The sequence below is a fragment of the Eumetopias jubatus genome, unplaced genomic scaffold (assembly GCF_037043125.1).
Source record: "Eumetopias jubatus isolate StellerSeaLion01/CBP00866 unplaced genomic scaffold, mEumJub1_p1.0 scaffold_7, whole genome shotgun sequence".
Taxonomy (NCBI): domain Eukaryota; kingdom Metazoa; phylum Chordata; class Mammalia; order Carnivora; family Otariidae; genus Eumetopias; species Eumetopias jubatus.
Genome location: NW_028274813.1, coordinates 88,602,748 through 88,674,836, shown reverse-complemented (window position 1 = coordinate 88,674,836; position 72,089 = coordinate 88,602,748). Strand labels below are relative to the sequence as shown.

The 72,089-nt window shown below is 37.7% G+C and overlaps 1 pseudogene; it reads right to left on the bottom strand.

The window, feature by feature from the left end:
- Positions 1-50,631: 50,631 nt before the first annotated feature.
- LOC114204187 (jupiter microtubule associated homolog 2 pseudogene) lies at positions 50,632-51,516 on the bottom strand (annotated as a pseudogene).
- Positions 51,517-72,089: the final 20,573 nt, after the last annotated feature.

Below are 72,089 nucleotides of genomic sequence, written 5' to 3'. Positions count from 1 at the left end.
AGGAAACAGCTACAGACCTGGGTCCAGTACAGAAGGAGTGAGGTAACCACAGCCCATAAAGGAAAAAGAGCAATAAAAAACACATTCTTAAGGATCCTATATCATGTTTTCTAAAACCTTGAATTTCTCCATGTGAGAGCAACAGTGCTTATGACCTGGCAGCCTCCAACCTCCTTGTGGAATCTTAGTGGATATGTTTTGTGTATGGGCAAGAGTTTCAGGGTCACAGTCCACCTCTGGCAACTGAGTGGTGAGCATCCTGACACGATATACTTATAGAAAACCCACTCCAAGTGCTTTTAGCAAGTACATGGGCAACCATAAAAACAATAAGGACTTCTGCCAACAAAAAAGTATTCTACTATAAGATAGTCACTGAGAAATTGCTCTACCAAGGTCAGAAAAGCTTTCTTTAAACAGCAAGTTTAAAGCTGTACAGGAGGACTGTGAATGGATTAAATGTTGTAGTGTCAATGCTGACAGGAAAAAAAAATAATAAAGAACAGCTAGGGAAGTAAGAAGTATGAAGCTTTGGAGTGCACACTTTAATCAGTTAGCAATACTAGTAAAAAGCAGTCTTTGGCACCAGATCGACCTGGCTTTAGACTTCAGTTTGGCCTCTTACAACCTACACGGCCTTGTCCATGCTTACCTCTCTGAGTCTATTTCATGTTTTACAAGAGGCTAGGTGCAACGTTTGCCTCCGAGGGTTACTCTGAAGATTAAATGAGATAGTACATATCAAATAATTGACACAGCGTCTGGCATATAGCAAGTGCTCAATAAATTTACATTGTCGGTTCCCTATGTTGAAGGCAAAGCATAATCTCCATGAATATTTTGCTTTGGCTATCATAGTGTTTAAATTGAAAGAGTTCTTATTAAGAGCTCAATCACACGCTTTGGAGGCAATGAAAAGCATAACTAAGTTGTAGATAATAAGCAAAATGGAGAGAAAATGCATCTTTGTGTGATGTTGTTAGACACAGTCCAGACACCCTCCAATTTTCAAAGAACTGCATTCCAAAACTAAATTTGTGAGTCATTTTCCGGCAACATTTTATAGATGGTGGTTAGTTTCTCAAGCCACCTCAGAAGAATATACTTGACCCATAATATGGATGACTAAAGTACTTTAACTCTGAGTCCCAGGAGCAGAGCCTCATGTGGTAGAATAGAAAGTTGTCATGAAGAAGAGAAGGGAAATGTGGAGGAAAAAACCCCAAAGCATTGGATTAAAAAAAAAAAAGAAACTAACATTTATGGTGCATCCTTTAGGTTCCAGGCATTGGGCTATGTGCATAGCAGTTTTATTATTTAATCCTTATAGCATCTCCTTGACATAGGTATTTCCCCAATAAACATAAATAAACAGCAATAAAAACAACTTAGAAGCTCAGAAAGATTAATCAATTTATCCGAAGTCACATAATAAGCAACTAATGAAAGAAGAGCATTTTGAATGTGGTAAAGTCAGTGACGAATCAAGAAGTGATCAGAAAACAGAACTTTAGGGGCACCTGGGTGGCTCAGTCAGTAAAGCATCCGCCTTCGGCTCAAGTCATGATCCCAGGCTCCCGGGATCAAGCCCCGCATTGGGCTCCCTGCTACTCCCTCTCCCTCTGTTGCTCCGCCTGCTTGTGCTCTCTCCCTCTCTCTTTCTCTCAAATAAATAAATAAAATCTTAAAAAACCCACAAAACTTCAGCTAATAGATTCAGGTGGTGTTGTCTTCATATATGGAATATCCTTTCCAGTTATCAGCTAAAGAATACTTCACAGAAGTGTGTGCCTATACATATGCACACGTATATACACAAACAATGTGTCTATTTAAATATATGTAATTAAGTGAAATCTAGACAAATGATATAAAATTTTTCAAATAGTACAGGAAGGTATAAAATGAAAGTTAAATATCTCCCACCACCTAAAGTTTTATCTGTACTCTTCCAGTAAAGCATATGACTATTGCACATACACAAAGGAGAATTTATACTGCATGCTGCGTATATTACTTAATTATACAACTTAAAGTTCTCTCTACATCAATAGATGGAACTCATTCTTTTCACAGATGCAGAATATTCTGTGCAAAACGTTAATTTATTGGCAGTTGCCATTGCTGGAGAATTTTGTGTTTTCCACTTGTTTGCTATTGCAAGGTACATCCCATTCAGATATTCTAGCATACTTGTGCAAGCATATTATTAGGGTAACTCCAGAACTGTGAAGATACTGGGTCAAAGGTCTTACGAATTAAAATTTTCAATTAACAAGGCCAAATTTCCTTTCAAAAATGTTGCACCAGTTTCTAGTTCCACTTATCTTATCTCAAATAGCTTCTTTCTTCACATCCTCACCAGTGCTAAATATTACTGGATTACCTTTTTGCCAAACTCAATATAAAAATTGTATCTTATTTTGACTTTCATTTAATTATGTGTGATATTCATCATTTTTATATGTTTACTGGTGAGCTGTACTTACTTTTCTGTGAATTGTTTTTACCTCTTAGTCATATGTCTTTTTGCCCATTTTTTAAATTGACGTTTGTTTTTTTCTTATTGATTCGTACAAGCTCTTTGTAAATTAACAAACTGGCTCTTTGTTTTTCATGCCTCTTGCATACTTTTTTTCCTTTGTTATCAGCCACCTCTTTGACTTCAATTTCACCTTCTTAACCAAATTTCTGATTATGATGTGACTTTCTCTCAAATTGTCTTGCAAGAGAATATGTTCTGGTTTTGCTATTAGGAATATTCTGGCATATGTAAGAGTTCTATTTCCTCTAATGAAGTAAGTAATACATTGGCAATCTAGTTTTAAATATACTGCTCAGAATTATGTAGGTTTGTGTGTATAAGCTTGTTTTGAATCTTTGTTATTTTGAGTTCTTTTTTAGAGATAGATCCAATTTTGGTGAGCAAAGAAATCACTTTCTTTCTTTTTTATTTTTTAGTAATTCCAGTATAGTTAACATACAGTATTATATCAGTTTCAGGTTAGAAATCACTTTCTGATCCTACAAGACAGAGCAGTACGTGGGGTCATGGTTACGGCCACATGCACGCTAACTCTGCAAGGTGGCTCAGCATGTCCCATACACCAGCCAGTCAGTTTCTCCCAGCAATTCCCCAACCTTGCCCTCAGCTCTTCGTTCCAACTTTTACAGAGCATTCTGGGCATCAATAGAAGAAAAATGTAAAGGTAGGGCGTGGGTCATTGTTGATCTTTGTTAACCAGGAAGAATTCTGGGAGATGGATTGTTCCAGAGCACGAGGCAGTTTTTAACATTTAAAGAGAAGATGAGATGCTGCACTGGGAGGATTCAAGGGATTTGGAACACTGACCCTCTGAACTCTGTGCGCCTCCTGAGAGCCTTGTAAAGGTTTACATTTACTCAGCTCAGCTCAAGATTATTAATTATTAACACTGATGACATATTTTACTGCTTCAAAACCATAGTCTGTCAAACCAATAATTAGTAAATACATAATTTGAAATTTTGAAGTCTTATTCAAGCTCAGGCAAAATCTGTTGTATTTTTTAATAATTTTATTCTAAGTTCACTTTAAAATCTTTTCAAATAATAAGGTAAATCACCCTAGCACTACTTCTAAAAGATAAAAAATGACCATTCAACGGTATCAGTTACTTCTGCAGGGTTGTAAATTAGATATCAGGACTAATTTTAGTCCTGAGCGTCATGACAGAAGAACTTCCTGTCATTTCACAAATTATCTAATTAAGTTTGGGGGAGATGCCAATTCTATGACTCCATAATTTTAAAAATAACTTATAAGTGGATTATATAGGTCTTTGCCCACAACTCTATAGGAGCATTGATTCTCTACCCCTCTGTCATGTGCTTTCTGTGCTTCTTAGGTGAAAAGCACATTCTTCAAGCATTTGGCAACACGTGAATACTCTGTTCCTATGTGATCTATAATATTATCATGTGGTATGTAAGGAATGATAGTTGTTGAAAGAAAAGCAAAATACCCTAAACTCAGCTACAGCTAATTATTTCCAGTTTTTAAATTTTGAGATACTGATTTACTATGTACATACATGCATATCTATCTATATTCATCTACCTATTGACAAGTATTACCATTTATGAGTACATGATTCATATATAAAAAGCTATAAATGAATTAATGTATGAATAGAGTTATATCTATGAATTGAAATGCACTTATGAATGTACATGAACTAAATTATTAAATAAGACAATATCTGAACAAAAAATATATAAATAGCATAATGTATGGCATTATTCATTCAATAATAATGAATTATTATTCGTACACATATTATTTGAGAAGTGCCAAACATTTTTAACAGTCCCCCTTGTAGCAAAATGTGTTTGTGCTTATTTGCACAACCGCCTTTAATACATCTGCGGACAAAGGAAAGCATCCTTGATTTTCAAGGGCAACTACAATCTGGTTCCAACAACTAGGGTTTAGAAAATGCTCATTTTTCCTTTAAACTCCTCAGAGAACAAAGATTCTCTAGCCACAGATCTTTAATAGCTTCTGTCTAGATTCAGGTAGATTACACAATATAAAGTATAAACAGCAGATGTTAATTTGAATTTAAATGCAATTGAATTGTCCATCAAAAGGAACATCGCTCCAATTTATAATTAGCCTCCAAATAAATGAAAACCTATTCCTGTCTAAAATGAAGCTTAGGACTGTTTATAGAACAGTCATCAGATCATGTGTTTCCACTGCTTACAGACAGAACACACTCTTCCCTTATGGATTTTTAAATCCATGTAACTGTCAGCAAAGAAAGAAAAACTAAGTGGGCATGTGATACTACATTAGCCAAACTTCCCTCTTCCTCCAGCAATCAGTGGGTCTGATATGGTCTTTGTGCCCATCTGCATTTTCTAGAATGAACTCAGACTCTATCCTGAGAAAACTGGGAAATATAAATCTTCTGATGCAGTTTACCTTAATAACAAAATGAATTAGAAGTGATCAGTTTTCCTCAGGATGAAACTTCACTATAGATGGTCATTTATTTGTATCTGGGATGGAAGATCATAGAGTCCAATGAGAATTTCTAACATGTCATCTTTTCTATAACAATTTTGTTCTGCCCATAAGTAAAATAAAGGAACCAAACAAGAACAGATGCCAAATTCCCTCATTTATGTATATTCTAAACACAAGTGTCTTCAGAATGTACAAACAAAACCTGAACACATTCAAGAACTCAGTTAAATAATCATTCTGCATGCTGCTAGCAATATTATATTACTTCCTGACCTTCAGACATGTCTTCGTGTGACCTTTTCCTCCTTTTCCATTAAATGTTTAAACCTCTCTGCTTGTGAAGCCTTCCAGACTCTGCTTTTCAACTTTGTCCTAATCCCCCTAATACCTCTTCCAGTGCATCACCTTTCCCTTCTCTCTGTCAACAAGATGAATCCTTGGCCCCTTTTCACCTTAAAAACACATTCAGTTAAGCCAGACTTTTTTTTACATTTAAAATAGTTTAATTACTAAATGACTGCCATCTTTTTTTTTTTTTTTTACAACAAGATTCAGGCAGTGAGAGAGAAAGGATTAGTCCCCATAACCAGGCATCAGTATAGTGTATTGTTGGACATCATATTGCTTATGGTGCTTTTAACAGTTTTCTCCATGGTGACACACATGGATGACATTCTGATCAATGATCCAATCTCATAAGTGAACCCAGGTATGGGACCAACCACCAGTGTGCCAGACGCAACTCTACACCACCTTTCTTTCCCACTTGAGAGAGCACAATTGAATGTAAATGAATAGGACCAACATCCTTATACCAGTAATCAGGACTATTTTAATTTCTTTAAACAAAAAGGGGAATAATTTGCAAATGCTGACACTTCATTAATAGCAACAAATTACTAACCACATACCACAGAAATGATCACAGCTTATCAGCATGTTGTGTCTCTGTGGTTAAGACGTCTTGCTACAGACTGTCATTTTCTCACATACTTTCTCTAAACCTTGTAATTCACCAAACAATGTTAGGCATACCACAAGAAGCCCTTTATTGATTTTGTAGCTGGGTTTAAAATTGAGTTCAGTAAAATCCGATCAGATATATAAGAGTTTCTGAATTAAAAAATTAGGAACAGATAAACATGGAAGAATATCAGATGTGGGCAGAGTTAAGCCTAGTCATAGTAGAAAAAGAGAACCAAAAACACAACTCTTGGAGTTAATAGATTAATCTACCCACTCCTCAAAACAACTGGCATCAGAAAAAATCTCAAAATGCCAATCTGCCAAGCTGTTGACTAGGGCTTGTGATACTCTAAAACTATGCTGTTCAATAAGGTAACCAGTAGTCAGCTGTGACTATTTAAATATAAATGAAAATAAATTAAAATATACCAAAAATAAAAATTCAGTTCTGCGGTCACATTAGTCCTATTCATAGCCTATAGTTTGAGATGCTGTCCAATTGAAATTTAAGAAAAGAAAAATGTTCTGTATTCATGCTGTCCAATATGTATAGTCACTAGTAGTGGCTATTGAGCATTTGAAATGTGATTAGTGCAAATGAGGAACTGAAATTTTAATATAATTTTAATTAAGTTAAATTTAAATGTAAATAGTTATATGTGACTAGTGGCTACCACACATATGGAATATTTCCATCACTGCAGAAAGTTGTATTGTCAGTGCTGCTCTGGAACCATAGGATCCCTTACACTGGGATGCCAAAAAGAGGGAAGGGGAAAATAAAAAAAAAAAAATAGGAGTGATGCTAGAGCAAAAAAATAATATTTTTTCACTACCTACTATCTGCCAAGCACTTTATGTGCTTTCCATATGTCACTTCATTTAATACTCACAGCCCCAAAATTGCTATTGACCTAACAGCAGAAGCTTGGAAAACATTTGAATCCACATCTACGTGACATCTCATGCCATACCCTTTCCACTACTTCTTGACACAATATAGTCATGGCTGGTATTCACATGGTCAATATAAAGGAGATTAAAGAATGAGGTCTCATGTCATTAAGGCATGTAAAAAGAGAGGAAACTACCTTATGTATCCAGCAGCAAACATGCAAAATGTGTTATTCTGAAAGATGGTATAGACTTAAAAGGAAACAGAATTACAGAAAATGAATGATTGATAGTTTCATTATTAAGGGAAACTAGAAATGAGTGAATTGCCAAAACTAAAATTGTAGTAACAGTGATCATCATAACAATAGCTATCATTTATTGAATGCTTACTCTGCTCAATACGTCATGCTTATAATCAGCCACCCTCTGAAGTGCAGGTGAGGATGTCACTGTCAGAGATAAAATAGCAGTCTGGAAAGCAGAAAGGTCTGACTGATTAACCTCTTTCTTATCGTCTTAAGTGAAATTTCCCAAAGCCTTCTCCCAGGTACACACAACAAAGTGATGAAAGAAAAGATAATGTCCAATATCAGTCAGTGAAGAAATGCATTGCCGTTGTTAAAAGTCCTCATTTAAATTTTAATTTGCTTGTTTCTTAATTATCCTTGCATATGTCCTATTTTTTTTCTCTAAGTTTGTATGTGGTTGTTCATAATCATTTTCAAGGCTGACATTAAAATTTGCTAGGTTGGGGTGGATGGCTTAATTTTTATGCATCTTTTATAGCCCTGTCAGGTTACTGTTGATATTAGAAAGGATCTCAGTCCCTCTTGGCCTTCTTAGTATTATCTCCTTTCTAGCTGTTTTTATCAGCAGTCACAGGGGCAGAACAGTTATGGATGAAAGTACATTTAAGGAAATAATAAAGACTCTTGACTGTCTGCAATACCCATCTCATAGTGGCTGGAAATAACTTCAGGAAAGCTAATTATTAAATAATCAATAACAATAGTCTCTTATTTAAAGATAATGTATGTGTTAACACTGAACCCAATCCTTGGCACATAAACTCACTCAATAATTATTTCCTTTTCTCCCTTTCCTAATCTCATCTCCTTGACTAGGTCAGATTATAATATAAATTGTGATTATAAGTAAATATGGCTGAATGTTTTCCTCTTTGGTTCAAGGTCACCACAGAAAAACAAAATTTCTATTCCAAATTTTCTATAACTATGGTATAAGGAGAATACCAATTCTGACTTTCAAATTTCCTATAATTACTATTAATACTAAAGGATACTTAGGCTATATATATTTCTAAAAATGGTCAAATTAGGATCACACATCTAAAAAATGTATATGTATCTTAATAAGAAAATGTATTCTTGGAAATATACTACTTTGTCTAATCAATGGGCTAAACAGAGTGAGGAAAATATACTTTTATTTTGTGTATAAAATAACTTTAAAAATTGTCCCCATTGATTAATGAATTTGTCAAAGATTTTGTGGCAGAATATTGTATTGCTATTAAAGAGAATGAAGAAAGTCTATGATTATTAGAATGAAAAAAAATCCAAGATATATAGTTATGTAAAAACAGTCAGGTGTACCAGTGTAAGCACGCTATGATTTTTTTTTAAGCAACCAGAAAATTTGAATGATTGTCAAATTGAGAGACAAGAAATAGAGAGAGTGATGGATGAATGCTGGTAGATTATTATTATTATCATTATCATTAGGCATCACACACAAAAATCTCTTAATCGCAGTTACCTCTAAGAAGTTACCTCTATGGAGGGCGGGGTGGCATTTGTATTTTATTTTGTACTTAAGTAGAATTTAAATTCTCTAATCATGTGCATGTATTACTTTTGAAAACTACCACCAGGAGTTATAGGGGCACTGACATTATAATCCTCTTGCTTTCCTACTTCTATTAAAAAAAAAACACACAAACACACAGTATATATTATTTTATAAATGACCTTTCATATTATTGATGAAAGTTCAACTGGTCTATCACTTTCTCTGCAAAATTCACATTGCCAAATGGTTGGATTTTTAAGAGCTCTAAAATAATGGAGCAATATTGATTTGGGTACATGACAATGTGGCCAAAGAAACGCCAATTATTCATGAGTGCCCATATTTAAAAAAAAAAAATCACAGCTTATATCTTCAAAAAAAAAGATCACATAATATCCTCCATTTATTTTTGATGACTTTCCAAAACTCAACCTCCTTTTGTGTGTTCCCCTGGCTGCACACTGAAGTGGAATATGCAGAAAGAAGAAATTCTGGCTTGGAAGAATTATTATTTTGAACCTATTCAAGGTTCCACTAAAGTCTGGACATAGTAAAAGCTATCAATATCTCCCTTCATTTTAAGAAAATGTTATAGAATTTAATAAGCTAACTATATTCAAAAAATTATAAAGTTTGAAACATACAGGGTAGGACATGAGGGAAAAGATCTAGCACCTTTTCAGAAACAGGACATTTATCACAAGCAGACCTGTTATCTCATCTTCCTTACATTACTTTCTCTCTCGCTTACTCGCTGTCTCTCAAATAAATAAATAAAATCTTAAAAAAGAAAAGTTAAGCCCTTGTTTGTTTGGCATATGAACATTGGTGGGACCAGCAAAACAGACCTGGATAGCCAATTGGAACCAAGAAATAATTTGGGCTTAAGATTTCTTCCTCACATTCAACATTTGTATACATTCTTAAATGAAATATTCAGAAAATGTATACTGTATTCCTAAAATATTTGAACTGAAAGAATAGAATGTGTTATAGTGTGTGTGTGGGGGTAAATATAAAAATTTCAAATTTGCCATTTTCCATGAATGTGTCTTCAGGTAAGTTACTTTTCCTCACAGAACCTTAGAAAACTAACTTATTATACAGTTAACACTTTAGAAACCAAAACAGGTAAATACTCTTCTTGCATTTGCAAAAGTACAATTGACCTTTGAAAAAGATAGGTAGGTCTATGGCCCAATCAGCATCCTCAAATTGGGCCAATTAGACTGCATATTAGTGGATATTCTTGCCTTATTTGGACTCAAATTTGGACAAGGAGACAGAGTGAGACAAACCACTTGGGGAAAGAGGGATGCTCTTTAGTCATCCCCAGAAATCAACCCAATCTCATTTGCAAATGAAAATAATAAGCCCAGAAATACTACACAATATACCCAAGACCACTCTGGTGGTCAGGAGCAGCCCTGGAATGAGAACCCATTTTGAATCTGATGCCTGAGTACTTCCAACAGCCCACATCAACTTCTGCCCAGTGATGAGGAGAAAGATGATTAACTGGCTTAAATATAATTGAACATTAATATTATTTGGGGACACACATAAGGCTATGATGAGAAATAAACCACTGAAAACACTTAAATATTTTTCAATGTTTCTTCTATGCTGTATAATTTCTATGGATCCTAAGATCTTTGAACTGAAGAAACAGAAAGCAATAGAATGTATAGCAGTATAGTGTAGTGGCTAGATATCACCCATCTACTGAGCACAGGAAACACAAAACAACCTACAAACCTCTGTAGAACCACAAGTTAAAATCACCTAGTCTACTATATAATGGGATTAAGAGGGTCTCATGTACCAGCAGTTCTTTGTTTTATTGACTCTGGGGGGTTAAATAGAGGCCAACTCCTACCCCTCATTTGTATTTTTCTAAGACTCTAAGCATAAAGTTCCTTATGATAATGATAATAATGATGAGAAGGAGGACTAGTAATTGTAGTAACACTTACTGGATGTTTTCTATATCTCCAGTACTATTCTAAGGGCTTTAAATATGTTTACCCATTTAATCCCTACAATAATGCCCTATGGTGGGTAAAAATTATTTTTTCATTTTTTAAAATGTGGAAACTAAAGACCAGCTAGAATTTTAAACTCACCCAAAACCTCACAGCTCTACGTAGCAGAGATGGGATTTAAACCCAGGTAACCTGGTTCCACTAGGGATAGTCTGTAACCATTATGCACATTGCTCATATATGTCTGCTGGTGATTCTTTATTTCATCCATTTCCACAATCACTCCCTCTTGTCCATTATTGATTCCTCCATCATTGATTTCTAAACCTGATGGAGTAAGGGCGCCTGGGTGGCTCAGTTGGTTAAGCGACTGCCTTCGGCTCAGGTCATGATCCTGGAGTCCTGGGATCGAGTCCCACGTCGGGCTCCCTGCTCAGCAGGGAGTCTGCTTCGCCCTCTGACCCTCTTCCCTCTCGAGCTCTCTATCTCTCATTCTCTCTCTAATAAATAAATAAAATCTTTTAAAAAAATAAATAAATAAACCTGATGGAGTAGATGGAAGTATCAGAATCACCTAGAGACATCATAGTTCTCTCTTCAAGGTACCCTGATCCATACTAGACGGATAATTTCAAAAAGCACAACAGGTTTGGGTGCCTGGGTGGCTCAGTTGGTTGGGCAACTGCCTTCGGCTCAGGTCATGATCCTGGAGTCCCGGGATCGGGTCCCACATCGGGCTCCCTGCTGCTCGGCGGGGGGGTCTGCTTCTCCCTCTGACCCTCCCCCCTCTCATGTACTCTCTCTCTCTCTCTCTCATTCTCGCTCTCTCAAATAAATAAAATCTTAAAAAAAAAGAAAAAGCACAACAGGTTCATCTGGAGGCAAAAGTCCAAGGACCCATGTTCGGGAGCCACTGATTTAGAGCTCTTCTCTCTTGGCCTTATATATCAAAGACACTGTCTGGGTTCACAGAAGCCAATAGAGAAGGAAGGACACAAAGCATAGCCAGATATATTGGCAAAATCAGCATGTTACCCTAGAATTCTTCATATCTTCTTCTCACACTATGAAATCCTTGAGTACAAGAACATAGCATTACTCAGATTTGGAACTTCCATGAGTGAGACTAGCACTTGATTCATAATAGATGCTCAGTTAATATTTAGGTTTCTGCTACAGTCTTATTGTAGCAGAAAGAATAAATTTTCCCACACCATTGTAAACAGGAGATAGTAAGAGGGCTTATTCACTATATTGACACAAAAGAAGGAATAAGAAGGGCAAGAAAAAATGGGAGCAAAGGAGAAAACCGTGTTTAAATCATGCCTGGTTAGACAAACTACACATCAATGTAGAGATCTATATTCATTTCACCATATTCATTAAATCAAGTAAGTGTAGCTTTTTAAAAATTCTTTCATGGCTGGCTTCATAGGACCCTCAAATGAATTTACCCACTCATCTCCCCTCCCACTCCTGCCTAATTGGCCCACCACAGGCTAACGGGCAAACAATCTTCAGCAACTATGTGTCTTTTTTGAAGTCTTCTCCTAGAGCCCTCTTTAAGAATAGCAGTAGGTTTTCCCTTGAAGCTATTTTTTTCTCTCTTTTTTTTTTTTTCAAGCATTTTGGAGAGGCTTCTTTGCTGTTTGTTTCTGAAGCAAATCAGGAACACTACTTTGTTCTTTGTGGATTTTTGGAAGCTACCCCAGTGGGAGCAGCTTGCTGTGACCAGGATTTCTGCCTGCGAATGGAGGGGAGGAGGGCCACAGCAAGGCTTCTGAGACAGAACAGAATGCTATAGCTAGGTGAACCCATTAATACTATAGAACTGAGAAATGCTCCTCTAACTTCGATTTCAAGAAGTTGCAACCAATGAGCACATGCAGAGAAGACTACCTGAGAGTCATGCTCTTACCTCTGTACAACTGTACACAAAGTAGCAATTACTGGCTGAGGTGGAAACACCTGTTTTCCTTAGACATGGGAATTTCATAAAGATGTGATGCTGCAGGTAGAGAAAAGTCTTCATGGGTTCTGAAGCTGGAAGGAAGCTGATAGCTCATCTTAGGGTGACAGGGAAAGCATTCTGGATGGGGGTGGCTGGAAAATTCTCAGCTCACTCAGAACACATACATTTTGATCCTAGCTCTGCCATTAGCTGGCACTGTAGCCCTGTAAATCAAATCATTTCATCTACCTGCCAGAGTTCCCCCACCTGTAAAATCCACAGATCCAACAGTTGGCCAACAGTTCCTTTATAGTATTACGTGCTGCTTCCAGATTAACAAAGATACATGCACATTTTTATCTTTTGACTTTTTACCTCAAGATAAACAGCTTTTGACTTTTTACCTTAAATTGACTTTCAGGGAAAATACATTAGATAGAAAATTAATGTATTTTAGGGATTTATGTTTTAAGACAACTTTCAAAATATATAGCCAGAGATCAGTATTACACACATGTAACCCAGTCATCTATTCCAAAATTTCAGTAGAGTGATGCTGAAAACAACTGATGATGAATCTCAAGCCCTAAAAAGACACTGAATTATCAGATAAAAAGGCAACACAGATCTATTTATAACAAAAGAAAATGGGATAATTTTTAGAAGTGCATTGAAAGGTAACATAAATAAATGTTTTTAAGATGAAAAATCACTTATCTTATTATTCTGACACAACTTTTATTGATGCATATTATCTATATATACATACTATATTTATATTACGACAATACACATAGTATTTTATATTTCACTATTTTCACAAAATTGTCTCATAAACATAACTTGATGTTTCTACATAATTATCATTTGAATGGCTTCATAATATTAAACTGTGTTGATGTACCATAATCTAGTAAATCATTATTTTACCAGACTTTTATTTTGTCCCTAACTTTTTGCTACTAATATTGATTTGCTACTAATATTTTTTTATGTCTAGCATGTTTTATTTCTGTTCAAATGTTTCCATAAAAGAAGAATTTCTCAGGCAATGGATATGAATATATTTGTAGCTTTTGCTAAAAATGGTCATGTTACTAAAGTGATTATCAACTGGTAACACCACCAGCAAGGAATGCACACATCATATTTACCAAAACTTCACCATCTTTGATGGTGATCTTTTTTATAATGTAATACTTTATGCATTTCAAAACTGTCAGAGTGACAATGATGTGTATGACAGAGGGTCCTCAATAAATGTTTTGATCCCTCTCATAAAAACTCTGGACTTAAATTGGAGATTCATGTATTCATTCACTCATCTTAACTGATTCATTCACTCTTTCATTCATTCAAAAAACTTTCACTGGGCACAACTACGTAATGATAATATACTAGACACTGGCTATCTAAAGTAAGTGCTTAATAAATTGTGATTTTATGACTCTTTCGCGTTCAACCCCAAAGCTGTATATATATATATATTTTTTGACTAAAATTCTTTCACCTGAAAAATTCCATGTAGGCCCATATTCCACCAAATTTAACTATTCTTCAACATTAATCCTCCCTCCAAACAACAGGCATCATTAACTGAGTGCTTAAAATATGTCATGCACTATAGTAAATGATACACATATTATTTTAATTTTTACAGAATCCACTTTATATCCCCATTCATTCAAGAAATTATGTAATTCGACCAAGTTCTTCCATCCTCCAAACCAGCTACTCCAGTTGCCAAACTTCTGGTGAGCCTAAATAATTTCTCTATTATTAAACCAACCCTTCTGATGTGACTCTTGATGGATAATCCCCCCAAAAAAGACCAAAATCAGGGACACAGGAAAATGATTAATGTGTCTTTTCTATTTACTCCATTTCCCCCTTTGGCTTGAAAGCATTATTACTCTTTCTTAGATAACTTAGTGCCTATGAATTTCATAAATAAGCTTGTATAGCAGACCTGTTCAGACATATGGTAGAGATTTCTGTAATACATGCCATTCATCCTTAATGGTTTTTATTTTGAAATTCTCTTTGTAGAGTGCAGTGTTAGTTCATTTTACTTCATGAAACACTTGTGTAAGTATTGTTCTCCACAAACAAAGCAGCATAATGTAGAAACAAATTATTTAGAAGTAAATTAAAAGGATTGCACATTCTAAAATGCAAATCACACAAGCTTTCTACTAAACAGATAAGACAAGGCAAAAGATGATTTCTCTTGTTTCTACAGAGACTACCTTGCGTACAGCTCCTGTACTCCCCCCTCATAGCCTCCTTCCCTTCAACCTCTCCCTTTAAGCAAGCTCAGAGAGACTGTGTAGAGCTCTGGTAAAAGAAGAAACCATGGAGTCATCATCTTGTTCTGGCAATTTTTTTCAAAACAATCAAGAATTATTTTGTTGAGCATAGGAACGAGGAAACTTTGGGGCAGCATTCTATCTTAACTTTAGGAAAGATCTTTTTATACGTAAAATGTGTAAGATGTATTCTCATGACGTTTATAGGGCAGTTAAAAAAAAAAAAAAAGCTGCCATGCTTTTTAAATTCAGCCTGAAAATGTCAGCACAAGTAAAATGGCAAAATACCTGCAATTTTATTCTAATACCAGGTTAAAACTTTTGATGACTCAACTCTAGAAATTTTGAGCTGGTGGCAACAGCATTTAATTAAATTTTCTTTATTTTAACCACTCACTAGAATATAATAGTTAAAAATAGTTAACACTGGGCGCCTGGGTGGCTCAGTTGGTTGAGCGACTGCCTTCGGCTCAGGTCATGATACTGGAGTCCCGGGATCGAGTCCCACATTGGGCTCCCTGCTCAGCGGGGAGTCTGCTTCTCCCTCTGACCCTCTTCCCTCTCGAGCTCTCTATCTCTCATTCTCTCTCTCTCAAATAAATAAATAATCTTAAAAACAAAGATAAAAAAATAGTTAACACTAACGGAGATGCTAAGAACTTTAAGTTAAAAGTAGTACTTTGAGTTTGCTCCAGGCATGTTTTATGCTTTTTAGTAAACATTTTATTTCTAACAGACACCTGAATTTTATAAAATATAATATCCCAACCAGAGAAGGATTATCAATTCTCCCACAAACAAGTATCACTTAAATTTGGTTGGTTGGTTTTTTGTTTCCCAGCCATTCTTTAGTCTGAAGACACCTTTCAGAGATGCAGGCAGTCTTCCCAACAAACCAATACAGTAAGTACATCAGATTTTCACACAATGAGGAAACAGAGGAGCTGGATTAAAACTTGGGTCCTCTGAGGGTGCCTGGGTGGTGCAGTTGGTTGAGGGTCCTGAGATTAAGCCCCGCGTGGAGCCCCGTGCTCAGTGTGGAGTCTGCTGGAGTTTCTCTCTCCCTCTCCCTCTGCCCCTTCTGCTCATGCACTAGTTCTCTCTCTCTCTCTCAAATAAATAAGTAAATCTTAAAAAAAAAACAAAAACCCAACTTGGGTCCTCTGATTCATTCCACCAGTCTTTTCCTTATGCTATGGCAACTTAAGTACATAGATAATCTTCTGCATGCTCCTTCCTTGAGGAATCTTGCTTTCAAGTTTAATGAACACTTTGCTCTGCTTCAGAAGGCAGTAAACCATGGTGATAGAGTGTGGTATCTGAGGTTGGCCTCGGTTCCACCCCCAACCAGCTGAAGGTTGAGCACACTATTTGAAACTCTCAATGACTCAGTTTTCTCATCTGTTAAATAGTATTAACGATATGAACTTTCATAATGAGCACAAAATGAGGTTAATATATGGAACGACCTAACCTACCAGAGTGCAAGGCATACAGCATTAATTTAATAAATGTCAACTACTTTTATTAGATATCTCAGCTTACACATACAAGAAAATACTCTAGAATAAACCTACACTTTCCTTCTGTGAAGGCATGAGAGAAGAGAGCTACTTTAGTTTAAAAAGTTTTTATGGAAAAGAAGTATTTAAGTAGTGTTTTACCAGGGTAGAGTTCAGTGTGGATCAGTTTGGGGAAAATACATCTTTAACTCTTTTGCAATTAGGTTTTCACATTGAAACGACATCATTTCCTTGAAGGAATTGCTAAAATGTCTCACACACATACACACACACACACTTAGATATTTACATGTTCGTTCAAAAACATTCTGCAAGGAACACAGGAATGCTGGAATTATCTGTCATTTTGCGTGAGGCACATACACATGCACTCTTCCTTAGGTAAAGAGTTGTCAGTGGCTTAAGCTTTGCCCTGTTTATCTTAAAACCTAATCTGCTACCCCTGAAACAAATAATGCATTATATGTTAATAAAAAATAAAAAACCCTAATCTGCCCATCAAGACTGTCCAGCAAACACCTTGCCAGAGGGTACTTTTAATTCAAAGGAATACCGAAGTTCTTCAGCTGCTGTGATTCATGGTTGGTAATGGGAGCAGCTGAAACAATCTGTTTTCATAGATTTCTTCCCCACCTTAATATAAACCTCTTCATTAGTCAATAGGCCCACTGAACTATCCTAACACCTTTAGTACCTCAAATATTTTTGTGGAAAGATTAGAAATAAAGAGAGAGAAACAAATAAACAACTGGACTTGCAGATGGAAACTTCCAATGATCTTAAAGGCCAATTACCTACTGCAGATGCTTAGGTACACAGGCAAAACCAATAAGGGGAAAATGTATAAGAGGTTAGAGTTCTTCTCTTCCACCTCTCTCTTTTACCTGTTTAAAGTCTTTAGAGTGATGCTTTTAGAGGAAGTTCCTTCCCAGGAAGGGACTTTACACTATACCCAGGAAAATCTCGTCACTTAGAGATTTCAGAGAGGCACAAAACATATCGACATATATAGCTGCCCTCTCTCCTATCACCATATATTTGTATTATCATTTGCTACCAAAATTTTATAAAAATATCAGTGCCAAGAAGAATAAAATCTGGGCTCTAGACTTAGAGAAAAAAATTTGAATATTGGCTCTCTTGCTTATTAATTTATTAACTCTTTTCACCTTCCCCCAAATGAAAGGAAAAAATGATCTCACCAAACTGTGAGAATCCAGGTCCCCACTTTGTAAACCTACAGTGTTAAAGGTTCACCTTGGAATTATGCAACACGGGAGCCCTTCAAAGTAGGAGTTTCAGAGATGAAAAAGATGGGATCTAAGGTACTGTTGTTCCCACTTATCTCCCTGTCTTAAATCACTAACTACAGGGAACAACATGACCTTCGCCACAATGAGATCCACATTTTTAAAACAGGAGAAGAATATCATAGAGGTTAAGAGACAAATCAAAAGAAATGGGTTTGTTACTAGCTTTGAAAATAGATCCACTCAGATTTATGCAGTTGGAGGAAGGAAGCATAGAACAGGAAAGGGGCTGAAAGCACCACCTCTGAATTAAACTTGGAAAAGTCTGGTGTAAGCGAGACACTTAAAGAAGGAGGCTATCCAAAGCAATGTGTGACTCCCTATACATTTCTATACACATATGAGAAGCAAGGGAAACAAACCAAAGAAATCAGAAGTCAGCCTGGGCCATATTTCCAAAGTTATTGCTGCTGTAGAGGACTCGGCAGGAGTATGTAGGAGGTAGGAGGAGATTTACTCATCCTATTCTGAGATGTGAAAAGAACATATAGTTTCTTTATTTTTCTCATATGATTCTTCTTTAAATTGCCCACTTGGACTTACTAATTCACAATATTTTAATTTTGGTCTAGCTTGAGCAGTCACCTTAAAGTATTGGGTCTATTCAAAGTTAACTCACTCTTAGGGTTATTTATATAGTCATTTTCTGGAGGATATAGTCTTTTTTATCATACATGTTCTGTCTTTCATATTTCTTTCTCTTCTCCCTTTCTTCTCTGAGATAATTTGTAGATTGACCATGGGTTTATGACACTGAATAGAAGGAGCTTCAATCCATGCCAGTTAACATCAGATGCTCTCAGGTCCCAGAAATAGAGAGGGAGGACCAGTCTGCTCCCTGTGTGGGTAAGTAAATTCAAAATATTTAACAATGAGTATGTCATAGCATGAACCAATCAAAATAGATGCCCGTCTGATAAAAATATCAGAAGAGACACTGACTATAAACAAATGATGTAAGCATGCCATTGCAGACCTGCTAAATATAAGCCTTGTGGGTGACTACTGAAATTTGAACGTCCCACCTAGTCTTTTGGAAGAACCTGCAGGTGCCCTTCATTGGTGTCCATAGGCACAACCATTTCTCCTAGTCAAGGGTCAGGATCTTAAAAACCCACCACCTCATTCCCTAATTCCATAACTGTTTTTCCTACCATAATTCCTTAGGGCCAAAGGAGCCGGTTTTCCATTTTCTCTGTCTCATCTTGAGTTTGCTCTACCCCACTGAATGCACTAAAACTCCCTGACCTATTCTACTATTCTTGTTTCTTGATCTGTTGGGAGTTAATGGGTTTGATTTACTAAGAGCTAATGGATTTAGAAAATCCTTTTTCCTCAACAATACCTGATTTTTGAGAACATTATTGTGCTAAAGCAAAGAAGTCAAGAAGTTAAGCTTTGAAATGCAAAGTTGATCAGTGAGCCCTCTGTTTAATGTAGCACCACATCTGTTCTTTTGCAGGGCAATGGACTCTTGACTCAGCAAAGCAAAGATTTAAATATATCCAAAAATTGTTCCTCTGCAAGTATGAATTAAATATTGATAGTAAAAATTATAATCTAACTTAAAAAATATAGGAAATATAAATAATAATACCTAGAACACAATAATTTATATATTAAGCAGTATATAAATTAATGGCAGCATGGAAATTCAGATCTTTATATCAAGAGATCAAATCAAGACACTTTTGATAAGCTGCCCAAAGCAGCCAAAGAAATAGAAACTGGTAGTCTGGGAAAAGCCCCTCAGTGCGTCATGGATCATCAAGCAGGATTTTAGGCTATGCTGGGATTTTTTTTTCCTACTAATTTTGTTGTTATTGTTAGACTTAGACTTAAATCAGAGGCGATGAATAACCATTATGGACCTATCTCAAATAACGCCCCAATCTCACTGCCTACTTTCAATCCCTAGCCTAAGTCCTCGTCACAAAAAGACACCATTGCAAGCTCAACCTCTTAGGTAAATATAACAAAGCAAAGGAAGACAGAATAGCAGTCTGTAGGACACCTGCACTTCAATCTAAAACTCGAATTTAAGGGGCCATCCCAATCATCCTTCTGATTTTCTACTCTATTCCAAAAAAATTAGAGACAGAATTTACTGCCTGCTAAAACTTAAAAGTGTCAGCACATGGAGAACCAGTTAAGTTTGGCTCTCTAAATATCTAGAAGATAACTTCCCATACAAAATACAATTTTAAATCATCATGGTCTACCATGACAGAACCTTTTGTGATGGAGAGTAAAATCTCCCTGGTTTGGGGGAAAAACAATTGTTCTCAAAAATATCGAAGCAATATTAAGAATTCACTGAAGAAACGACGAGTCCCTGCCTACATCTAACCATCAGAGGGATGTAAATCCAAACTACAGAAAGGTGGAGGTTCAGATTCCCCATTTGAATGCATAGATGAACAAACATTTTCTGAATCCTTAAGTGCTTTTTTTCCTGAACAGTGCTAAGATCTACTAGTATATCCCATCCTATTCAAGACACCGTTTTCTAGCGTTGAGAATCTGGCATTTTTCCCAGTTACCAAAAATTCTAATGAAAAGAAGCAGTCACACAAACCCAACCCGACAAGCTTAAGATCTTTTGTTGGTTGTCTTCTATAATTGATATTACATGTATATTTAGAATAAATGGACGCTGTACCCCTGTGTCAGCCACTCATTCTAACATGTTTCACATTCTCTTGAATTGTGTGCAACTTTAGAAATCTCCAATCATCTTACTTTTAAATACCTCAGCTTACAATATAAAAGGACGTAGAGCTTATTTAAATGAAGACATTATACATAGCTCTGTCTGCCCTCTTTCAAAATACTCAGTCAATTAACATAAGCTACCTTCCAGATTATTTGCTTTAAATCAGGTAGAAAGGAATATTATTTCAGAACTAAAGAAAGAAAAAAGAATATGGAATGCACAGCAAACCAAACATCTGAAAAAGCATTAAGACTGTTTAGTTTTCCATATTTTAGAGGTGGTGGTATGGTCTTTATTTTTTTCCTCTTTAAAACGTTCTGCCAAAAATTGCATTCTGGGCACAACAAAAAGGCCTCAAGGACGTCTCCGAAGGGATATAATGTCCAAAATGTTTCAGTCCCTTCTATCAGACGCTCAGGAAGTCTCTCTGCAGCCTCCAAAATATTGCAGGCTCAATTACCCTTGGGGTGCAGTGAGTGGGCAGCACCATTAATCATTCCCTGGGCACTAACTGCCCTGAGAACAATCCAGAGTCCTATAGCATTAAGGGTGTCCACGAACTGAGTGGGTCTCTGACAGCTGGGCCATGCTGCCACCTGGAGGTCAGCAGAAAACACAGCTCCTCAGATGCCAGTCTTTTTCCTCCAGTTTAGAGGAACTGCAGGGTGTGGGCTGTGCTGAATATTCTCCCTTTCTTGAGAACTTAACCTTGTTCTTCTTCCTCCCAAAAGTATTGGGACTTTCCTCTTCATTGTCCAGTTGCTTGTGGAGCAAGTGAGGCCAACAGCAGTGGGTGAAGGCCAGCCGTCCGATAGTCCTTGCTTTCCATGCTTTCTTCCTCCATGCCCTCACTGACCTTGGAGCCCCATCTTTGGATGCACCTTTTCTCTTGTTCACCCATCCATTAACAGCAACACTGGTTGTCTCAAGTTCTGTTCTATAGACAAGACATCATACCCATGCTCTGGGTGAAGAGGGAGAAAAAAAATAGAGGATCATGGTCCAGTCATGATGAATGTTCACAGTGGGTAAGTACCCGATGTTGTGAGACGAGCAGAAGGGATCCCTAAATCAGTCAGGAATGTTAGGAAAGTATCCAGTGGGAGGAACTCTTCAGAAGCATCATGGAAAGAACAAGGGTGTGCTTTTGAAATCTGATGAGCCTATGGTCAAATCATATCTACAAATAGAAATCATGCAAACTTTCCAATTTTTATTTTCCTGACCTGGAAAATTTTTTTTGTAATAACACCTAATGTATAATGGTATTATAAATGGTATTTCAGAAGAGGTAGAAATGATATGTGTCAAAAAGCTATGATAGTGTATTAGCTCAACACCAGAGAGTTGTTTTTATTTTAATTACAAGAGCTCTGGCAGAGCAAGCTGGACTTCTCTGGGCAGAGAAGGGGGCAGGGAAGGGACAATGCACACCAAGTCAGACAGTGGGAGAAGAGTGGCTTTAGGGAGCTCTAAGTGCTGTGTTATCACTGGAAACACTTCAGTTTCATTCTTCTTTTAAGGCTTCTCTATGTCTGTCTCTCCTCCTTTACCTTGTTTTTTATTGTTGTTATTCTACAATTGCCCCCACTCAATATTGAAAGGTAAGTCAAAATGCTGCTTGTTGGGCTGTCTCAGTTGGTTAGGAATCTGCCTTCGGCTCAGGTATGATCCCAGGGTTCTGGGATCCAGTCCTGCATGGGGCTCCCTGCTCAGTGGGAAGCCTGCTTCTCCCTTCCCTTCGGCTCCTCCCCGCTTCCTGTCTGCCCTTCCTCCTCCCCCCACCACCAGCTTGTTCTCTCTCTCTCTCTCTCTCTCTCAAATGAATAAAATTTAAAAAAAAAATGTTCTTTGTTTCCAAAATATTAAACAAGTCTTTAAGTTTTCAGCTAACTCATGATAACAACATTGGTTTGGAGGTGTGTCACCTGGGAAAGCTTTTTTCTTCAGATTTCCTTTAAGAACTTAGTAGAAAACCTGGTGAGCGGGTACTGACATTCTGATAAAATGCTAGCACTACTTTGTCCCTACAGAATGCACTAGTAAGGGGCGCCTGGGCGGCTCAGCTGGTTAAGCAACTGCCTTCGGCTCAGGTCATGATCCTGGAGCCCAGGGATGGAGTCCCGCATCAGGCTTCCTGCTCAGCGGGGAGTCTGCTTCTCCCTCTGACCCTCTTCCCTCTCGTGCTCTCTATCTCTCATTCTCTCTCACTAGTAAGTTTGAGTGAGCTGTACTGACACCTCCTGGTAAGAGAAAGGGAACATCACTTGATAAAAAACATGCCTTTACAATTTTATGATCAAAAGCAATACACGAAAACATCTTTTCCACATGCAGGGTTTTCCTGTCAAAAAAAAAAAAAAGTTTGCCAAGATAGACACACTCATATATACACACACTCAGGTTTCACTAACTTCCATTTTAAAAACAAGCTAAATCCAAAGAAGAAAAGTTTTGTTTTTATTTCAGGACATCATATAACTAATTTGACTTATTTATAAACCTTTCATCCACTTATTTTGGTTTAAAAATCTTTCATCCACTTATTTTGGCATTGCATATACAGAACCTATTCAACATTCTCTAAAGCTAAGAAGTAAGATGCTATGGAAGTTGCTTTATGTAGTATTTTCAGCCTGGTTCTTGGCGAAACGCTGATCTGATACTTCCTCTTGAATGCCTCAACTATCAACTCTCTGAAACCTCATCCCAGCCTACCCTGTATCCCAACACCGCAGTTTCCACTAACGCATCCCTGGACTGAAACATCTTCAGGTCTAGAGTCCCCCAGTCCACCCATCACTCCACTCTTCAATCTCAAACTCTCTACTTCTCTCAAAATGCACTTGTGTTCTGACAAGTATATTTAAGGCCCTATGTACCAGAGCCAAAATGATAAGTGTTAATAATTTAACCTTCTGTATCTCCTTAGTAACATACAGACCTTGCAAATATGAAGTTAGTCCTTCTAGAAATGTAATCCCTTGATTAAAATAGAGTATCAGCCGCCTATCCATCCATCTGTCCATCCATCCATCCATCCATCCATCCATCCATCCATCCAATATTTATTCACGTGCCTAGTACAACAAGCAAGACTCTCTGCTAGATATTATGGGAAACAAAGGTAACCATGACAGACGTTATCTTTGTTTCAGAGAATTTAAATTCTTGTGGTCAAATAGAGGGGGAAAATGTTAACAAACAAAGAAAAAGCTCAAATTGTGATAAGGTCTATTATGGAAACAGTAAGGTATAGAGACTGAAAAAAGAATAGCAGGAAGTGTCCTTTAGATAAGCAGAATTCAGGGAAGGGCTCTCAGAGGAGGTAGCAGAAGCTGAGACATGTAGGACAAGAAGCAGCTATGGGGAGAGTCAGTTGAGAGTGTTCCAGGCAGAGGGAACAGCCTGTGCAAAGGCCCTGGGACAGAATGGACTTGATGTTTTCATGGAAATAGTGAGGAAACAGATGGGCACCTGGGTGGCTCAGCTGGTTAATCGACTGCCTTCGGCTCAGGTCATGATCCTGGAGTCCCGGGATCGAGTCCTGCATCGGGCTCCCTGCTCAGCAGGGAGTCTGCTTTTCCCTCTGCCCCTCCTCCCTCTCATGTTCTCTCTATCTCAGTCTCTCTCTCAAATAAATAAATAAATAAATCTTAAAAAAAAAAAGAAATAGTGAGGAAACAGAAAGTGTCAAGAGTTGATGTTGATGTAGGTGATCATAAGGGTTTAATTCAAAATGCAATGAGAAGTCCTTGAATGGTTTTAAAGAAGAAACGGTATAATCTAATTTAGGTCTTGACAAATAGGTAATACATAATAGTACTCACTTTATGCCAGACACTCATTTAATCCTCATAAGAACCTTATAAGATAGGAATTAATATCCCCAATTTTTATCAGTGGGAAAACGGAAGTGAAGAGAAGTCAAGTAACTTGCCCCTCCCCCACCCCAGTCTCACAGCCAATAAGTAGCAGTGCCGGGATTTATAATCAGGTCACCCATCCATGGGGTCCATGCTTCAAACACTATGCAATATAGCCTCTTATGTTATCACTTCTGCCAGAGCAAAAGTGGGAAGAACCTGCTAGAAGCTAAGGCAATGATCCAGGCTGACATTATGGGGTCTTACTCTGGAAGGACAGCAGTAGAGATGGTAAAAATTAAATGGATATTTTGGGGTACCTCTGTGGCTCAGTCATTAGCATCTGCCTTCAGCTCAGGTCATGATCCCAGGGTCCTGGGAATGAGCCCCGCATCAGGCTCCCTGCTCAGTGGGGCGCCTGCTTCTCCCTCTCCCTCTGCTTATGTTCCCTCTCTTGTTGTCTCTCTCTAATAAATAAATAAAATCTTTTAAAAAAATGGATTTGTGATATATTTTAGCAGTAAAGTCTATGGGTCTTGGTGGATTGAATGTGTCAGGCAAGGAGAATGCCTGGTAGGGAGAGATGTTTCAAGAACAATTGAATCACATTGCAGAAATGGCTTTTATTCCTGTTTATTCAATGTACATTTTCTATGCTACTAGGATCTTCCCATCAAGAAGTTTTCTCTTTCAAGCTAATATATTCAAAGGATTTGCTATACAGCACACATTTCATCTCAATGCCCATTGGAACAACCTTTTAACATGGTTCACTAACTTTTCTGGTCTTTTCTATGTACATATATAAAATTGTATCAGGTACTATGTACAGTTTAGGATTGTTTTCATTTCTCTTTACTATATCATCAACTTTTATCTTGTCAGTAATTATTTTTTGAAAAAAATAGTTTTAAATAATGCTTAACATTCTATTGTAAAAATGTGCTATACTTTATTGTTTTATTCTATCTTTTGGAAGTTGTATTGCTTCTAATTTTTCACTAGTCCGGGTAACATACTTTATATTCATCTTTGACTGCAACCCTGATTATTTCCCAATGCTAAACAACTAAAAATATAAGTTTTAGGTCTAATGGAATATTTTTATGCCCTAACAAATTACATTTACATATTTCTACCTTGTATTCCACTAAAATATAACAATTGAAATATCATCAGTGCTGTGGGAGAGAACCTGTAAGAAGGCAGATTATGTGGGAGAAAATACTGGTAGGTGGATAAATGTGGCAGTGGGTGTCTGCAAAAATTCTTTTTTTTTTTTTTTGATTGCCTCACTTACATCAGTGAATAGGAAGCAAGGCCTTCATCTAAGAGTGAAGGTGTAGACAGAGGTACTGACTGTTTAAGGAGAAAAGACAAAGTATGATATAGTCCTCTAGAAGAGTGAATGGAATAAGCTAACACAGTAAAAGAATCTGATAACTTCAAGAACCCATTTACCATTAATGCATATTTACCTCATACACAATAAGTCCTTATTCAATGTTTATTAATGAAAGTGTATTTTTCCTAATTAAGGGTTAAATTTCCTGATAACCCTTCATTAGCAAGAAATCAAGTTGCCTTGACCATACCCATACATGCTATGCATGACTAGTACATTTGTCAATTAAAAAATAAAACAGGCCCCAGAACAAATTACTCAGTTACTAGTCAAAAGTGTTGAAAACGAGGGCGCCTGGGTGGCTCAGCCGGTTAAGCGACTGCCTTCGGCTCAGGTCATGATCCTGGAGTCCCGGGATCGAGTCCCGCATCGGGCTCCCTGCTCAGCAAGGAGCCTGCTTCTCCCTCTAGCCCTCCCCCCTCTCATGTACTCTGTCTCATTCTCACTCTCTCAAAATAAATAAATAAATCTTTAAAAAAAAAAGTGTTCAAAACGAGAAACGTATTTACTTCCGCATGTAGCTTGAATCCAACATTTATTTTGTCTTTAGTTTTAGAATAAAAATTATTTTATTAAATACTTTTAGATTTTTCTAAACATTTTCATTCTTACAATATTGTTGTAACACACACACACACATAGGCACTCTTACAAAAAAAGTCAAGTTCAAATCCAACTATGGGACTCCTTCAAACAGAAAGTGTCTTTTAAATAAATCTTTAGAGGCACCTAGGTGGCTCAGTCACTTGGGCACCAAACTCTTGGTTTCAGCTCAGTTCATGATCTCAGGGTCGTGAGATCAAGCCCCACATGAGCTCTACACTCAGCAAGCAGTCTTCCTGGGATTCTCTCTCTCTCTTTGCCCCTCCCCCCACTGGCATATGCTCTGCCCCCCAATAGATAAAAAAATTTTTAAGTAAACCTTTAGGCAAAGATAGGCATTTTGCCAATTTGGTAGGGAAATTGGGACATTTCAAGTTGAGTATAGCACGAAGAAAATATCCAACAGTTAATAAATTGGAAAATTCTCTAATAAGCTGTATCTTTGTAGGCAGAAATTTATAGCATATCTCTTCTTCCTGATACCATGTACAAAATACATACCGAACAAAAATGTGCAGAATAAATGGAGTATTTACTTTTGCATTTTTATTTGGTTATTCTACCATTAGGCAGATATAGACATGGCATAAAGAAAGGAAAGGCCAAATTCTGACCTAATACCATAGTATGAGAATTGCAGTTACATTATAATTCTCTCACTGCATTCTAGAGAAACTTCAATAGCCATTAGAGAATAAAATAGGATTTCAACTCAGATCTTTAGAGGCAGCTAGTCTTAAAAATTAATTCATTTGATAAATGTTCAAGTTTCTTCCTCACTTTCTTCTATGTGAACATTTATCCTATGTGCTTTGGATGGATGTTACCAAATCTGAGTTCAAATTCAAAGCCCCAAGAGTTATTCATACCTGAACAAGCTGGTAAGGAATACTTAACTGGTCTCCGAATCTCTTAGGGATAATTCGAAGACAAATTCTCTACCCAAATGTTATTAATTACATATTTAGCACCTTAGGTAGCTTATTTCTGAGAGGTTTTAGAGATCAAGAGGGATACAAAAAAAAAGTGAAGAGAATCAAAGCTAAAACATCAATTTGAACTGAGCTGCACAATGAGAATTTACTTCCAGTACTTTGTTGCAATGTAATCTATAAATAACTCTCTGAGGTTCACTTACCAATTAAGAATCATCACATGGCATGCACCTTAGATGTCAGTAGCTAATTTGCATGTCTGTGAAACATTAATTTGATGAAAATTTTAAAGCTTTATGCACTATTTATATCATAATTGGAAGCACAGTAAATGTACCAATACACAGATTTTCATTGTATCCAGTGTGCTTCTTAAAAGGCTACGTTTAAATGATCAATATTTATCATTGTCTATTTGAGAGTTTGCTTCAGTTCAGGACAACCTATCTGTGTTTTAGACTTTAAATTATTTTTAACATTAACCATAATTGAAATGTCTGGGAAAAAATGGTGTCTATGTGGGAGACAGAAGATGAGAATCAGATTTATACCCAGAGGTAGCTAGTCAGATTTGGAAGTTTAATTCAGAGTCTGTGGCCTTAGCCATAAACATGTCACCCTGGCTCAATAATTTAGTTCTAATTTTTTTCAAGTTTTTACTTTTTTTTTTCAAGTTTTTACTTTTTATTTTGTCTCCCTGAGTTTTTCAACAGTCAAAAAGAACAGTTTTGTGGGTGGTCCCTTCTAAAAGCTTAAAATGGTTGTTGATTCAAGTACAAAGGGAAACAACCAGTGGGTGCTTATATTTAACTACTGTATTTAAGTACAGTACTTAGAAAAAATATTGTATTTACATATCCAGAAATTTCATAAGCTGACAGCCTGGTGGAGTGAGCATGCCATCAGAATTGCCATACCTGTCAGTCAGGTCCAGCCACTGACTGATTGGGTAGCAAGCAGAAAAGTCAATTAGAGACAGAAGAAGAGGGGAAGAGAAAAGAGGAGAGAAATGTCTGAAAATCTCCACTACCAAAGAAGCACAATGATCTTTCCAACACTTATTTTTATTCTCACATCCTCAGACTTTTTAGAGTTTAGTATACCCAGAGGGGAATTCTTTCTAATGGAAAGATTTGGTTGCTTTGCTTTCCTGGTTGGTACTATTAATAGTGTTTTTCCCGAAAGTGGAAGCTGAGCATCATTAAAGATAAGGTCTGGGTTTTTAATTTAATGCAACAGATGTGCAAATATATGTTGACTCATTATTAGCTAATTTGTTATGTGTTTATGGCTTCTCATTCCTGACAGAATATAAGTATCTTTAGATCAGAAGTCATGCTAAGTTTGGCTAGGGTCCTCAGCATTTGCTTAATAACTATTTTCCAATTTGACTGTATTTCTAAACACTTATTCCTACTCATTTTGATGGTCTGTCTCCCCACACAATAAAAAAATAGACATTTCAATAAAATACATACGTAAATAGAATAAGATAAAGTCACTGAGAAATATAACATATACATGCATGCATTCCACAGAGCTTTATATGATCAATAAATTAGACTCAGATTGGCTCTGAGCCTTCTAGTGGCCAAAGCAAAAGAGAAAATATGATCAGTTAAGAAGTACACATTATTCTTGAGATTAAAATTTATCATAAATAAGCTATATATAAAAAATATACACAATTTGTATTGCTCTATATCTTCATTTCATAAAGTCTACATTTTTATCACTCAATTATGTTAATCTTTATTTTTAAAAAAGTCTAAGCAAATATTGGCTACTAAAAATATCTTATTCAATACTTTTTCTTCATATTAGTTTATGGGAAGGAGAAAACTAAATTTACAATTTAAATGCACTTATTTGAATCACTTAACCAATATGTTTATGGTCACATCTAGTTATGAAAATTGAGTGTCAAGTTTCATCTTCTTTATTAAATATTTAATAAGTTCTAAACTTGTAAGAGCAAACTGAACTTTTTAAACAAACTATCTCCAAAATAAACATTGACAATTTTCTATTTTACATAAATAGAACAGCATTCCCGCCCCTCCAGCCTCCCACACACACCCCATACCTGGCACAAAAAAAAGAAAGAAAAAAAGAAAAGAGTGGGTAGTTTTCATTACTTAATACAAAGAAAAATTAATAGAATTAAAGTCACCATTCAAATGTAACAAAGCAAAGCACTATGATACTCTATTACTTTGCCTTATGATATGTGAGGATTAGTGCCTGAATTATTCAAATGTATATTATGTCCCACACAGCTTGGACTTTTAAAGGTCAAAGAAGTATTCTTCAATGAATTTATTCAATGAAACCTGCCCTTCGCTTCTTGTGTTAAGCTCTGACTCTTTCCAGGTTTAATAAAAGTTGTTCTCTCTTTACTCTTCCCCCCATTAATCCCTACATGTTTCCAACAGGAAGTCCCTTACAGACAATGTTGAAGATATTTACACATAAATTTATGACATAAGATAAAAATAACAAAAGATTCAGAGTCAACAGAGTATTACTTTAAAAGGAAATTAATTGTGAAGAAGAAAAGAGGATCAACATAAACTCAGCAAGAGTCTGAATGATGGTATATAGTACAAATAATTCTCTATTTGGGGGTCCTGAGAAATTTCAGCAAGTGGTTGTGGAGTAATGAATGTTTGTAATTCATTAGCTACTATTTTAAAATGCAAAGCACACCATGACATCAATGATGTTCTTTTTAATCTCAACAAACAGGCTATTACAATTAAAGCACTTTCAAAATGACAGTATATTTAAATATAGATTTTGATAAGACTTCAATATTTTAATAACAATGATTCAATAACATTTCATAATTCTATAGAAAGAAGAAAATGTGTTATAAGATTGGTTCAAAAATATACATTTATATACACCAACCTTCTGTGAGTATTTAGTAACAGCTAGCATTTCTATCGTGAAAATGTCTTTTCCTCAGTATCCTTCAATAAGGTTTCAGTAGATCTTTAAGAAAATAATCACCGTTTACTTAAAAAAAATATATTTTTCCCAAGTAGAGAAAATAATAGCATTTTAAAGTGCTTGATTTTCTTTTCTCACTTTCCATCTTCCTTCAGCTCCTAGACAACAAAACAATGGTTCTTTCTTCATGTGGAAGAGTAAACTCAATAAACACAAATGGCTAGGGGGCCTCACAGCAGTGAAATTATGGCTTCACAAGGACTTTTTTTTTCTTTTTGAAGAAACATGTTTAAAAGGACCTTTTCCAACATACTTTAAAGTCATGCATATTTCAATGATATAATTAAATTGGCAACACTAAACATTGCTGACTGATAAATGAGGCCAAAATAATTAAGTTCTGCTTTTTGTACAATCAAGATTTAGTGCAGCAATCAATCTGGGTAAGAATTTGGAGTCAGGAGATTTCAGAAGATGAACAAGCAACTAGATAAAACTGGTCACGTGGGAAGGTGATTAAATGAGTATACAGTTTATACATAGCTGTGGATACCTTCCACGTCTTAATCTTCATTAGAACCTGGTTGATTAATTGTTCATGTGGTCTCATACTACACTGGACAGGGTATGCAAAACAAAAGAACAGCTTAAAAGATAATCCTAATCCTATGCACTCAATAAGCACTATTGATCTTGAAAATGTAAAAATATTAATAGATTGAAAATATAAAAGTTTTTTTTCAAAGCCAAAACAAACAAACAAATAAGAGGCTCAAATACTGTAATGGAAAAGATTAAGGAATAAATATTAAGAGTGGTAAGGGGCATGGGGGGGGAGAGAGAGAGAGAACACAATATACTTTCCACATGTATATTTATGGAACTGAGTATGTTGTGTGCCTACTCAGGTTTCCATTTTTATTCATCTTTTACCTAACTCTCTCTTCCTTCCTTAGGATAAATCACACGGTTTTCCATACCCTACTAACAACACCCTCACTCCTCATGGTCTTCCCTGTGGAATCAGACTGTGGTCAGAAAGAGGTGTTCCTATTATTTCTTCTGGGGGCTGGAACTCCAGGCTTCAGCAGACTGGTGCACATAGCAGGTGCATCAGGGTAGTCAGAGTAAAATATAACCAGGGCAGTTGGGTGTGTTAGTAGCCACTGGGATTTACAACCAGCTATATATATACACACACATACATATATATATATATATTTTTTTTTTAAAAATCCCTCTTGTCAAGAGCTTACTCTGATTAGTAGCCAGGGACCTTAGAGAAAGAAGGAACATCCTTCTCAGGAAAACGCACCTCCTTTGTAGTGGGCTAAAGAATAGACATCATGAACAGGTGATATCGCTGTAATTTAGAAAAACGGGAAAATTCAAGAGTGCCCTCCTCTCCAACAAAATGAACAAGCACTAGCTGTGTTTTGGCATCTCCAAACTATGGATAACCGTCTCTCCTTGACTCCAGGTACACATGTCTGCCTCCATGACTGTTAGCATGCGGCTAGGACAGGAGAGCAATGAATGTGTACACTAGCGCTCGGCCGTTTGTAGAGTGGAAATTGCACTTTGTTTATAAAAACGGATTTTCCCCCGCGGAACCCTGCAATTCAACTCGCTGAAAGCGCAAATAGAATAAATACACATTCAAAAACAGAGGGGAAGGGGGCGAAAAAATAAACCCCACCCAGGAACCTTTAAGAGAAACAGGTGCTAGCTAGCAAGAGAAAGCAGCCAGTTGCCAGTAACACTTAAAACTCCATCTTCCTTACTCGGGCAACAATTTCTACGGGGAAATACGCGCCCTGTTTCCGAGGGTTTAATTCACTAGGTTGTCTCTGAATCAGAGTCAGATCTAAGTTTCACACTTAGGAGTGGTTTTCGCTGTCGACTACTATTGCCCTCCCAGCTCAGAGAAGTCCGTTTGCAAACTGGGTAAAACCTTTTCTCCGAGCAGCCTTGACCTCACTCCTCCAGGTCGTCACTTTTATTTACGGCCCCGTGAGCAGTGTCTCTGTCGCTCAGCCCGTCCCCAAGAACAGTCACCGCGAACAATGAGCCAGAGGAGGGACCCACCCAGCGAACGCCTGCTCGCCGGCCGCGCGCAAGCCCGCTAGCGCGGGACGCTCCTGGCTTCGGGGCGCCCGGTGCCCCCATCCTTTCCCCTCCAGAACCCGAGAAAGACGGGAAGGTAGGTCGTTCCCTACACCTAGACTCCCGTAATCACTCAGTAAGCCTTGCTCCCAGAACCCACCAGTTAAAGCTGCCGTATCTAAAAAGAAAATCAGAAGAGGGGGCGGCGTGGCGGTCCGACCGGCTGCCCACCCGGTTGTAACTAGCCCAGTTGGGGGGTTCGGCACTCACTTAAGCCCGAGTCCGCGGCTTACTGAAATCCCGAAGGATTTCGGGTGGGGGCAAGAGGTGGAGCCAGGAGCCAGAAAGTGGCTTCCGCCCCCTCCCCCCGGCCTGGCACGGCTCCGGGATCGGGCAAGACACAAAAGACGGGTAGTAGCAGTGCCACCAACTCTGCCGCCGCCTCCATCTGCGCTGCGCAGGCGAACGCGGCGGCGGGGCCTCGGGGCCAGGTCCCCGCGCCGGCCGGGGCGCGCCGGGAGGCTGGGAGCATCCTCGGACGCCGCCGGAGCTTCCTGGTGCGCTTTGCGCGCAGCCCCCCAACAGGAGCTTTTAGCTCCGCAGATAAAGAGGCTGAGGCGTGGAGGACAAATGGAGAGGAAAGGCAAGACTTACTTGGGGGCCGAAGGCTCAGCCGGACAACCGCTTCGGACTCGGCAGGTGTCTGGCACCGCGGGCCAAGGCGGAAGGCGCTGGCGCAGCTCCGAGCTGGGCTCCACTTGAGCGAGGACGGAAACTCCCCTTGCCACCCGGCCCCGCGGCGCGCTCCTCGCTGTCACGGCACCGAGCGACGCAGGCACCCTCCCCACTGCCGCCTCTGTCCCGGTGGGTCCCTCGGCCCTCCTCTCGCGGTTCGGCTGCTCCCCCACCGACCACACCCTGTCACCTCAGCAGCCCTCCGCTCCTTCCTCTTTGACACTTCCACCGGTTACTCCTCCGTTTGCGTCCTCCCACCCCCCTCAGCCCACGTGCTTCTGCCGCTCCCTCAGCTCTAAACTTCCCCTGCCAAAGCCCCCACCTCTCTGAAAAGCCAAGGTCTCCAAGAGGAGGAAAGGTCCTGGGGTAGCATACAGCTGACTGACCTTTAGGTCACCCACCACCTCCCCGCCCCCCCCCCCCCCCCCCGGCAGCCACTTAAGTAGACAGAACTCATTATTTTGATCTTGTTAATGCGATGGTTTAGGTCTTGTGTATTATATATAAAGATGTGTATTTTTAATGTGTCATATTTCACTTTTAATAAAATTTATTCCTGAGTGTCACTTAGTAATCATCTAGCAGCTATTCATTGACCTTTGGGGCTGAACTATCAGCTCAGCTTTCTTCATAGGCAAAAAATCTCAGCAAAATTCCGGAAAACCATTTTTTGCCCAATCCAATTTTTTTTAATGCCATTTTCTACTGAGAGCTCGTCTCCTTTTTTTTTTTTGCTGTTGTTATAGAAATATTCTGATACTCACTTTTCTCTGTTCCTGCAGACAAAATTAGAGATTCCTTTCTAAGGGCTCCCCTCAGCACTCTGTTCATATTTCCATGATAGTTCTTTCCACCCATGTGGTATTCTCTCTCCGTGTGACTGCCTTTACTACTGGTCCGTAAGTTTCTCCAGGCAGAAGTTTGTTATGCTCTAACTTTATCAGCAGCTTCTAATATAATCCCCAGTACATACTCTATGCTCAAAAATCTGTTCAGGGAATGAATGCCCTTTAAATATGATACAAACGTTCGTGGTTTTATATCCTATTTAAAGGAATGAAGCCTTCAATCACATGCTTGTCTGCAGCTCAACTAATAGGTCATGTTGAAAACTAAAACCTTTTTACATTTGGCTGGGTGACTTCTCATACATTCTTTAATGTAATCCTTAAAACAAGTGTTCTTTGTAGGTTTTACCCACTTTTTCTAACTTAGTGAATGTCACGGCGTTAGAAAGTCCTAAGCATCCAAGCTGGGCTCCACATTTCTCCAGACTAGCACAAGCTGCATGGGGGTGGCATTCTTATCACACTATCATCCTGCCCTGACTGCCCAATGCCACATGCTAAAGCTACCTACTAGCTCCATGGAAGAGACTGCCCAACCAGCCTTTTCCAAAGTAGGATTTTTCCCTTCCATTGTTCTATCCTATCTTGAGCCTCTTAAGTCAGAGCTCTAAAAACAAACAGCAAAAACAAAAACTTCTCTAATCTCAGACCTCTTATAAGCATTTATTGTCTTAATTCTTACCCCAAAAAAAGTTGCTTTGTTTTTTTGTTTTGTTTTGTTTTGTTTTGTTTTTCATACATCTTGCCTCAGCTCTCCTGTGTCTTACACAGGGATTTATTTCTTTGGTTCCTCCACTGAAATAAAGAGCAGCTAACAGTAAGTTAGAAAAATCATCTAAAAGCCAGTCATTACTCTGAGCACTTTGCAATATATTAGTTCATTTAATCCCCAACAACTTTAAAAAGTAGAGACTATTTTATACATGGACAACAGGCACAAGCGGGGGGAGGGGTCACTTAGCCTGTAATTAGTGGAACAGGGGTTGGATTCCTGACAATCCGCCCCAGGGGCTGCTCTCTCTCCACCTTCGGTGATTCCTTGTACCTAAGAGATGTTAACAAATACTTCTAAATAATGCATATTTATTCCTCTACACTTAGCTTAATAGCAGAAAAAAGAGACCAAAAGTCATGAAATGGGCAGAACTTCAGGTTATCAAGGACATATGATTGGCCCCAACACCACTAGAACTGTTTTCTTTGGTGGGATCGTGGACTCTGCCTCTGACATATATTTGAAATGTGAGGGGAATACAATGCAGGCTCATGACTTCAGGTGTGTGTGTGAGATAACCAAGACTTCAAGGTTGAATTCCAGATCTTTCCTCACAATCAGTGAGCGACATCCCCAGCTAAACTGACTCCTGGCTAAGCCCACCTAAGCCAATTTGTGTTCTTCAGGGACCCTGTTCTGTGTAAGGCACCCCCTCAGTCCCTGTGGCAGGCTGAATAATGGTTCCCAAAAGACACTCATGTATTAATCCCTGAATCCTGCCAGTGTTCCTTATGTGGCAAAAGAAGTATGGACTTTGCTGATGTGGTTAATTAAGGATCTTGAGGTGGGGGGATTATCCTCATCCTACATGCAATTGCCATGTCCTTATAAGAAGCAGCGGGAGATTTGACACTCCGAAGAGAAAGGCAACATGATCACAAAAGCAAAGATTGGCGTGATGCAGCCACAAGCCGGGGAATGCCAACAGAAGCTGGAGGAGGCAAGAGAGGGATTCTCTCCAAGAGCCTCCTGAGAGAGCACGGTCCCGCCTACATGTTGATTTTGATCCAGGAAAAGTGATTTTGGACCTCTGGCCTCCAGAAATGTAGGGAAATAAATGTATGTTGTTCTAAACCACCAAGTTTGTGGCAATTTGTTATAGCAGCCAAAGGAAACTACTACAGTCCCCAAATCTAGAAGATGACTTTCTGTACCGAGGGTTGAAATAGATGTCCCAAGCAGTTGCTCAGTCCCCTCTTCTGTGGCTGACAGAGACAATCAATCAAGAGAGAAAGAGGGGGGCATTAGGGGCGCCTGGGGGGCTCCGATGGTTAAGCGTCTGCCTTCGGCTCGGGTCACGATCGCAGGGTCCTGGGATCGAGCCCCGCATCGGGCTCCCTGCTAGGCGGGGAGCCTGCTTCCCCCTCTGCCTCTGCCTCTCTCTCTCTCTCTGACTCTCATGAATAAATAAATAAGACATTTAAAAAAAAAGAGGGGGCCCTTTGACCCCCAGCATAATACTATATAAAAGCCCTGCAGTTTAGACTTTGTCATTACCTCCAAATAATAAATACATAAAATAACTGGGATACGCTTATACAATTTAAAGTGAACTTGAATTTTTAAATTTGTTTCCCACTTCTTGAACACACTACCTAAAGTGTATGATAGTTTAATATTAAAATATATATGCTATAATTATGTAGTGAACGGTAAAAATATATCCTCATTGAGTTAGAAGTATTAATTTGTAAAAATGAAAAAAAGATATAAACACTCCATAAACTTTGTAACACTTTTTGGAATTTTCTCATGTTTTGCTATATTTGGAATCTCAGAACAAAGAAACAAACAAAAAATGTGTTAAGAACTTTGATAAATTTACTAAATTTTTCTTTTCTTTTTTTTTTTGACTAGGCCTACCTACCAGATAAAACACAGGACACCCAATTAAACTTGAATTACAGATAAACAACTAGTAATTTTTTAGCATAAGTCCAAATGCCATGCAATATTTGGGACCACAAATCATCTCTGTTTTGAAAGCTGTTGTTAACCATGCATTATTTGGAATTTGGGGACGTGCTTATACTAAAAAGTTATATATTATTTATCCAAAATTCAAATTTAACTGGGTGCTCTATATTTTTATTTGCCCAATCTGACAATCCTATTTTGCATTTTCCCATTCTTCTCCCTTCCCCAGAACCTCCACCTTCCCCCTCAGTTTTCACTAGGATTAATTTATGTTCACTTAAAGCAAGGCTAAAAAAAAAAGTATAACCCTTCACTGCTGGCCTAAGTTCTGAAGCCTTGTTTCACATAGAAGAAGCAGGAAAATGATGTGCGTCTTCTAAGGTTTGGTCATAGAGCATAAATCTAGTCCACCATTAGGGGATTTCCCATTAGGTGACACAATGTTAGGCATGCTACTATTTATCATACAAATAGTAGATTGGATTAAAATGAAGACTTGTTTTTTTTTTTTCCTTTTAAACTACTTTCCATCACTCACAGGCCTTTGGATTTTGTACAATAACTCTGGCCAGCAGTAAGTAAATATTCTTTGCTCTTTTTCCAGCCTTTCCCCTCTGATTTCTGGCAGCGAGATGTATAGTGGGTGGGCTGGGGGCAGAAAGGATCATTGGTATGGCCTGTATTAGAAACATGAACAGGACAAATAAAGCAAGTCAGGTCAATCACTAAGTTATTTGCAACTTAGTTTCTTTTGAAGAAGAAACAGAACACAAATCTGTATTCTACACACTTTATATCTCACTTGTATTTATATCTTCTTTAGACATCTAACATTCTCCACTTTGAATTAAAATTATCTGGAGACATAAGAGTCAGATTTGGATACCAGTACTTTTGCTTTCTAGTTGAGTGAACTTGGCAGGTTTTTAATCTCTTTTAAAGATTCTCAAGTGAAAACAGAGGGATAGCTAACAATAATCACCACATAAAGTTGTTATGAAATTAAATGAGAAAATATCTGTAAGATGTTTCACAGAGAGCCTTCTATAGTTTAATCAATCAATAAATGGTAACTATTTTGATACTATCAATCCGTACAATGCTTTATTCCCCAGACATGTCTCCTATAATAATGTGCACATATTAAGTGCTCAAAGTATATTAACAAAATCAACAGACAAATGGATATAAGGTAATTTATATGAAAGTACTGTGAAATTGATGAAGTGCTATAGGATTTTAAGAGGTTAGTCCTAATAGTAATAATTAATAAGTAGTAACAGGTAACACCACTGGGTCTTTGATTCTGACTCAGCTTTGAGAACTGCTCTGCAAGAAATGTTTGATGCCTAACCTTTTTCATCAAAAAAAGGTTAGGGAGAGACACTGCCTACAGAAAAGTGGAAAATGTTTCATTCATTCTGCTTTGTTCAGTAAAAATCCCCTATCTTCCTTCCAAGACTTTTCACTGTTTTTCTTTTACCGTATCTATCTTAAGTTAGCTTTATTTAAATTTGGCAGACACCTCCCCTATACCCCACAAAAGTGATTTTTACTTGTCTCTCCCTATCAGAGTGGAGTTCAGCAGGCCACAGCCAACGTGGTGACCCCACAGTCGTGAGGGATGCAAGCTCCAAATTCCCAGAACTGCCTCTTGACTGATGATGGCTGTTAGGACTCTAGTAATCACTTGTCTCTACGCTAGAAGTAGAGGGGGAAGGTTAAAGGGTAGAAGGGTAGAAAATGAGCCCCACTGCTGAGTCAACCTTCTTGAGAGACCTTTCCAAAGCTCTCTGCAATGATTTTCACCTGTTCTGGGTGCAAGGAGAAGCTGCGAAATGTCACTGTTAACAGGACACACTGCTGCTTGAATACAACTAGGGTTCTGTTACTCAGGAGAAAGAAGAGAATGGATATCAGGCAAATAACGAGCAGTGTTTGCCATTGACCTGTCTACTTTTCCCTTTCATCTTTATCTTTTAAGTCTTCCTTTGTTTACCCAGTCGGTGACTCCTTGAACGTTCTGTAACTGGAATAATTTCCTCTTCTCTTTTTGTGTGCCTTTTTCACTATTTCACAAATCCACTGCTTTGTCTTTTATGTTATCCATGCAGTCTTTTTCCTATTTTTATATTGGTTACTTACTTACTCTAAAGTTCTTCAGATATTTCATTTTTATTCAATTCTCAACTGCTCATACTCTCCACTGTTTTCTCTGACTGTTGCCCAGTTCCGCTCTTTGACTCCACAGTCATTGACTTCATGCATTTTTCCACATTTACTCCAGATGCTTTCAGGGCCTTTGGTCCTTTGTGATCTAGAAAACATTAGCTTGTGATATGATGCCTGGTATTTGCTTCAGAATAATTCAGTATTGGGAGGGAGAAAAAGTCAGTGGTGTACAAATGAAACAAGATTAGCCATCTTTTAAGATTACTGAAACTGGGTGATGGATATGTGGGGATTCATTATATCATTACTTCTAATCTTGTGGATGTTTTAAAATGTATATAATAAAAAGTAAAGAAAGAAATTATTGTGGGGCGCCTGGGTGGCTCAGTCAGTTAAGTGTCTGCCTTCAGTTCAGGTCATGATCCCAGGGTCCTGGGATCGAATCTGGCTTCGGGCTCCCTGCTCAGTGGGGACACTGCTTCTCCCTCTCCTCTGCCATTCCCCCTGCTTGTGCTCTCTCACTCTATCTCAAATGAATAAGTAAAATCTTTTTTAAAAGAAAGAAAGAAAGAAATGATTGCTTGAATCTCTATTTTGCAGACTCTCAAAGTATGAAGTCCTCCCCAAAATTTCTTCAGAAAACTTTTGGAGGCTTACATTGTGTTAGCCACTTCCCCTTCTGGGATTTTCTCTTACATTGGTGTCACTCTCTATCCTCATCTTCTGTCTTTTGACCAAATTACAAACACACATACACATTCCTTTCATACAAAGTAATTTGAAAGAGGTAGTCTTTGTGAAGTGCTATTGGCCATATGCAGGGTTTACATCATATATTGCATAGCTGTATAAAAGAATACCTTTCTCTTCATTCCTTAGAGCTATGTGTGGTCTTTTAACTTCATTTCCTTGAGATGTAAACAGTTTTGTGCAGTTTTCTGTTCCTCCACCCTTCTGTTTTTTTCCCCTGCTAATTGAAATACAGACCTGAATTTCAGAGCCTGATCAACCCACCATGGGCCATGAGCCAAAGCCATTAGATGGCAGAGTGTCAGGATAGAAAAAGCCTGGGTCCCAGAAAACCAAAGGCTACCATGTCAGTTCTGGACTGTCTTCTTTTGGTTTTGTTTACGAATGCAAGAGGAATAAACATCTATCTTATTTAAGCCATTGTTGTGTTATCTGTGTTTTTTCCATTATGCAGTCAAACCTAATCCCACTTGACACACTTAGTAAGGAATTTTCTCTTTTCTAAACAAGTGCATTTCTGGGCCCAAGAGAAATTCTACTGCCAGATATTAATAACTTTTTTTCACCTTATGATACCTGATTCCTATATCCATTTCCAGGTCCAGGGATAGACCATTTCTTCTCTCCTTGACTTGCTATTGTCTAAACAAATATAATAAATAAAAATATATTGCAATGGTAATTTCTAAGTGGTTTAAATATTAAATTAAAAGAAGAATATGTTGACTCTTTTCCTTATCTATTATGGCTAACAGATCACTCCAAGACTTAGTAGCTGAAAATAACAATGTTTCATTATTTCTCACAATTGTGTGGGTTTACTGGGATCACTCAGATGGTTCTTCTGTTCCACACAGTATAGCTGAGGTCCCTCAGGTGGGTACATTCCGCTGGAAGATCTGTTGTGGCTGGAAGGTTCACCATGGCCTCTTACACCTAGGGCTTTCCTCCACCTCACCTTTCATGACTTTGTTGTCTAGCCTGAGCATCTTTAAGCATCCAAAAAGGGGGACTCTGAGAGGAAAAGCCCTAATGTGTAGGTATTTATTAAGCCTCTCCTTGCATAATGCTTGCTAATTTCCAATTGGCCCAAAACTGCAGATGAGGAAACTGAGCACAGGGAGTTTTAGTAATTTATCCAGAGTCATGGATTTAGTCAGTGGCAGAGTCAGGATTTAAGACTAGTTATGCTGACTCCACACCATTAGAATGCAATTATGGCTGGGACTGCAGGGTTTAGAACTTGATTATCGTCTATTTTACATATGTAAGTTTTGGCTCTCCAGTTATTTCCAATTAGAAAAACTAAAGGCAACAATTATGCAGCTTTTCAGGATAAAATTATGAGTGTGTTTTGAAATTTATAAAACACTGTACAAATGCTAGAAAATGTGAGAGTTGCCTTTTCTTAGTGTATCCTCCACAGTGCTGGCTGAGAGTTGCTGTGTCACACATTAGCTGCACATGGTGTGACTCACTTCTATGTCCTCTCGAGCAAGGCTGGAGCATGGCTATTTCTGGAGGGATGGAGGGCATGGGAGGAGGCCCCTGTCTTCCTCATGTCAGTTGAATTTCCAGGCATCACTCTGCCTCCCTCAGACTTGAGACTCACTCTTGCAACAAATGCAGGAGATATACAGAGACACTTAGGTTGCTGATTGAGTTTGCATGAAATCATGTGTCAACACCACCAGAGAAGTCTAAAGGGAACACATGGGGCACCGTTAGCATTTTTAATGATGTCCGCTTCAGTTCACATGCCAGGGATGTAATGAATTCAAACCAATTGTTTTAGGTCATACTTGGAGCCCAAAATGCCCTGCAAGATAATTTATTTTGCAGGAATATCACAAAACGCTTCACAGGTAATTATGTTCAATGTAGGAAAACACAAGTTCTGAATGTGAAAATTTGTTATGTAGGTTGCATTTAGAAAAGGGGTGGGTAAGGTTAAGGCAGTTTGCAAAGACTAGGGAAATAGAACATTCAAATAATAGGACTCTATGAGTCTTGTTTAATTAAAGGAGTGATGGGGAAAATTTTTAAAGGGCTTAAAATTGAGAGGGGATTCCTGTAGGGAATCAGGTTCCTATTGTCCTTTGGTGTAAAACCTACTAACCACACTTAATTAAATTAAGTGAGCTAATTACATTAACATATTTAATATCTATCTTTGTTTTTTGTGTACCACTTCAATTGTCTGTGCAAAGTGACATGCCCTAAGTTGTCTGCCCTTTCCCTCCCCTGCCATCTCCTACTCTCCTTCGTGTTTGCCCTACTCTAGCCACATTGGCATCCTTGTTTTTCGCACACACCAGACCCACCATTTCCTATGCCTGGAACATCTTTCCTTCAGCTGTATGCATGGCTAACTCTTTTACCTCTTTAAAATCTTTGCTTAAATTTCATCTTCTCCATAAGGCCTTATATAAAAATGCACCCCACCACCAATCTCAGTATTTCCCAATCTCCTTTATCTGCTCTTCTCTTTTTTAGACCCAAATCACCTTCTAATAGCATAGTTTACTGTCCACTTTATTGGTTGGCTCCATCTCTGCCTTGCCCACCTAGAAAACCCTACAGTGGCCTGAAAGCTTTTCGGTTCTATTGAGTGACTTATCTCAAGAGCCTAGCACATTGCCCAGCACATAAGAGATGCTCAACAAATACTTGTTGAATAAATAAGACCGTCAACTGTGCAATGTCTATTCTTAAATAAGCTTTTTGTGATTACAGTGATGTTCAGCCTTCTCATTGCCTTGTGGTTATAACAGAGTGCAATGCTTAATGACATGAGAAATGAAGGGCGAATTGTATGAAAAAAAATAAATTGAAGAATGGATCTGTACCAAAAGAAGGAGAGTGTTGTTCTGAGATAATATAGTTAGGGTACAGATGTTGTAATGCCACAGTTCTAGTTCAGGATCTCCAAATAACAGTCCTAAAAAATTGAGCTGGAAGAGGCATGGGACTAAGAATAACCAGTATGGTAGAATATATTTTGATTTGCCTCACTTTCAAATTAATCCCTGTTTGAAAATTCTGACCCACAAAATTGTTACTCAAGAAGATTCTTACAAATACAGACCTACTAATTATTTTATATTTTCAAGTTTTAGTTAGCAATAAGTTTGCTCACTCTAAAACAAAACTTTTTCTAATAGGTCTTATCTCATGTTCAAAAACTTTAGGTGGTTAGTACAAACTAGAATGCTATGGTAAAAGTGATTCCTGAGCTATATGTAGCTTTAAAATAAATTGGCATCAATATTGATGGCCAATGTCTGCCATGGGCTTGGGAGGTGGGAGTGTGACATTAGTGTCTGTATTTACTATCCTGGGCCTAGAAGATCTCTAAGTGGTATCATGCTCTGTGAAAGACAATGTATTAAGTGTTAGCAGAAATTCTGACAGAGGAAATTCCAAGTGAATATATTAAGGATTATAACCAGCTGGAAGGCAAGCAGTGGAAATAAAGCATCACTGAAGATAAAATTTAAGTTAGAACTTCCATGTTAATATATGGGCTTATTCACATATATTACTTAATATATGAGGTTTATTTCCACCTCATTAAAATACATCTGAAAATTTTTCAGAAGACAGGAGGTGTGTGTGTTTATGTGTGTGTGCATCTCTGTGTGTTCCTTTTTTTACTTGTTTATTATCTGTGTCCCCAACAAGGTTATATGTTTCATAATGATAGGAACCATACCTAATTTGTTTGTGAGTCCCTCAAACATAATAGGAAATTATTAAATATATTTTAAAATGCATGAGTTGAAATATGGCTGGTAGTTTGCAGCATGATCCTAAAGAGGATGTCATAACATTTTGTTGGGAAAATAGTGGCAAGAAAATCATCACTCTGATTCATGTTTTTGTTCCTTCTAGGAATTCTAGCATAATTGCAATTATAGCAAATATTTTTATTAACAAACCATAGATCTGTTTTCATAATAGTTACATTTTTCAGTAGTTTACTGAGATATATCAGCCATACATTATGCTGTGCCCTACTCCAACTACATATAGTATCATTTGGGTCTTCAGTTTAAATATATCTATTTTAAATGCATTTTCTAAGAAATTACTTTCAAAAAGTAAGATGTTCATTTAAATATTTGTTAAACCTATGGACAACTCCAAGTTGTCCAACCAACTCTAAAAATAGAATTTCTACTTGGCAAATGTAGGGGGTAAAAGCAAATAAAGGCTACCAAAAAAAAAAAAAACCCACAAAATTACAAAGTACCTAGTAAGCCAAAAAAATAGAGAAGGCATCAAATAAAAGAGCTAAGATTAAACATTTATTATGACATTTGTATGTGAGTTAAACTCTCCTCTTAGCAGCACATGCAAAAAAAAAAAAAGGTGGAAGCAAAAGTCACAATAATAATATCATAATGGAACTCAAGGAGAAAAAAAAGCATTGAATGGGACAGTGGGTAATTCTCTTGATAAAATCCATTGTGAAGGGATAACAACAATAAATCTCCATACACGTAAAATATAGCAACAAAAATATTACAAATAATTTGACATCAAAAACCATTATAGTGAGATGCTTTAGCTTAGTACTGTGACAAATGAAGATACAAAGTAAATAAGCACAAACACTTATGAACAATGTAAATTTATGCTCACAAATAGAAAATATGTATTTTGTCAAATGTATGAGAAATATTTATGAAATTTAATCCTATCCAAAGCCATGAAAAACCCTCAACTTTTAAAAAATGGTAACTGGATGGGCTAGTTTACATCTTTTGTCCAAATATGCACAAAACTAAAAATTAATTAAGATTCCATTGAACAGCAATTTAGCTAAAGAGGGAATAAAAAATGCAATTAAAATGTCTTTAGAAAATAACTGAAATGAGAATAGTATATATCAAAATTTCTAGGATAGTCCAAAATACATAGTCAAAGATAAATTTACATCCCTATGGGCTATGATTTAAGAAAGATAAATGAATGAGATAGCGTCTTATTTAAGAAGCTAGAAAGTTTTAAAAAAAGGCAGCTGTAAGGAAGGCAAGAAAAGGGAAAGTAATGGATTAATTAGTAAGTAGAAAAAAAATAAAGTGAATAGATATAAATATGTAGGGATTTTATAATGGACATATCTAGGAAATACACTTAATGAAAATAAGTATATATATACTTATTGGTATATATTATATATTTTATATATTATATAATATATTATATATATTATATATATATATTATTACATTGTATATATACTTATTGAAAATAAGTATATATCTAGGAAATATACTTATTTAAAAGAAGGAATGTCAGCAAATATCAGCAAAAGGCTGGGTATGTAGAGGCTTTTAAACTTGAAAGCAATATATAAAGTTATACAACTGGAGATCTGTTGGATTGCCTGATCATTTTAAAACATCTGTATGGCAAAAAACTAAGCATATTAGAAGGCAAAGTGGGAAAATACTTTGCAACTGATATGCCAGACAAAAGTTGATATTGTAATTTCAAAGAAAGTGTGACAAACTATTCAGAAAGTGGTAATACTCCATTGGAAAAACACCAAAGAATGTATGAAAACATGTCTAACCTCAAAAACATATCTAACCCCATTAGAAACAAAGCAATAGAGATTAATATAACAAAAACCATATATCACTAAACAATTTGTTGGGTTTTAGAAATTACAGTGTCTAGTGCTAGTAAGGGGTGTAATAAAAATGTATACAATATGCTTATTAAATTAGTTGAGGATCTAAAACTTCATACACATGCTAAATAGTAATAGTGGCATGGAAAAAGAATTCAATGGAAATACAATGTACAGTAAAACTCATCTCTTGGCTGTGGGAATTTATGTTTTGTTTCAATCTTTCTAATTTTCTGTTTATCCAAAATGTGTACACAAGGGCGCCTGGGTGGCTTAGTTGGTTAAGCGACTGCCTTCGGCTCAGGTCATGATCCTGGAGTCCTGGGATCGAGTCCCACATTGGGCTCCCTGCTCAGCAGGGAGTCTGCTTCTCCCTCTGACCTGCCCCCCTCTCGTGCTCTCTCTCATGCTCTCTCTCAAATAAATAAATAAAATCTTTAAAAAAAAAACAAAAAAAAACAAAAACAAAATGTGTACACAAAATTACCCCTATTTTAAACCTAAGTAGGCAATTAACATATATAATTCATGTATTGGTTGATAAAAAAGGCAGCATAAAAATGTGTCACTATATGATCTCATGTATACAAACAGAAGTTATGAGAAATAATAAAAAGTAACACTGAAAATTTTAACGATTTTTTCTGGATCACTTGATTAAGTGAAATTCTTTTCTCCTTTACATTTTTGCATACTCTATTTTTTCTTATGAGTATGTACTACTTTATTTTTTCTTTTTTTTAAAGATTTTATTTATTTATTTGACAGAGAAAGACACAGCGAGAGAAGGAACACAAGCAGGGGGAGTGGGAGAGGGAGAAGCAGGCTTCCCGCGGAGCAGGGAGCCTGATGCGGGGCTCAATCCCAGGACCCTGGGATCATGACCTGAGCTGAAGGCAGACGCTTAACGACCAAGCTACCCAGGCGCCCCGAGCATGTACTACTTTCAAATTCAGAAAAAAAGTTCAAAATTTAAAATATTAATGGAGATGAAATGGATTCAATTTTAATAATATGGTTTATAAATTTCAGGGTGATACTTGCATAATTTGAGATGTGCCTATTTATAGCTTTTCCTCTATTAAGAAAACTAACAGGAACTTCTTTTGTAGGATCATGTAAGCATGAATGGCATTTAAGAGGCTTGATTTAATAGACATTACTTACCTGTGTAATAAAACAGTAATTAAATCATTATGCTCTGATTAGATATAGTGTTCAAATACACTAATATAATAACATTTCTAGGTACATCTTTGTTTATGCAGCAAAGTTTTGTCAGTCTATTTGGTTAAATCGATATAAAATTCCTATCCCAATTCTGTCGGGTTTGAGATGAGATCAATCTGCTCTTCAGTGGCTAGCCCTGGGAAAATTCCAGGATAAGGGAAAGAGCATGAAGCACTGCAGTTAACCTTTATACGATTGGTGATGCTATAAAGTTAATGATAACTCTGTAATGGGCTGGGTATGTGTGAGAATAGAATAGCCATTAAAACCTTATTATCTTTATATGTGGGGTTTCTCTGCCTTCACTTCAGCAGATTCTGCTTGGGTATTATCACTGGGTTGTTATCACCAAAAATAATTATGACAAAAAACCTGAGGCTCAGGCTATGATGGTTACAGTTAAAAGAAATGAAGATTTTTGTTGGCGATATTTTCTTGCGTATGTGTCCAGATGAGTGCCCATTTTTTATTGGGTTGGTTGACTTTTTATTATTGAGTTATAGTGATTCTTTATACGATTTGGATATAAGCTTCTTTTGTCAGATACGGGTATGACAGATGTTTTCTCCTAGTCAATGGATGGCCTTTCATTGTCTTGATAATGTCACTTGAAGATAGGAAGATATTAATGTAGGTGAAGATTGTTATCTCTTTTTTATGTTATCTAATAAATCTTTGCCTAATTTAGGGTCATGAAATTTACTTCTTCTGTTTTCTTCCAGAAAGTTTAGAGTTTTAGCTTTTCATTTAGGTCTGGTTCGTGTCAAATTAAATTTTGCTTATAATGAGACACTGGGTTGAGGCTCATTAATTTCAATAGGGATGCCCAGTTGCTTTAGCACATTTGTTGAAAAGACTTTTTCCTTCATTGAACTGAATTGACACATTTCCAAAAATTATCTGATCATAGATATATGATCTATTTATGGAAACTCTATTCTGTTCCATTGATCTGTAAGTTTATCGTTATAACAATACAATGTTATCCTGATTGCTGTAACTATATTATAGGTCTTGAATTCAGGCAATGTACATCCTCCAATTTTGTTCTTCTTCAAGATTTTGACTATTTTAAGTCCTTTGCTTCTTCATATAAATTTTAGAATCAGCTCATCAACAAAAAAGACTACTAAAAATTTGAGATTTCATTGAATAGATTGATTAATCTGGGGAAAATGAACATTTTAACAGTTTGAGTCTTCCAGTTTTTGAAAATGGTTTATCATTCTATTTATTTAGATATTCTTTTAATGTTAATTAAACATTGTTAAATTCTTTTTTTTACATGATTGCTACGTTTCATTCAATAGTTATACCCAATCCTGCTTTGTAAAAACAACAAAATGTCCCTATCAAAACTATATTGTGGTGTGGGTACAGCCTTCTTGTTTTGATACAGCTCTAGAAAATAGTTGGCACCAACTATTTTAACTTAAAAAAACTTTTAAAATGTTTTAAGGGTTGATAAAAATACAGACTAATAATTTCTCAATGCAGCTTAGAGGTTGAGAAAAAGATGCTAAGAGTTAATGAATCTTCCAAATACAGGCAGTCCCTAATATATAGAGCATTTTCCAAATATAAATGGCGACCCCCATTGGGCTCACAGGAGCAGCAGAAACCCCTCTCCTACTTCTCCCAGTGATCGTACTACCACCAGTCACACTAAACCCACTTCTATGGCCCCAGGGAGGGAAAGATGGGAAGAAAAGTGAGGCAGGGCATCTGTCTTGCTGTGCAGAGGCTCTTGCTACAGTTCATGTTTGCCTCCATTCCCACATCTGCCTCCCCCATCTCCACCCAAGCTCCCTGCCAGTGGACAGAACTAGAGAGCTCTTCCTCTCACTGGGTGGACATTGAGGGCAGGGGGGAAGCCACAGGGGCCAGCACTACAAGGTCAGGGTTCCTAGCAATCCAACTTGGAATTCACAAATCATTTTCTTGCATATTAAAAACCAAAACAAAACATAGTTATAAATGGCAGTTCTTTTCAACCATTAGAACATTGCGCTATTAAGCGAGTTAGTGTGTTTGGGGTTAACCCCTAACCACCACTTATGACATTTTTTAATGGGGAAAAAAATGCTCTGGATTTGTAAGAAAAAACTTTCTTATAAATGGCCATTTGAAGGGTGGAGGCAGGAAGCACTTGAGAGAGTAGCAAGGAATGAGTTTCTTGACTCCTTCCTGAGTGAGCAGGGCAGTTGAAAGGGGGGAAATCGGTTTTTGTTTAACAAAGCCATGCACAGATCCCTTCAATGCTCTAGGTGTAAGAGGTGGAGCTCAGTAGATAGCTCACTCCTGCAAGCACTTAAGTGTCTAGGCCTCTGTGACTGTGACTAAATAATGCTGTTGCTTTTCAAAATTGTAACAACAATGCAGGTATTTTTAGCACCTGGCATTAGCTTTATAGGCACTCATACCAATAGCTACCCCCACCCAGACCCTGTCCTCTGTTAACTGTTGGTCCAACATGAGTGAAGTATAAGAATTGAGACTGTAGCCCTTTAGGGGCCAACTGGGAGAAACTCTGCCTGAGGGGTTAAAGCAAAATGACTCCGGCCAGCCCACTATCTTTCCTGGCAAGAATCATGGAATTGGCCATTTGAGACTTCCTTATCAAACTACTCAATCTTCTGGCCCAACGTCTCCAGATGGTCCAGAGGCTCTGCAAAGTTTTATAAAGAGTGCTAAGCAAACTTTTCCTCCTCTTTGCTGTATCGGAGCAAATGACTTTATCCTAGAAATGTGTCAGAAACAGATCAGAGTCAACAGTCACTTATGTAAAGCTGGTATTTTAGAAGAGCTCTTTAATTATTAAAGATTCAAACCTAAGAACCCAAGGTTCTGGAGCATCTCTTCTTCCCACCATCAATGGGAATAATGGTCCAGAGGCTCTGCAAAGTTTTATAAAGAGTGCTAAGCAAACTTTTCCTCCTCTTTGCTGTATCGGAGCAAATGACTTTATCCTAGAAATGTGTCAGAAACAGATCAGAGTCAACAGTCACTTATGTAAAGCTGGTATTTTAGAAGAGCTCTTTAATTATTAAAGATTCAAACCTAAGAACCCAAGGTTCTGGAGCATCTCTTCTTCCCACCATCAATGGGAATAAAGTAAGATAGATAAAGGATTTAAATAACCCCTTTTATCTGGATGCATGTGGACAGAGTTTTAGAAGTCAGGGGGCCTTCTAAACAGGAAGAACTGTGACTTGTGAAAGGAGCTGTCCACATCATTGGTGATGGGCAAAGGCTTAGACTGTAGGCTGATGAGAAAAGAGGAATCAGGGGTGCCTGGGTGGCTCAGTCGTTAAGCGTCTGCCTTCGGCTCAGGTCGTGATCCCAGCATCCTGGGATCGAGCCCCACATCAGGCTCCCTGCTCGGCGGGAAGCCTGCTTCTCCCTCTCCCACTCCACCTGCTTGTGTTCCTGCTCTCTCTCTCTCTCTCTCTCTCTGGTGGGAAGATTTTATTTATTTATAAGTAAATAAATAAAATCTTAAAAAAAAAAAAAAAGAAAAGAGGAATCATTCCCAGCAAAATCAGCCTGGAAACGAAAGGCAGAGAATGCTAGTAAGATCTGGCCAAGCTTTTAGATGCCAGAAATAGAGTACCTCAGGGCATGAGGGCACAAAATCTTTCTGTAAAGCTGAGACTGAAAACAACTTTTTGGTTTTTGTTAACAGCTGTTGAGGACACAGCACCTGGGTGGCTCAGCTGGTTAAGCATCTGCCTTCGGGTCAGGTCATGATCCTGGTGTCCTGGGATGGAGTCCCACATTGGGCTCCCTGCTTGGCGGGGAGTCTGCTTCTCCCTCTGCCCCTCCCCGCTCTCATGTGTGCTCTCTCTCATGTTCTCTGTCAAATAAATAAATAAAATCTGCAAACAAAACAAAACAAAACAAAACAAAAAAACAGTTGTTGAGGACAAGCAACTGAGGTGTCTCAAGAAGAGTACAGAGCAACGCACATGGGGCTGACTGGAAAGGAGCTGCTGGGGGCCAGCAGCTGCAGTCTCGGGGTCAGAAACCAGGCCACAGTAAACAGTGTGGTGTGAGCATCCCAGGGATCAGCCGGAGACTCTCACTCCCCGCCATTAGTGTTTGGCTTATAGCCTTGCTCCTCTATACGACAGCAATAGACAAGGTTGTTTTTTATTTTCTTGCCAAGGCTGTAAACTCTGTTACTTAGTGATCCTTGGACCCCAGGTCAGCCAGCAGAGCGCTGGTGCAATGAGGCCATAGGCAACCCCGAGTCACCAGGTCGCACCGTGGCCTTGTACCACCTGCCCTCGAGCCCCTCATAGAGTCCTGTCACATCTGCAGTTATAAAGGAGTATGCACCAGGAAGTCACATTTTGTCCCCACCGGGACATATCTCTTGGCAGCGGTCAGGAAGGTGGGGTGCTCCACGGCTCTGTGATGCCAATGGAGCCTGAGCAGCAGCTTCAGATACACAACAGACCATCTCCCCTCCTTTGGGCTAAAAGAAACTCTATTTGAAATCCTACCTCTCTGGAGTCTTGTCTGGCTACAGGGGAAGCAGCAGCCTCCAGATAGGCTCAGGACTTTGTTGTAAGAGGCAGACCGCGGGTCCAACCTGGGCTCATGGCTGTCACCCGTGGGCATGGGCACAGGCTGCTGGGCCCAGCCCACTTCTCCAGGGCCACCCTGTCACCTGGCTTTTCTCTGGACAAGGTGCTCCTTGCAGCTTTAAGGGCCAATTTGGGGTCTTCTCCTTCACACAAGAACACGTGGTCCTTGGGTTTGTTTGGGTGTGCCAAAGGTGAAGTGGCAGAGACTGGGGAACCCCAAATACCACTGGTCTTCCCACCAGGTGGGTTCAGACACTGAGTCTGCACAGGCATTGATTCATCAAAGATACTACTTCCTTTCCCCTCTGAAGGATTGGTCCTTTTCAGTATGTTCTGAGGCTCTTCAGTGGGTCCAAAAATATTAGATGCCATCCTGTTGGGCCTGCTCCAAGGAGCAGCTTCCAAAAAGATTGCTCCCTCTCCTCCCAAGGGCTTCATGGCCCTGGAGCCGACTGGCCGCCCTCACTCCCTGGACCCTGGAACACGTCACCCATGGCCGGGTGCCTCCTCCAAACATTGTTAAATTTTTTTTGGCCTTAGTTTTAACTTAATTTTCCAATTGTTTGTTGTTAATATGTAGAAATACACTTTTCCTATATTGACTTTTTATTCTGCAACCTTGTTAAATGCACTTATTTTTCTCACAGCGTTTTCTTTTTTTCAATATTTCTTAGTATTTTCTATGTAGACAAATAAAATAAGACAAAACCAGAGAGGGAGACAAACCATAAGAGACTCTTAATCGTAGGTAACAAACTCAGGGTTGCTGGAGGAGAGGTGGATGGGGGATGGAGTAACTGGGTGATGGACATTAAGGAGGGCACATGATGTAATGAGCACTGGGTATTCTATGCAAATGATGAATCACTGAACTCTACCTCTGAAACTAATAATACACTGTATGTTAATTAATTGAATTTAAATTAAAAATAAAATAAAATAAAATACCTCATTAAAAAAAGAAGAAGAAAGAAAAGACATCCTTGTCTTTTGTTCTGGTATTAAGGGGCAAATATTCTGTCATTTACCATTAAGTATGTAACCTTTAGATATTGAAGATGCATACTCATACACACATATTTTAGTGTTTTGGAAAAACAGATATTTGGTCAGTATGGTAAATGGTTTGTGTATACGAACCCTTATTAGTATATTTAAATATTACTTTTAAATTATGGCTCTCTATCACCTAAAACATTAAACTGAGGCTTTAACAAATTAAGTCATTTTAAGACTAGTATTTTGAAGACGTGTGGCAGTAAACATACCTGGAAGAAGTCATTCCCAAATCTTTTGCTTGTGTTATTTTTATTTATTTATAACTTATTTATTAATTTGTTATGTATATTATATATATTAATTTATTTATAAATTTGTTAATTTGGATATAGTTGACACACAACGATATGCTAGTTTCAAGTGTACAACACAGTGATTCAGCATGTTTATACATTATACTGTGCAGCTACCATCTGTCGCTATGCAATGCTATTACAATATCACTGACTGTATTCTTCGTGCTGTGCCTTTTATTTCCACGGCTTATTCATTCCATAACCGGAACCCTGTATCTCCCTCTCCATTTCACCCATTTTTCTCATCCCCCCCCACCTGTTTGTGTTGTCTTTAAATTAAAAAATAAACATATACAACAGTTCTCTAAAAGTTGAAATATTTAGGAATAACAACTGACAAAACACTGACTGGCGACACGATATTCCCATGGAACATCACTGTATTAAGGAATTTGGTAAGCTTATCTTCCAGATACAGATGTTCCTTATGAGATTTTGATTATCTCATTTGTTTCCTCCTGTTTCCTGTACCTCAAATCCCCATCATTACCAGGAATCTTGGTGCCAATGGCCCCATGGTGTCTCCTACAAATTCAGGGGCCCTCACCTCCACCATCAGCTTTATTTGGCACTTCTGCCATCCCAGCTCCAGGATGTTCTGATCTGACCCCATGAAGGCTACTTTATTTGGCACTTCTGCCATCCCAGCTCCAGGATGTTCTGATCTGACCCCATGAAGGCTACTTTGAGTGATTCCTTTCCTTTTATGCCCTTCAGTTTGTTTATAGGTAAGAGAGGGGAGGATTGGGAGCTAAACACATTTTTTTTTATGTTATGTTAATTACCATACATTACATCATTAGTTTTTGATGTAGAGTTCCATGATTCATTGTTTCTGTATAACACACAGTGCTCCATGCAGTCCGTGCTCTCTTTGATACCCATCACCAGGCTAACCCATCCCCCCACCCCCCTCCCCTCTAGAACCCTCAGTTTGTTTCTCAAGTCCATAGTCTCTCATGGTTCATCTCCCCCTCCGATTTCCCCCACTTCAGTTTTCCCTTCCTACTATCTTCTTCTTCTTCTTTTTTTTTAACATATAATGTATTATTTGTTTCAGAGGTATAGGTCTGTGATTCAACAGTCTTACAGGATTCACAATGCTAACCATAGCACATACCTTCCCAAATGTCTATCACCCAGGGTGGCTGGGTGATAAACACATGTTTATTAAATATAGAGAATACAAATTCATGTCTTCTATAAAATTGGTTATATATATATATATATGTATATATACATATATATATATATATAAACTTTAAAAAACAAAGCAGGAAAAAAATATTTCCGCTGAAGGGTCAGAGTGTCAGGAATAGCTCCATTATGGGAGACTCCTAACATCCAGGGAGTTGGCAAGCTCAGGCACTACTTCTGTACTTGAGAACAAAGAACGTAAATCCTTTTATAAAGTTAAGAATCCCTTTGTTCACAGAATAATCACATCCTATTTTATCTGTTTTGTAAGTTTGGATTTTTGTATTCTGGGTCTAGTTAAAGCCAAGCACACCCATGGTAAACACAAAAGTATACTACTTTGTTCCACAGTACTTTTAAGCCTGCTGTTTCGAATGATCAAAATACAGGACAGCATACAAATGCATTCGTGTATGTAGAAACTCTTAATGCATGTTGGCTAGAAGGATTCCTTTCCAAATTCATCTGCTGCAAAGCTACTCCTCCACCCCTACTGGACTCCACCACACGCCCACTTGTTAGCTTTCTGTCTTGTAACTTTCTCTTTCACTACAACAAAATTTTTCCCTTTCCCTGAATTGCTATCCTCTTTTCTATCTCCATGATGTTGCATTAGTTGTTTTTGTTGCTGGAATGTCCTTTCTCTCCTCTCAACTGATTAAATCTTACCCAGTTCTTAAGATCTAATGCACATAGTGTTTATCTCTGAAGCCTTCCCTGAATTGCTAGCTATTATTGAAAGTCCCCATAGCACTCTCTACCCGTTTTTATTAGAGAATCTACAAACAGCCTTGGCTGTGCCTGTTGTTCATGTATGTTAACTAGACTAAGCAGGGAGTCGATGCTTGAGAACTGCTAGCTGAGTGGTTAAGTGAGTGAATGAATGAATAAATTGAATGAATGAATTTTTAATTTTCCTCTGTTCTGCTCTCTTGAACCCCCTTTTTTTGGTCTTCATATTTTTTCCACAGCATTTAACACATTCTAACATACTACATGACTTTCTTATTTTTTCATATTTATTGTCAGTGTCCTCCCATCGAGGTGTGGTGTTTGTCTTTAGAATGTGTTAGTGTTTATTTAAGAAATTGATAAAATAAAGAGTTGTTGCCACATATTTTCCCTTCTAATCTCACGTCTTTGATTCTTGTGATTTAGGAAGTAGCTGAATTCACATATTATCCTTGTTCCTAGTTTCCCAGTAGCCTGACACCTTTGTCTGAAATTCCTCATCATCTGAATAGAATTCTTTGTGATAAGGCTTTGAATTTCTGTTAAATATTTAACTCCTAGCTAAACACTCTCACCTTTTATCAGCCTAAATGAGTTAATGCAAATAAATATATCAAATTGTCCCTAGTAGAAAACAAGGCAGGGGAAAGCATTCATTCATTCGGCTGATATTGCCTTGGTATTACCCATGAGCCTTTGCTCACCAAGCTGGACACGGTCACTACCTGGACAGAGCTGAAATCTACTGCTGAGATCCTCAGACATTTGGTATTTGCAACATACTAACAAATGCTGGAATTCGGGGTAGATTAAAAAACTTTAATGTTCATATATAATCACTATCATAGTATAAGACTGCATCTCTATAAAAGTGTCCACAATTATCAATAGAAGTGTCCATGATTATTATAATTTTGCCAATAAAATCTTTTTAAAAATTGAAAATAATACAGGGGCCAAAGTGGTGGTATGAGGTAGTCAACAAGGCAGCGTATATGGTACATCACCCCATTTTACCCTTCCCAGAGGCGAGGTCAGATTATCACGGTCCAATAGTCAAGTTTGAAATAGCAACTTAAACCAAGACTAAGCTGGGTTGTTCTATCCAAAGGGAGACCAAGTGTCTTCTGCAACAGAATTTCTGTGTAAGTCAGGCCCAGACCCTGGGACAGTCATGCTGGGCTGGGGATGTAGGTCCCTCAGCAGCAGAGGGATATTTGGAGATTAATATCTAAAGCTACACTTGATCTGGATATCATCAAGAATCTGCTGGAGCTCCTGCTCTTCAAACCACCCTTCCAGGCTTGGGATCAGTGCCTTTGACTCCTCAGCAGTCTCTGGGCCAAGGTTGGTCAAACAGGCCAACACAAACTCATGAAGCATCTTCTGGAGCAACAAGCTACAGACACTGGCAATAGGACACTGGCAATGGTCTCTGTTTTTGAAACAACTGAAATGGGCTGTGTGTCATTTCAAGTTTTCATGAAGACCTCAGAAATTTCCTGTTCACTCTCACTCTGTTACTTTCAATGCACCAGAAGCATATGAACTTCTTTTTTTTTTTAAGATTATTTATTTATTTATTTGACAGAGAGAGACAGTGAGAGAGGGAACACAAGCAGGGGGAGTGGGAGAGGGAGAAGCAGGCTTCCCATTGAGCAGGGAGCCCGATGGGGGACTCGATCCCAGGAGCCTGGGATCATGACCCGGGCCAAAGGCAGATGCTTAACAACTGAGCCACTCAGGCACCCCAAGCATATGAACTTCTGAATTTAGTAGTGTCTCAGCTGTCACCCTTTTAGTACCATGCTTCTGTTTTCTGGAAACTGTTCACTGTCTACACTAATCTCTATTGCATAATAAAGAGGCTAAATTTTCATACGACCTGGTAAACATTCTGCCTTTCCATGATGTTAGCTTGACCTCATAGTACAGTGCTTATCTCTTGCTCCCTTGCTTTCTAGACCTTTCCCAGACTATTCAACAAATTGTTCTATCTTTCATAAGTGAAAGGAAAAGCAGTTTATTTACAAGAATAAATTTTAAATTTGGTAAAAATTTAAGGGTACACTGACTGAGAATTTCTGGTGTTGGATGTTGTGCAAGTTTGCCATGGGAATGGGAAAATGGAAATGTCTGTTTGATGGAAGGGTGTGCAGCTAGGTGGCAGGGATGTGAAGGTTCTATGTAGTTGGCAGACAACATGAGGACCCTAAGAAGGGACCTCATCCAAGGAAGAAGAATGGTGGTGCTATCAAAGACATACTTCTAACTCACAAATTAGTCCCAGTCAGCCCAGGTTCAGGACCTGAGGTGCTGTTCACTCATGGTTATGGTACATTTCACTCAACCTAGCCTGGTGTACAACCACGTGTCTATTGTCACATTCTCTTCCTCAGGATACGTGCATTCCTCAGGCAGTCTTCCAGAACTAGAATAGTCTTCACTATCAAGCCTTTTCCCAATAAGCAAAGGTCGTTTTATACCACCTCTCTTCCTTCTTCCTCCAGACAGAGCTCTAATTTCTTCCAGGAACCACTGCTTTTTAAGTCACATGCTACAATTTCCTTATGAACTACCTCTGTTTATACTCTTTTCCTTCCTAGTGTTCCTTACTTGTTGCTGAGTATAAATGTCATATTAATCGAGTTTCATTTTTTTTCTCCTAAATGTAGGATGATATTTCATCCTCACAGCAGCAGCTTTCCAATTCTATTTGACAGTTTTTATTTTTCTCTTGTAGTTAAACTTGTACTTGATAGAAAATATACAAATAAATATATATAAAAGTTTATAAATACATGGATTGAGAATCATTATACAATGTACAGTTAACAAGAGATATCCCCAAAATATAAGGACTTTCACATCTTTGAAAGTAAGCGGTAGAAAAAGATGTAACGGAATCCTAAGCAAATGAGAGCTGATGATTTTAATGTACCATATGCATAAGAAGACACACTCAAGAGTGTTCAAAGCAGGAATATCCATAAAAGGCCAATCTGCAGGTGAATGGATAAACAAATCAAAATATGTTCATAACAAATCCTCTACATCAGTGTCAAAGGATAAGCACATCAACGTGGTTGAATCACAAGAATATATTGTTTGGCAAAAGATAAAAATCACTAACAGTATATATGTAGAATTATTTTATAGGTAAAATGATAACTATTAATTAAGAATATGAAGATAATTGGTTAAACCAGAAAAAAAGGTAAGGAGATAATTAATTCCAAACAATCAAATTTGTAGTCACCTAAGGATGGGGTATGTGAAGGGAAGTTGATGTCATCACTGAGGAGCACACCAGAAGATCAAAGTACGTCATATTCCATTTCTAGAATTGGGTAGAATATATGGATCTTCATTTTAGTATTATTCTTTATGATTCAATATATTATAAATATAATTTTGCATATATTTAATAATTAATAAAACAATAACATCATAATGAAAAGAAATGGAAAAATATTAAGTTCCACTTATACTTAGAGTAATGGCTAGACTACAATTTCATATATGAACAGCTTCTTCTCAAGAAATAGACCTTGGCAACTTTCTTGTAGCGTGTAAAATCTGTAATCTCAGATTTTCTGAAAATTGCCATGTGGCTTTCTAGCCTCATGTTCTATTAATAGCATAATAATTAAATATTAATAACAGATTCATAAATGGTTAAAGACATTTAATGTTGCATTTTGCTTAGGAATTTTTAGTGCAATGTATACGTATAACATATTTTGAGAGGCATATTATCTTTGGTGTGTTGTGTATGTGTTTGCATGTTTGTGTGAATCCAATTTCTCTTTAAGACTCACACAGAGATGTAGAAATCCAGGAATCAACCACGGCTTCCCTGTCTCCAATTTTTTTTCACTCTGCTTCCTGCATAACATTTAAATCCATCCTCTACTCTGCATTCTCACTGTCTACCTTGGCTCAGACCCTCATCATCTCCTGTTTTTATTATTTTAATAGCTTTATAATTGTTTTCCCTTCCCCATCTTTCTCTGCCACTTCAACCTCCATAGAACCTAATGGTAGACTGATATTCTATAACACAAATCTTGCCCTAAATTCCTAATTTCCTACAGAGTAGAACATAAACTCCCCAGAATGACATGAAAGTCTTTTAAAAATCCATGTGCAGCCTATTTTTGTAGTCATATATATACCTTTTCCACTCATATCTATCTTCAGATTCACCAAGCTATGTCTACTTTCTCTGATGTATGTGATTTTCCCTCTTGGTAATTAATTGCTGTTTGTACACTCTTAATGAACCTGTAACTACTCCCTAAAACTTGTCTTCATCATTACCTCCTTTGTCCTCATCCCTTCTGACCTTATCCCATCCCCTGGCACATTTAGATACTTTTTTTTCTGTACTTCATTGATATGTAGGACATATTTCCACGACTGAATTTTTAATTATATTGTGGACAAACTCCTTTGTTTGTCTTTTCTTCTAAGCTTTGTGCACCTCGAGAAAGGAGGTTGAAAGTTATTTCTCTTTGTATTCCTGGGGTTAAAACATTATCTGGAAAGCAGTTTTGTTGAATAAATAAGAAAATCAAGAAAGAAACCATTAAAGAGGGCAAATACAGATGCACAACTTGGGCTAAAGATGGGAAGAAGGAGAAAGATCCTCAGTTTCAAGCTGTTCCTAGCTTGAACATAAGGAAATTAACCAAAGAACATAGTGAAAGGTTTCATTCACCCAGAGTGAAGTATTCCTCACCATGTACCATTAGCCTTAACTAAATAAAACATTGAGAAAAAAAAATCGTTGAACAATGAAAGTGAGTCCTACAGTTTATGGTTAAAGAAAGAAAAAAGAAAGGAAAAAGATTTCATTTTTGGTGTCCTCAACCCATGTCCAGAAAATGCCAAGCAAATATTTTAGGAAAGAGAAAACCAGTGCACATAGGTGCAGAAGCTTCTTTGTTGGCAAATACGATCTATGTGATGAAATGTTTGATCAAAATGTTTATTAGAAATGTTGGTGTTCTACTAGACTCAGGAAAGGTTTCTATTCCAAACATTTGCTTTTTGTCATTGTGAAAGAGAGTTCAGTGAATCCAATTAACTGAGCAGAAAAGACTACCTAAGGCCAGATGCCTTCCCAGAGGGCACTATGTTGTTTAAACTTACTTGGGCATTCCAGCATTTGTCTGGGCTTCTCAGAAATCAGCTAGACTACCTGTACTTTTCTAGGAGGAAAAAATAAAGGGAGCAACTATGGCCTGCTGTGGGTTGTGTGAAGCCTAGCAGCGAACTCTGCAGCTTGCTCTCTCTGGTAACACCGCTAGTTGCCATTTTACCGAGCCCCCCTGGTGCCAGGCACTGTGCAAAACACTTTACATATATTTATGGTTTCGTTTGACCATCACAACAATACTGTCAGCAAGATTTTTGCCCCATTTAACAGAAGGAAAGAGTCTCAAATAATTTGCTTTAAGGTCACATAATACGGCCAGTTAAGCACCTGAGCCGAGCATGGAACATAAGCTTTCTTAGTTAGCTGCAAGATGTAGCAAAAAACAAATTCAAGACACCCAAATATTGTATGGGACATGCTTACACTAAAAAATTGTCATTGTTTATCTTAAATTCAAATGCAATTGAATGTCCTATATTTTTGGTAACCTATTTTGAGCGAGCCTAGCCCCTGTAACGGGTGGCCACCCAGTAGCCTGCTTTTGCAGATGATGCCAAGGATGTCTCTGGGTGAGCAAACTGACAAAACATAGACAATAAACATGCAGATCCAGATTTTTTTTTTTATTAGCTCCAGATTTGACAGAGTTGCATGTTTTCCATGCCCTAGATGCAATCACTTACACAGATCCAAGCTACCTGTGAGGCTTGGATGAGGAACTTGGATTGAGGAAACTAATGAATAAAATCACATCTAGCTAGAGAGGTAGATTTCTATAAATTCGATGAAGCTTCAGCCTCAAGGCTTCTCGCTTGCATGGGCCTGTAGTCCTAATTTTATATGTTTTTTCTTATACTGGACTCTATAAATTATATAAACTTCAGTCCCCAAAACCTGGGTCTGTCCCACACAAAGAGTTTATGTCAGAACCAGAATTCAAAACCAAAATTTTCCCCTCCCCAAGTTTTTTACTTTTTAAATGCTGGCTTGAAATTGCTTAGAATTGGTCTTTACACCTAAAAAGTGTTCAATGCCTGTTTGGTAAATGGGTGAATGAACAAATAAGTGAATGGATAGCAGATTTGAGAAAATAAATTAGAAAATTCATGCTCTTAAACACAGTATTGAGAACTTGATTATTCACATTGTTATACAAGCCCTGACCACTTGACCTTTTTCTTCATGTTGTTTCATGTTTTCTCTCTGGAAAGAAGTTCATTCATTTAAGAGTATAATATTTTTTACCAGGGACAGGAATTAGAGACAGGAGTCTCCTTTATTCCTCAGAAATTCCAATTCCTAGTAGAATTGGAAGGTGGTCCCAGAGTTTGTCTTTGTAAGGCCACTCTTTCCATTATCTAAGCTGGGGTATCTCAGCATGGCTTTATTGTCATTGTATTTATGCCTATTATGTTATAAGGGGGGTTGTCCCTGCTGTTTTTACTTTATTAGACATTTTAGAAGGCTGCTTATCTTTTGCCTGGTTACTCTTAACTAATTGATTGCTTGGGATAAAACGGACTCTGGGCATATTTCTCACCCAGTTAATTACTTTCCTACTCATTGGGATAATTGCATGTTTTGTCTGTCCTACAGAAAGGACACCCAAATCAATAGTAAGGAGACTGCAGAGATGGGGAACAGGTTCAGCATGGAATGCTTATTCTTTTTTTTAAAATGTTTTATTGTTATGTTAATAACCATACATTACATCATTAGATTTGATGCAGTGTTCCATGATTCATTGTTTGTGCGTAACATCCAGTGCTCCACGCAGAATGTGCCCTCTTTAATACCCATCACCAGCCTAACCCATCCCCCCAACCCCCTCCCCTCTAGAACCCTCAGATTGATTTTCAGAGTCCATGGTCTCTCAGGGTTCGTCTCCCCCTCCGACTTTCTCCCCTTCATTCTTCCCCTCCTGCTATCTGCTTCTTTTTTTTTTCTTAACATATACTGCATTATTTGTTTCGGAAGTACAGATCTGTGATTCAACAGTCTTGCACAATTCACAGCGCTCACCCTAGCACATACCCTCCCCAATGTCTGTCACCCAGCCACCCCATTCCTCCCAACCCCCACCACTCCAGCAACCCTCAGTTTGTTTCCTGAGATTAAGAATTCCTCATATCAGTGAGGTCATATGATACATGTCTTTCTCTGATTGACTTATTTCACTCAGCATAACACCCTCCAGTTCCATCCACATCGTTGCAAATGGTAAGATCTCATTCCCTTTGATGGCTGCATAAAATTCCATTGTGTATATATACCACATCTTCTTTATCCATTCGTCTGTTGATGGACATCTTGGCTCTTTCCACAGTTTGGCTATTGTGGACATTGCTGCTATAAACATTGGGGTGCACATACCCCTTCGGATCCCTACATTTGCATCTTTGTGGTAAATACCCAGTAGTGCAATTGCTGGATTGTATGGTAGCTCTATTTTCAACTGTTTGAGGAACCTCCATACTGTTTTCCAGCGGGGTTGCACCAGCTTGCATTCCCACCAACAGTGTAGGAGGGTTCCCCTTTCTCTGCATCCCCGCCAACATCTTTCGTTTCCTGACTTGTTAATTTTAGCCATTCTGACTGGTGTGAGGTGGAATCTCATTGAGGTTTTGGTTTGGATTTCCCTGATGCCGAGCGATGTTGAGCACTTTTTCATGTGTCTGTTGGCCATCTGGATGTCTTTGTAAAATTTCTATTCATGTCTTCTGCCCGTTTCTTGATTGGATTACTTGTTCTTTGGGTGTTGAGTTTGATAAGTTCTTTAGAGATTTTGGATATTAGCCCTTTATCTGATATGTCATTTGCAAATATTTTCTCCCATTCTGTCGGTTGTCTTTTGGTTTTGTGGACTGTTTCTTTTGCTGTGCAAAAGCTTTTTATCTTGATGAAATCCCAATAGTTCATTTTTGCCCTTGCTTCCCTTGCCTTTGGCAATGTTTCTAGGAAGAAGTTGCTGCAGCTGAGGTCGAAGAGGTGGCTGCCTGTGTTCTCCTTTAGGATGTTGATGGACTCCTGTCTCACATTTAGGTCTTTCAACCATTTGGAGTCTATTTTTGTGTGTGGTGTAAGGAAATGGTCCAGTTTCATTCTTCTGCATGTGGCTATCCGATTTTCCCAACACCATTTGTTGAAGAGACTGTCTTTTTTCCATTGGACATTCTTTCCTGCTTTGTCAAAGATGAGTTGACCATAGAGTTGAGGGTCCATTTCTGGGCTATCGATTCTGTTCCACTGATCTATATGTGTGTTTTTGTGCCAGTACCATACTGTCTTGATGATGACAGCTTTGTAATAGAGCTGGAAGTCAGGAATTCTGATGCCGCCAGCTTTGCTTTGCTTTTTCAAGATTCCTCTGGCTATTCGGGGTCTTTTCTGGTTCCAGACAAATTTTAGGATTATTCATTCCATTTCTTTGAAAAAAGTGGATGGTATTTTGATGGGGATTGCATTGAATGTGTAGATTGCTCTAGGTAGCAATGACATCTTCACAATGTTTGTTCTTCCAATCCATGAGCATGGAACGTTTTTCCATTTCTTTGTGTCTTCTTCAATTTCTTTCATGAGTATTTTATAGTTTTCTGAGTACAGATCCTTTGCCTCTTTGGCTAAATTTATTCCTAGGTATCCTATGGTTTTGGGTGCAATTATAAATGGGATCGACTCCTTGATTTGTCTCTCTTCTGTCTTGTTGCTGTATAGGAATGCCACTGATTTCTGTTCATTGATTTTATATCCTGCCAGTTTACTGAATTCCTGGATGAGTTCCAGCAGTTTTGGGGTGGAGTCTTTTGGGTTTTCCACATACAGTATCATATCATCTGCAAAGAGTGAGAGTTTTACTTCCTTCTTGCCAATATGGATGCCTTTGATTTCTTTTTGTTGTCTGATTGCTGTGGCTAGGACTTCTAATACTATGTTGAATAGCAGTGGTGATAGTGGACATCCCTGCCGCATTCCTGACGTTAGGCGGAAAGCTCTCAGCTTTTTCCCATTGAGAATGATATTCGCTGTAGGTTTTTCATAAATAGCTTTTATGATATTGAGGTACATACCCTCTATCCCTATACTCTGAAGAGTTTTGATCAAGAAAGGATGCTGTACTTTGTCAAATGCTTTTTCTGCATCTATTGAGAGGATCCTATGGTTCTTGTTCTTTCTTTTGTTAATGTATTGTATCACGTTGATTGATTTGTGGATGTTGAACCAAACTTGCAGCCCAGGGATAAATCCCACTTGGTCATGGTGAATAATCCTTTTAATGTACTGTTGGATCCTATTGGCTAGTATTTTGGTGAGAATTTTTGCATCCATGTTCATCAAGGATATTGGTCTGTAATTCTCCTTTTTGATGGGGTCTTTGTCTGGTTTGGGGATCAAGGTAATGGTGGCCTCATAAAATGAGTTTGGAAGTTCTCCTTCCATTTCTATTTTTTGGAACAGTTTCAGGAGAATAGGTATTAATTCTTCTTTAAATGTTTGGTAGAATTCCCCTGGGAAGCCATCTGGCCCTGGGCTTTTGTTTGTTGGGAGATTTTTGATGACTGCTTCAATTTCCCTAGGGGTTATAGGTCTGTTTAGGTTTTCTATTTCTTCCTGGTTCAATTTGGGTAGTGGATACATCTCTAGGAATGCACCCATTTCTTCCAGGTTCTCTAATTTGCTGGCATAGAGTTGCTCCTAAGATGTTCTTATAATTGTTGGTATGTCTTTGGTGTTGGTTGTGATCTCTCCTCTTTCATTCATGATTTTGTTGATTTGGGTCATTTCTCTTTTCTTTTTGATCAGTCTGGCCAGGGGTTTATCAATCTTGTTAATTCTTTCAAAGAACCAGCTCCTAGTTTCGTTGATCTGTTCTACTGTTCTTCTGGTTTCTAGTTCATTGATTTCTGCTCTGATCTTTATGATTTCTCTTCTCCTGCTGGATTTAGGCTTTATTTGCTGTTCTTTCTCTAGCTCCTTTAGGTGTAGGGTTAGGTTGTGTATTTGAGACCTTTCTTGGTTCTTGAGAAAGGCTTGTATTGCTATATACTTTCCCCTCAGGACTGCCTTTGCTGTATCCCAAAGATTTTGAACAGTTGTGATTTCATTTTCATTGTTTTCCATGAATTTTTTTAATTCTTCTTGAATTTCCTGGTTGACCCATTCATTCTTTAGTAGGATGCTCTTTAGCCTCCATGTATTTGAGTTCTTTACGACTTTCCTCTTGTGACTGAGATCTAGTTTCAAAGCATTGTGTTCTGAAAATATGCAGGGAATCATCCCAATTTTTGGTACCGGTTGAGACCTGATTTGTGACCTAGGATGTGATCAATTCTGGAGAATGTTCCATATGCACTAGAGAAGAATGTGTATTCCGTTGCTTTGGGATGGAATGTTCTGAATATGACTGTGAAGTCCATTTGGTCCAGTGTGTCATTTAAAGTCTTTATTTCTTTGTTCATCTTTTGCTTAGATGATCTGTCCATTTCAGTCAGGGGGGTGCTAAAAGTCCCCCACTATTATTGTATTGTTGTCAATGTGTTCGTTTGCTTCTGTTATTAATTGCCTTATATAATTGGCTGCTCTCATGTTCGGGGCATAGATATTTACAATTGTTAGATCTTCTTGTTGGATAGACCCTTTAAGTAGGATATAGTGTCCTTCTTCATCTCCTAATACAGTCTTTGTTTTAAAATCTAATTTGTCTGATATAAGAATTGCCACTCCAGCTTTCTATTGGTGTCCATTGGCATGGTAAATGGTTTTCCACCCTTTCACTTTCAATCTGGGGGTGTCTTTGGGTCTAAAATGAGTCTCTTGCAGACAGCATATCGATGGGTCTTGTTTTTTAATCCAATCTGATAGCCTGTGTCTTTTGATTGGGGCATTTAGCCCATTTACATTCAGGGTAACTATTGAAAGATATGAATTTAGTGCCGTTGTATTGCCTGTAAGGTGACTGTTACTGTCTATTGTCTGTTTCTTTTTGATCTATGCTGCTTTTAGGCTCTCTCTTTGCTTCAAGGACCCCTTTCAATATTTCTTGGAGGGCTGGGTTCGTGTTTGCAAATTCCTTTAGTTTTTGTTTGTCCTGGAAGCTTTTTATCTCTCCTTCAATTTTCCATGAGAGCCTAGCTCGATATAGTATTCTTGGCTGCATATTTTTCTCGTTTAGTGCTCTGAAGATCTCATGCCAGTCCTTTCTGGCCTGTCAGGTCTCTGTGGATAGGTCTGTTGCCAATCTAATGTTTCTACCATTGTAGGTTACATATCTCTTCTCCCGAGCTGCGTTCAGGATTTTCTCTTTGTCTCTGAGACTCATAAGTTTTACTATTAGATGTCGGGGTGTTGACCTATTTTTATTGATTTTAAGAGGGGTTCTCTGAGCCTCCTGGATTTTGATGCCTGTTTCCTTCCCCACATTAGGGAATTCTCTGCTATTATTTGCCCTAATATACCTTCTGCCCCTCTCTCTCTTTCTTCTTCCTCTGGGATCCCAATTATTCTAATGTTGTTTCGTCTTATTGTATTGCTTATCCCTCGAATTCTGCCCTCGTGATCCTGTAGTTGTTTCTCTCTCTTTTTCTCGGCCTCTTTATTTTCCATCATTTGGTCTTCTATATCGCTGATTCTCTCTTCTGCCTCATTTATCCTAGCAGTTAGTGCCCCCATTTTTGATTGCACCTCATTAATAGCCTTTTTGATTTTTACTTGGTTAGATTTTAGTTCTTTTATTTCTCCAGAAAGGGTTTCTCTAATAACTTCCTCGCTTTTTTCATGCCCAGCTAGTATCTTTAAAGTCATCATTCTGAACTCTAGGTCTGACATCGTACTAATGTCTGTATTGAGTAGGTCCCTGGCAGATGGTATTACCTCTTTTTCATTTTGCTGAGGTGATTTTTTTTCGTCTTGTCATTTTGTCCAGAGGAGAATAGATGAATGAGAGAACAAAATGCTAACAGGTTAACAACGTCCCCAGCAAATATACTGTATACAAATCAGAAAAGACCTGAAACCAGGGGAAAAGAAAGAGAGAAAAAAAAAGAAAAAGATAAAAACAAACAAAAACAGAACAAAAGAAAAAAAACAGAATATGATCAAATATGATCAGGCTATGGCATAGATCAGTGCCACACACTAGATTTGGGGCGTATTTTGGTCTGTTAGAACAAAGTGCCTCCTAAAATTTTAAAGGAAGAAAGACTTATATATGTACAAAATAAGGGTTGATACAATGAAGGGATAGAAGATGGGTGTAAAGATGAAAATTATAAAAGATTTTATAAAAGGAATTGATAAGAAGTTGTTTGAAAAAAGAAAGAAGATTTAAAAAAAAAGAAAAGAAAAAAGGGAGAGAATGTGATCAGGCAAGAGACTAGAACAAAGCCATACACTAGTGATTTAGGGTATATTTTGATCTGTTAGAAGAAACTGTATCTCAAAATTTTAAAGAGAGAACAACTTATATATATATGCCAAAAATAAAGGTGACTACTATGAAGGGATAGAATATGACTCTAAAAATGAAAAATAAAAAATATTTTTTTAAAAAAGGGATTGATAAGATGTTGGTTGAAAAAGGGAAAAAGAAAAATTCAAAAAAAAAAAAAACCCAGCTAAAAAAATATTAACTTTGAAAAACTAATGAATCATTAAGCCATGAATTCTATGTGCAGTATTCCCCTAGCGCTGGAGTTCTCCCGTTCTCCTTGATAGGTAAACTTGGTCTTGGCTTGCTGGCTGTTTGTGCTGATCTTCTGGGGGAGGGGGTCTGTTGCCGTGGTTTCCAAACGTCTTTGCCGGAGGTGGAATTGCCCCGCCCTTGTTGGTCCGGGCTAAACAATCTGCTCAGGTTTGCTCTCAGGAGCTTTTGTTCCCTGCAAGCTCTCGGCACAGCTTTGGAGGACCAGGGTGAAAATGGCGGCCTTCCAATCTCTGCCCAGAGGAGCTGAGAACTCGGGGCCCCGCTCCTCAGTGCGCCTCCAGAGAAAAGCAGTCACTCCTGTCTCCCTGGTCTCTGGCCGCACTGCGTGCTCACCCGGCCTGTGACCGAGCGTTTCTATCTCTGGCACCCGACCCCGTGTGGAGTCTCCAAACCCAGCAGATCCCTGCGGTGCACTCCCGCGCCGCTCTTCCCGGCGGAGGAAGGGGAGTCTCCCCAGCTCTGCCGCTTGTTGGGTCCCTGCTGGAGGAGCAGTGGCCCGACTGGGCAGCGGATCACAGTTTATGGCAACCCCGAGCTGAGAGCCCACGCCTCGGCTCCGTCTCTGCAGCTAACTTCCCCGCTCCAATACCTGGGAGCTCTGCCAGGTGTTCAGAATGGTTTGATCCCTATCCAGCTGAATTCCTGAGACCAAACGAAATCCAGGTCTCCTACTCCTCCGCCATCTTGCTCCGACCTGGGATGCTTATTCTTAATAATCCATCAATAGCCATGCAGCCTACTGCAGAAGCAAAACTCCATACTGAAGGTGCTGAAGGGATACACAGCACCTCCCTTCAATGTATCTTCCCAGTACCACAATATGACTATATGATAAAACAATATCCTGTAAGGTCATATAGCTACAAACAGTAGAGTTGGAACTTAGAATATATTCCATTCCAAGTCTTTGTCATGTACAAAAAAATTTGTTAGTCAGAATCCTGTCATTTTTTATATTTAACTGTTTTTATTCATTGATATTAAAAGATGTATATATATATACACATAGTACATTTGTAAAATATAGAAAAGTACAGAGAAGAAAATAAAAACTAGCTGTATTCTGATAGCTACTAACATTCTATATGTATGTTGTTTTTCCAGTATTTTCATACATACGTATGTACACATGAGCTTTTTTTAGAGTAGAGTTGAAATTACATATTCTATAGAACTAACTATAATTTTTAAGGCATTCTTTTGCACAATGTGTCTGATAGAACTTAAGAAATAAGCAGGATATTAGTCTGTAAATAGGCTATTAACAAGTTCATTAGTTAACATCATATTTATACCTATATTATTTATTGCAATCCTCTGTTTGAACTTAGGTCCCTAATGGCTTATCATCTAGTAGTATCTATCAATAAAAGAAAATATTAAAACATTTCACAGGGATGTCTGAGTTCAGTTTCCTTACATTAACCTAAATTCAAAGTGTTTTCCCCCATAAAGTTACATTCAGAGAATGGGGTCTTACCCAACCTATAAATAACCATCTATCACGTTAGATGTACATCTAGACCATAATAAATGTGATAACTGTTGTTTTCCAGTTAATTGTTAGTATTCATTCAGAAAGCTGTTAATACACTAAAAAATATATGTATATGTATATGTATATATATATATATATATATATATATATAATGAATGACTCAATTTAGAATGGTCCAAAAACCTGTTAAGTAAAACACTTGCACTATGAACTTTATGAATGGACTTTTAATCTGATACACCTAGCTTTTTTTTTTTTTTTTAAGAACATGTCACAACCTAAATCCTGGAATTTAAGAACTCATTAATTATAATGGGTGCAAGACTCTACCCTTGGGCTTCTGAGTCTCCAAATTCACATAGTTTTTCTAAGATTATTTATTTTTTTAGTAATCTCTACACACCAATGTGGGGCTCAAACTCATGACCCTGAGATCAAGAGTCCCATGCTCTTCTGACTGAGCTAGGCAGGTGCCCCAAAATTCACATAATTTTTAAGCAATAAACTATGATGTGTCCTAATGAAGATAATTTTTCACATCTTGACACTCATGTGAATTAGATAAGAGTTGCAAACCTTCTTTCTTTCAAAATTGGTGGAAAGTAGGAGCAAGGCAATGAGGTTTTTGTTTTTTATGATCACTGTTTTACAATCACTGTTGCCAACTGTGATTACTCTTGTTGTCACAAGTCCTGTCTCAAGTATTGGCAGCTGGTCTAATCAGAAACCAATAGCTGTTGGCTACTATGTTGTAGATACGCTATTAGGTTATAGAACAGTTTCAACACTATAAATGAAATATATGTTATAGTAATCTCCTGCAATCTGACAAGCATTTGAAAGTCATACCCAATGATTTGAAATTAAACAAGATAAACTAACTACCAGTTTCCTAACATATAGTAATTATCATAAGAGCAATTTTTAGCCTCCTCAGCTACATGGCTGGATATTTTAATTATTAATATTTTCATTCCTCCATTCTTTGTACCTTAAATATTTAAAAAAAAAGAGTATTATGGCTTAAGTAAATTACATATACGCCATAAGAAAAAATATATATATACAGTCATAAGAAAAAGGGGAAGCGTATTTTATAGTTAGGAAATACTGACAATGAATTAACATTAAATCTGACTCTCAACAGCCTAGCAGTCAAGACAAAAGTAGAAACACAAAATATTCTCTAATCTTTTTAATATAATATAATAAAATATATTAATTACTCAGGATTGACAAACATTTCCTAGTACAAATGACTATTAAGAATTTATTGCAAGAGACTTTATTGAAAGGACTCTAATTGAAATTTTTTCAATAACCACTTTACAGAAAATGCTACATCTTTCTTTAGATACTTTTGGTATACGATTTTTTTTATGTTTTGGCCTTAAAAAATATCAAGATATATTATATCTCAATGAGGATGGTTCTAGGGAAGCATACAGTTTTCTGATGATGGAAATTAATAGAGGTCTGAAGAGCAACATAGAGGAAATCTTTCATAGATAAAATTAGATTTACATTTGTTACTCCAGTGGTCTTCACGCTGGAATATGCTTTCCCCTGGGAGTCCATTAAGACTTTCCACTAGGCACTCAGGCAGGAATAGTCTTAAGGAAATCCATTTCCAAATCTTCAACTGCCATATGTATACTTTCCTAGAATTGACGTGCCTGACAATTTGCCAGTGGTCAGTGCATCATGCTAGAAGCTTCCTGTCTATTCTCCTTTCCTAATTTCTCTTTCATAATTGCTTTTCTCTCACTTTACAAAAGAAAGTCATAGATTTCACACAAAGGGAATCTATATGGTGTATTACCTTTGGGTGAGGGCCTCATCAAAGGGATAATTTAAATGATACTAATGACTAGAAAATATTTTTTTTTTTGCCAATCATGTGGCTTCTAATTCTTTGCTTTCAATAAAATTGAATGAAGAACTAATCTAGTAATTAGGTCACTCCAGATATATTTTTAATCAGTGATCAATATGTGATTTTTGTCTTACAACTTGAAAAGAATTCAATGAATTGAGCTTCTTTGCCATAGCAAAACTCTTTTTATTCCCATATACTTATATAAGAACAAGTTGTCTCAATATATGTGTCTATAAGAACAAAAAATATAATCAATCTTGAAAACTGCTTTATTTTAGAAGAGGGTACACAAACTAATTGAAACAAAACAAGAGCATCCATCATCTATTTCATTAAGCAATGCATTCCTAATAACATTCCACCTATTGTCCTCAATGATTATATATTAAAATTTGTAATACATTTGTTTTGCCTTGCTCAAAATAGATGACCACAGAATATTATAAACAAATATATTTGTACAGATTTGCTGCAGTTAAGTATAGAGTTGTGTATGAAAAAGATTTTCATACACTAAACTTATTTTATAAGGATAAGAGTATATGGAGGTAGAGTAGAAATACAAGAATAAGATGAAAAAGGAATGATGGTAGATTTTTGAAGAATAATTTGTTCATTTTTTTCCTAATAGATGATGGTGGGCATCAAATCACCATGACAATTAGATTTCATTGAAAACATGTGAAACAGCTGTTTAACATTTTTCTTTTAAATGTTAATATTAGAAAAAACACTAGCTCTTATACATATTTGAAACCATTTAAAGGTAAAATGAGAAAAATTTGGATGTCGACTTAAAATGTACAAGATGATTCATAGTTTTTCAAAATTATTTTAGTGAATATAAATAAAATATTAGAAAGCCACTGTATTTATCTATCATGTATAGATTTCATTTCTTTCACCCAGGCTATTGATGAAGGAGAGATGACAGGCAGTGTAGGCAGCAGTGCTGGAATCCTGTGATCTTGACTGGCATACTCTATAATGCTTAAAAAGCCCAATCAGGGCCATGAAACAAGGTCACCCAACCTTCGCATGAGATAAGCAAATGTTTTGCCTAACAAAGAAACATCAGATCCTCCTAAGAACAGCAAATTGGTCAAAAGCTTATATGATTTTTGTTTTTGTCTATGGTGGGTGGAGTCTTTCTTGTTTTTCCAGTACAATTTGTCTTTCTATTGTACACCCATCCCACTCCCAAATTCCTAGGTTATTTATTTAAAGTACATATTCATTTTCCTTATATTGTCCTTGGGTATTCATTATTGAAATTTCTGAACTCCCAACAATGACGAACATTTTATAAGTGCTGCTAGAATAAAAGAGCAAGTAACCTCTTCAGTGCTTGCATTCCAAATGAGGGCAATATTTGTTGTTCTCTGGTCCTGTGTTCACTGCTCCTGGTCCTTTGTGTTGCTGCATTTCTTTGTATAGCTCTTCGGAACGCCGAGCCTTCCCTAGAATCTTGTGGTTTCCTGGAGCCTGTGTGGTAAAGCAGAAGAGAACTCAGTCCAACGGAAGAAGGTTTGAGGTATTTAATAGATTT